Source organism: Tenrec ecaudatus, chromosome 16 (genome assembly GCF_050624435.1).
Source record: "Tenrec ecaudatus isolate mTenEca1 chromosome 16, mTenEca1.hap1, whole genome shotgun sequence".
NCBI lineage: Eukaryota > Metazoa > Chordata > Mammalia > Afrosoricida > Tenrecidae > Tenrec > Tenrec ecaudatus.
Genome location: NC_134545.1, coordinates 64,609,022 through 64,681,110, shown reverse-complemented (window position 1 = coordinate 64,681,110; position 72,089 = coordinate 64,609,022). Strand labels below are relative to the sequence as shown.

Sequence of the window (72,089 nt, the reverse complement as noted above, 5' to 3'; positions counted from 1 at the left end):
TTCTCAAGTCGCTCTTACAAAGCTGCGACTTTAATTTTTGACTTGTGTGATGAATTGCTATTGTGCTTCTGGCATATTGAGCTTTTTCACTTTTTCCCCTTTAGTTTCTTTCAAATTGACAAATTGGTGCTAATAGAAGAGTATTAATATTCAAATCCACACAGCTGAAAACCTCTTGGTCTAATAAAGAAACCAAAGGGAGACAGACCTGTGGGCTTCACCTTTCACAGGTAATCTGGAGCTTGATGGAAAGGCAGACTCTCAGTCTCCACCTACTCTTGACTCAGAATCCACATTTTATAAATGCCCCTTTGACTCAAAAGCTTTCTAAAGCATTCCTCCAAACTACTTAATTGATACATGCTGTGTCTTAAAGCAGGGCGTTCACCTGGCCACCATAATGAATACATACTCTGTGTCACAGTGGATAGTTTTCCGTATTTAAATTTACCAAGTTATTTTATAGTCAGGCTGCTGAGTTATATAAAATCAAAGAGTTTACAGTTGCAAAAAAAGGCAAAATAAATCAAAACTTAATCTAGATCCAGAGTAGGTAAGGATGTGCTGACAACTACACAAAGTTGTGCTGTTAGAGCAAGAACCTGCTGATTCACAATCTGGTACTATTGCTACTGCCACACTGCTTCCATCCAGCTGGCCGCACGGCCTTACCCTGGCCAGACGCGGATATTTATCAAAAGAACAAATATTGAGTCACTCCCATAAAGAGGCTCATGAGCCCGTGGGTTTTCGAAAACAGAGTTCAGCTCCGTTCTATAGCATCACTAGGAGATGGAATCACTCAACAGCAGTGAGTTTTGAGTTCTGAGTATTAACTGCATACCAGACATCTGGTTATTTGTTATATATGCATTTCCCCTTTAATCTTAACAATCAGCAGGAGTATAATGCAGGTAAAATTGTCATTCCAATTATACAGATGAGAATATTGAGCCTGAGAAAATGTAAGTGATATTTCTACTATGACACATCAACGAAGAGAATATTAATTGTGTTCAGAGAGACAGTTTGTGTCTCCCTATGTAATCAATATCACACGTTCTTGATGTTACTATTCATTCCCTACCCATCTTTAATCCACAATACCCAACACACTCACTGTCAAAATTTGTCACTTTCTCTAAAGACGTGTGCTTTTTCACAAATAAGTAACATAGCCTCACTACACTTGATTCTCTTGTGATCATTTCCAAATGTAAACATTCCACATTCACTGCTATTAATTCAACACTAATTCATAGTAACCTATAGGTTGGATGCAGTACCATTGTCCCTGTGGGTTTTCAAGACTATAACTCATTACGGGATTGGAAGTCCCGACCTGCTCCTGCCAGAGCAGCTGTTGGTTTCAAACTGGTGACCTCGGGTTTGGCAGTACAACACATGGCCACTAGGATCCTCATAAACACTCCAGAAAACTAAACTCGTTGTCACTGAGTCTGTACCAACGTATAACAACCCTTTGGGTTTCTGGGACAGGAATAGAAAGCGTCACCATGCTACCACAGCATCTGGTAGTTTTGACCTTGTGATGAGCAGCACAAAGCATAACACCTGTGCCATCAGGGCTCCGAAAGAATTCAGAGTGAAGAATTGACTTGATTGGGTTGGGTTGGGTTGGTATATTTGTGAGCCCATTACTTTACATTCTTCGCCAAAGTAATTCACTGTGGCATCGTGGAAGGTGTTTGTCGTTAGCTGCCGACCACAACCTGTTTCATGAAGCAATGAATCTCATTTTGATTGTTATAGAAATAAAAACAGCTGACATCTAGGAGAGCTAGATTCATTTTCTTGGGAATACCAAGTCACATTCATTTTAGGATTCAAATCAAACAGGTCCCAAGAGACTCGTGCAAGAGAGATGTGATAAGTCCTCTGTGCTGCAAGCGCGGGACCGAGCATTAGGAGCAGGTGCTACTAAATCAGTGATTGTCGCGGAATCACTTCTTCAAATATTCAGGAACATGATCTAGTGGCCTGGACATAAAAAGGTGAAATAGATGGTGTCTCGCCCTTGATTTGGACTGAATTTCTCCTTTTAACAAAGGCTAGTCATTCTTCTCCAGCATTTTCATGAATAATTGAATTATAGCTCAACCTCACATCCACCAAGCATGTTTCTGCCTTTGGAATTTGGACTTTAAAAGAGGAAGGGGGGACATGTGTTACATGTGTTACAAAGTAATGGTGTCCTATAATTTGTTCCAGAATTCCTTATAAACATACGTGGATGCATTAAATGAAAAAATTCTTGAATATCTTTAGCAATGTTAATGTCCACTCATGATTTGCTTATGATAAAAAGTTCCTAAGAAAATTTAAGGGGGTAGGGAAACTAAGGGGAAAATAACTACAGACGAAGCATGTGATTGGAACTTAGACTTACCAAGCACTCAAATCCCTTCTACACAATCCCTGTTTCCCAGGAAACTCCCAGCTCATTTGTGACTAGGCCAAAGAGTTAGGACCGTCTTCGTTACTTCTATGAGAAATCTCTTTGGTGAGCATTGGAGTATCTATAACAAACAATATTTCCTTTTCATGAAATGCAGTGATCATTACTTAGTCTTAAATAAGATATAAAACTCTATAGGTCTCCTTACAGAATACAGACCACATATCTTCAAGCATATTGAAAGTACAAAATGTTTAAGAATCTCTTGTTCAGAGCCCTGTGGCTCCGAAATTATGTGTTATATTTCTATACTCCTGAAAAAGATAAAGAGAAACCTATAATTATTTTTTCCAAATGGGAATTACGTTTGATGTCATGGGCATGCAATTTCTGCCCTGAGTGGAATCCAGCTAATTAGAAACTGGTGAACTCTAGTAATGATCACCTGAAATCCTCCTGCAGCCTTTTTCCCTAATTAATTAAGCACCCCAGTCCTATCACCTGTTTACCATTTGCTATGATTTCCACATCCCTCATCTTTCTGATTACTCTCCTAAGTGACCATCTCTATGCTCCATCTGCATTTGTAAGCCCCCTGACACTATACATGACATTTAACTATCGAATTTATATTCAGTGGGGAAATCATGTAACATTTAACTCATTCCCTAAGGGGTTAACCTAAGAACGTATTTAAGAACACTTTTATAATAATTTGACAATAGTCTTACCACTGGTAAATACCGTACTATTGTGCTAATATATTCTGATATAAATAAGAATACAACCTGGCTAAGAAAACAGCAAATCCATATATAAAATGCCTTCATTATAACAACATTTCCATTTGCCTGAACAAATATATACTACATTTTGACATAATGAAGAACAATACTTGGTAAATAACTATTTTTTTTTAGCAATCCATATTTTATTGGGGACTCTTACAGCTCCTGTAACAATCCATACACACATCCATTGTGTTAAGCACTTTTGTACATATTTTGCCATCATCATTTTCTAAACATTTACTTTTCTTTTTTTTTTTTTTTTAACAAATTATTGGGGCTGATACAATTCTTTTCACAGTTCATACATATACATACATCAATTGTATAAAGCACATCTGTACAGTCTTTGCCCTAATCATTTTTTTCTCCTCTTTTCTTCTTTTACATTTTATTAGGAACTCCAACAACTCTTACCACAATCCATACATATACATACATCAATTGTATAAAGCACACCCATACATTCCCTGTATAACTATTTTTTAATATCATAAAAATAAACTTCACATGTGTCCGATCCAAAATTTAAAATGGCCTAAGATTGCATTGCACCACTTTTTGTCAGACTTTCCTGTCAAATTTCACGGAGTTTGTGAACAACTGAAACTTGCACATATGGACTATTTTCATTGCCGCCAAGCCAAATATCACAAATTCTGAACTTAGGCCACTCTTTTAGGATGATTTGACTTATTTCTTGGGTTTTTCATGTTTACTCATTGTTTTGGGTCCACGGTTCATTTCTCAGTAAATTATTTTAGCTCTATCTCACTTATCATGGAGCATATCTATTCTGCTCACTTAGCTTTGTGTTTTCCAATCACCGTCCATTACATAGATTCATACACATCAACTATGCAAAACATTGCAAAGAACTAAGCCAAACCACCCACGACACGAGAACTTTCCAACCAAAAACCAAACCAAGTGCCATTAAGCAACTCCAACTCAGTAACCCTGTATGGGGCTTTAAGACTGTCCATCTTTACAGGGGTAGACAGTCTCATCTTTCTCCATGGAACAGCAAGTGGATATGAACTGTTAACCTTGGGGGTTAGTAGCCCAATGTCCAGGATAAAGTGTCCTGGGCCGGCTCAGTAGATCCTCTCTCTATCCTGTGTCTATTCCCGTGTGGGCTAATTGGTGTTTGTGAATGTGGTCACCTTCGGCAGTGCAGTGAAATTACTTGCTGTGGTTCTCCCATCCACAGTCTGCTACTACCACCAAATAATCAGCATGCAAGTGAAATGTAGAGGCCTCTAATTTGGGAAGTGTTCGGTTTGCCATCCCACTGGGTCCAAGTGAGTCATTTCAGAAACAGGATCAGAGAATTTCGTGATCACCAAGAATGAAGAAGTAGAGAGTGAAGCACTTGGAGCTCCTTGCTAGGAAGAGTTGAAACTACAGCAGCATGAGGAAGAACCCTGAACTTTGGAACCTACAGAAAGAGTAAAGCTGAGTGAATGCTGTCAGAAGGCTGGCTTGAAGAATGGAATGCCCTTTGGGCATTTATCGGTGCTAAAGGAGCTTTGAAACACTTGCCTGAGCAGGACAGCAGCCACGGGGCTGTGTGGCTCTGAGACCAAGGACCACAGGGAAGGACCCATGCTTGCAGGATGCTTGAGAAGAGTGCTTCTAACAAAGGTACACTACCCTTAATGTTTTCTGACCCTGGATTGCAGTAACCTGTTAACTTCCCTAATAAGCCCCTGTGTTAGGCTGGGTGTTCTAGAAAAACAAACCCACAAGACACACATATATATAAGAAAGAGCTTTATATCAAGAAAGAATCTTATATCAAGAAGGCATCACAAGCCAGTTTAACTTAAGTCCATGGTAATGCTAGGAAGAGCCTCTTGCAACTCACATACCTGCAGGCCAATGACACAGAAAGGGGAAGTGGGAAGCAGGAAGGTGACAGGCTGGTTGGTGCAGAGTCAAGTAGATCCAAGGTCTATGGAAGCAAGGCAGGTGCCAACAGTTCTTGGGATTGAGCGGTCCATATGGGGCCACCCCTGGAGGCAGCACAGAGTGCCAGCAAGCAGGAAGGTGAAGGGGCAGATCGAGAGGAGAGGAAGAGAGAGAGAGAGAAATTCCAAGAATCTTTCTTATAAAAAAGCCACAGCCCCTAATAGGCATCATCAAGCTGTGATGTGACTGACAGGTTAGACCCCACCCCTACACAGGTGCAAGTTGACATAAACTGAACAGCCACAACCCCCATAATCATGAGTAGTGTCTGTGAGTTCTGTGCAGCCATGGAGATGGACTATTGACCCCAGCAGAAAAGCAGAGAGCTGTGGGAGTGATGGTTGGTGTCAGGATAGGGAAAAGAAGGTTGAAGGGTGGAGCCATGTTTGACTCCTGCTCCCTAGAACTCAGCCTTGCATTGGTGGGCTGGCGTAGAGTTGTATACGGCTTCTCCCTTGGGCAGCTAAAGGAAATCAGATATGGCCCTGCTGCCCCACCACCACCCCAAACACCACCACCATTCCCTCACTTTCATAAAATAGTGTCACACCTTTCCCCTCTTCTATGAAAGATCTTTCTACTACCGGAAGCAGGTTTCTGGTTCAGTCTACAAAATCTCAAGTGATACCCTGGAGATCACTAACTTCGGTCTGAATTGTGATCTTAATTTTTTTCTTTTTCTCAAAATTTATTCACCTGGAATATGTTTTAATATTCATAGTTTAATCATCGCTCTGACAGCAAACAAAAGCTTAACAATTTGAGGACTCATATTTTCCACCAAGAAATGAAATAGTTGGACCAGAAATCTTAGAGTCCTTTTCAACTCTAGAAATGTAAGATACTCTGAATTTCACTTGAAACTTTCTTCTGAGGAGTAGAAAACTTCTGAGATAGAATTGTATTGATTTTCAAAAGATGAGGAAACTACAGCATGAACAGATGATAGGCTCTTTCAGATAGCTATATAAAATTCATTGTAAAATCAGAAAGTTCTCTCTCTCTCTCTCTCTCTCTCTCTCTCTCTCTCTCTCTCTCTCTCTCTCTCTCTCTCTCTCTCTCCCTCCCTCCCACCACCAGCCTCTCTGGAAAAACAGCACTTCTCTTTGTGAGACATTAAAATGGGCCATGTACCACCTAAAAGTAATAACTGTTTAACCTTGACTAATCCCTCATATCAATTCATATTATACTGGCCTGTTAGCGTTCCAAAGACCTCACAAGGTTAACTGTGCAATGATCCAATGACATTTTACTCTGAGTATCAAAATATTAAGAGATCACAGCACGTAAACTAATACAGATGCCATATGCTTATTATAGCTATTCAGCAAACATGGGAAATGTACAATTGTATTGTTCTTCAAAAGGACTTAGAATATTTATCCTAGGTAACTGCTGTTCTAGTCTAGATTATGCCATCCATTATGATTTCAAAGGGCTGAGATCCATGTCGCTCCTCCATCACTAAGGTCAAACTTAATCGCCCCAATATGCCAGAAAGGTTTCCCATTTGAAGTCACTGGAAGTCATTTTACAGATCTCACGAAGTTGCCTTCCTTTCAAGATGAGCAAGTTACTATATAACAGCAGCATAGCACATGCAAGCTCTGTAAATCTTTAAATGCAAGCTATAATGTATTCCTTACTAAGACATTATAAGAAAAGCTATAAATAAGACTTGTATCTGAGAGATGTCGTCAGCTACAGGTGCACAAGGGCAAACAAGAGCTGTTTTGGGGAGTAGGTGGGAGGTTACACTGATTATTGTTTTTCTGCCTTTTCGTCTCTTTTTTCACCTCACACAAACATTTCCATATAAAGTAATTTCTCTCTGAGAGTCATCTATGTGCATCCAATAATTGCCATTGTTAAACTACTGTATAATAAACAAGTTTCCTGTTAATAGAGGCTTAAGAGGGCACATCCTCCTCCAAATCCTATGGGAAGGGGCCCACTTTGTCGGGAGTATTTTTTAAGCTTTTTTGGCTTTTCATGGATTAAACCATGAGTTCTCTAGAGCAAGCCAATGATTACAAGGGTTTCTAAAAATTAATCAGCCAGCAAGCAAAGTCTTTCTAAAACAAACTACCCCCTTCTATGGGAATGGACAAACAGTGGCTTGTATATTGCATACCCTTAATAAATATTTGTAGGATGTTGGCTGAGTAGGAGGAATGCTGGTATAGTTGCTAAGTACTCAGCTGGTAACCGTAAGATCAGTGGCTCCAACCTGCCAGGTTCTCTGTGGGAGAAAATGTAGCAGTCAGCGCCCATGAAGACCATTGCTCTGGAAACCTATGAGGCAGTTCTACTCTGTCCTACAGGCTCAGTAGGAGTCAGGATTGACCTGACAGCAAGGAGTTTGGGTTTATAAGCAATTGAAGGGTATTTATTAATTCAGTTCATATCGTTTCTAGAACCGGGGAAATGAATTGCTTAAGGTATGGCATGAGGCTTCGAAGAATTTACACTCTATCCCAAGATTAACAATAGTTATTATATTTATATTTAATATAATTTGAAAATATATACTTCAACAGTCATATATTATATACTTTACATGTTTTACAGATATTGGAAAACAAAAAGACTCCAAAGGTTAAGTAAGACAGGCATCAGAGGCTTTTGGGGAGGGGGAGCAAATATTTTGTATTTGTTTATGTTGAATTACAACACTGAACTTAATAAATGGCAATCAAAAACTCAATGGCTTCCCAAATACTTATTTCTCACTCACATGAGAATTTGCTTCAATTTTCCTCTATATCTTCTGTGTCTTAAAACTCAGACTAAAAGAATAGCCTGTTTTACTCTCCTAGCTGAAAGGAGGAATAAAAATGATGCAACCACATGACAGCATTCAGCCTTCTGCTGGGACCTGGCGCAGATTACTTCTACTCAGATTCCACTGGCCCAGTCTGCTGCCAGGTGGGAGCAGGTGCTCTTGTTGGGAGCAGTACAGCAAGTTACTTAGTAACTAATAAGAGAACATGATACTCTGAGAAGAAAGAACAAAACAATAATACATTTATATACTAATACAATAAACAATGGCTTAGTTATGAAGTGCTGCCTTAAGAAAAAAATATTTCAAGTGGGTCACTTTAAAGTACAGATATTTAATATCCCACAGCTCTGTGGATTAGACATCCAAAATCAGGGTGTCAGCTCTCAGAGAAAGGTTGGTGGGGGGTTGTTTTTCTTTTTTTCCTTTTTCAGCATATAATAAATGCCAGAAATTGTTGGTGTCTCTAAGCTTGTACATCATCTTCCTCCATTGTCAGATAGGATATAATACACACACACATCCCATGTGTACTTTTCTGTTACTGTATTTCCTTTTGTAAAAAAGACATCACTCAGAAGAGATTAGGGTTGGAAACCTGACACCAGTCCCATGGAGTTGACTCCTAGACCCTATATGAAATCTCTAAGACTGTAAATCTTTCCAGGAGCAGATAGCCTCCTCTTTCTCCCACAGAGTGGTTAGTGAGCTTGAACGTCTGACTCTGCAATTAGCAGCCCAATGCCTGACCCATAGCACCACCAGATTAGGTTTACAACCCATCTTATTCCAGTGAGCCTTGTTTGACCCAACTGCTAACAAAAGAAAAACCCTGTTTTTCCAAACAAGATTATGTTCAGAAGATTAAGACTTGAACATACCAGTTTTAGAGACACGATTCCATCCATAACAACAGTCTACCAAAGTCTGCACTGTAAAGACTGTATGAGAGATAGCTTGGCACAAAGAGAAAGGAGGATCACCCTAGGGCTAGAAATATTTTGTCCATTCATTTCCCATTCCATATCAATTTTACTTTATACTTCCAAAGAGTTCTTCAAAAATTATGGGATAACTTGCCCTCCCATCAGTGGTAAATGAAAGGATATTTTCAACTGTATATTTTATCGAACCTCTTTAAGTGCCAACTTGTACGTAGGAAGGATGACAACTCATGTCCTCAGTTTTATTTCCTTAATAATGAGTAAGGATAAGCATACTTTAATATGTTTATGGCTATTTAATTTTCCTATTCACACCCTATAAAAACAATAGCCTTCTAGGGTAAAGAGACTTTCAAAGGTTTGTAGAAAATGAAATTAAAAGATAGTGGAATTTTCCCAAAAGTAATGCAGCCCCTTCAGATACAATCTTCATTACAGTCTGCTCAGGACAATGTTTGAGGCCTGACTAGTTGAGATCAGGCTACAGACTTAAGTGAATTAACAATGGTTCTAAAATTTGGGTTGTGGCTCTCTGGTATGTACCAGAATTAGTTCTGTTTCTTCAAAACTCAATTTTCTTACTAGGCAGGGCAAGAAATCCCCTGGGAGCGAAGATCACAGGCTTTAAAATGCTGTCTCTTAGCTATCAATCTAGTATCTCTGATATCCAAGATGGGGAAGGTATCCTTGGACATTGGGGCTTCTGGAACATCCATCTCCTATAGTGGAAAATGTATAAAACATTCTGCGCTGCTGCTCCACCTCTCCGCCACTCTGTTATCTCTACTCCAAGATTCCAAAAACTGTGTTTCAGGGCCCACTAATTCTATGACATGCTACAGGTCAAAAAGATATGGAGGAATGTTTCATCAGTTGAGTGTGCAATGTACTATACACTGCATTCTGCTCTGAAACGCATCAACTGCGTGACCTGGGACAAATGACTTACCTCTCTGGCTTCAGTTTCTAAATGTGAAAATGATGATGATGGCGATCTTGGTACCTACAGAGCAAGGTTGGAGGAGGGGTTAACCTAATGAATGCATGCCAGGTGCCCAGGCCAATGTCTGATACACAGCAAATTCTCAATATATTTGAATGTTTGTACATGTTACTAACATCTATAAGCTATAAAAAAATCTTGTAACACATAAATCTTTTTAACTCTGCTTTATTCATAACTTACCTTTTTTTTTTCAGCTAACACATCTTGCCTTTGAGAAATTCTCTACTTCTACTTTTACCTAACATCTGAAACAGCAACAAGGAAGAAGTAGTAATGGGACAAAAAGAGACTAGGCTCAAAATCAGTTGGAGAAAAGAGTCTGTAATTTTTTTTATTTAAAGCTTTCCGTGTCAGTCCCAAGAAAACCCTGTCCACATGATACGCATTACAATTATCTCCCTCTGCTACAATGGAATGGGAGGGGGGAAATATACTTGAGTTCCTGTATTCCATGTTCTTGCTGTTATATCAAAAGATAAGGGGTTTTTTTTTGTGCCCGTCGTTGAATAGCAAGTGACTATTGCTAAGAGAATGCAAGAAAAAGAAGGCAATTCTTTGTCCTGCTGTCCACTCGGTGCTAAATAAGGAGGCAGCTGCTAGTCTACTAGGGTAAAGTCCAGCTTTATTTGGAATTCAGAGCAGCATTAAACTCAACATAGATAATAATGTCAACTGGATGAAATTGCTTGTGCAAGATGCATAATTAATTGCCTTCACTTACTGCTTTCATGCAGGTGACAAAAAAGTATGGGCTTCATAAAGAGTAAACAAGCTCTGTCCTTAATAAAAAGGAGTGTGTCTCTGGAGCCCCTTTATATAAGTGAGCCCAGCCTGACACCCACGAGGTCTCCCGCCACTCGGTGGCATGGAGGGAAGGAGATGATTGCACTTTGGGACTACCTTGTTACTCAGAGAAGTCATTAGAAGCATTGAGTTATTTTCCTCTACCGGAAAACACAGAAAAATAAATTTAATAAAGAATTTCAATTTATTCCAACTATAAAAATTGATTTTGACAGCTGAATTTCTTAATCTTGTTATTTTAATAGTAAATGAGCATGCAAGGAATAATAAGAATTACAACTCAGAAACAATAGTTTTAACAACTGTCAATTTTCCTCAAAATCAAATATGGCCTAGACCTAATATCTAGAATAAGGATTGGACTAGCCTATATTTTCAATTGTTTTCACAATAAATGACCTCCAGCCTAATGGCTAAAACATAGCCCATTATAATTTCAGAGTTCTACAGGTTAGGAATTCAACACCTCTCACTAGCTAAATCTCAAGGAGTCTGTAAACTGCATTTTTTTTTACTGGAGGCTCAAGGGAAGCATCCACTTCTAATACATTCAGGTTGTTGACCAAATTGAGTCCTTTCTCACTGAAAGACTACGGTCTGAGTTTCCTTGCTGGCTGTAAAAATTCCTAGAGGTGCTTCTTCGGGCTTGCCCCTGGGCCCCTTGAGATCACATTTTGAAAGAGCATCAAATTCTTCTCTTGCTTGAAACCTCTCTGACTGTCCCTCCTTCACCTCTCTCACTTCACGGGGAGGAATTTTCCTACTGTTAAGGGCTTACAGGATTCGAGTCCTGGTAGTGCTGTCGGGTAAGCATTGGACTGCTGACAGCAAGGTCAGTGGTTCAAACCAACCAGCCACTCCTTGGGAGAAAGATGTGCCTATTTGCTCCCCTAAGTTTTACGGCTTTGGAAACCCTACTGTGGGTTGGAATGAACTTCCTGGCAGGGGGGTTGGTATTTCATTTCGAGGGATAGCTCAGTCAACTCACTGCCTCAAGTCGATGCCAACATGCAGCGGGCTTAGATGGCAAATGTATGTGTAAAATTATTTTGCCATGTGAAGTGATATATTTTCCCATGATAGTCTCGGGCGTTAAAGCATGGACCGCTACCACTACTGGAATCAATTTTAAAGACAGACTGTTTTGCCATGTAAGAGGAAATAACACATACTATATATATCACAGGGAGAGAGAAGATAACGATGCTGAGGTAGAAATCACACAATCTTCATTTATTTGGACTCATTATCAGTGGAAATAATCATGCTACAAGTGTTGAGCTCCTGGGTCACACAATTCGAACCGTGAACAAATAAAGCATTGTTCCCACGGTGGCACCTAGCTAGTAGAGGCAAACTGAGGTGTGCGGAGCTTGCCAGAGGTGACCCTATCATTTCCTAAGTGTGTAGTACCTGAACAGTGGTTCCTGGCCAGGGCCCAGTAAGAGCAGATAAAAATAGAGACAATTTGCCACTTAAAGCATTATGTTGTCAAATCTCACAATAGTGCAAATGGGCTGAGTCCCTGCTAATATCTATAAAAGCACAGTGACCTAAGACACGAGTTTGGGGAGTCGACTTGATTCAAATCCTGAGTCTTTGCCACACAACAAATATGGGATTTTAGACTCGCTAGGAATTGATTCGATGCCAATTAACGAGAGCGTCACTATAGAAATGCACTAACTCAATAATCCTATCTAACTAAGAAGAGGGGCAATGTCTCTCCCTGGGCTGATGTGTGCATCAATCAGATGCTCGCTTTGTTCTCAGCAGAGGCCCTCGTGAAGCTCAGGCAGCATGCCCCAACTGGTGGGGTGGTGTCAGTGCATCGAGTCTGTTCCCACACACCGCAGTCCTCTGTACAGCAGAGCAAACCACTGCCCAGTCGGGCACCGTCCCCATAATCGTTATGCTTCAACCCATTGTTGCAGCCAATTCCTGGAGGGGTTTTGTTTGTTTGTTTTTTTGGTGAAACTTGGACTTTCTCCTTCAGTCCCGTTGGTCCTTGATCATCTGCTACCTCTTGAAATGCTTGTGTTTCCTTTCTAGGTTCCTTTGACGTTTCCTACACCACTCGATAGTTTCCCATAGACTCTTTCAAGAATGCAACGTGAGGCTTGAATGTTTTTCTTCAGTTACTTCAGTTTGTGCTGAGTGTTTTTCTAACTCGAGGTTTTTGCCAATTTCATTAAAATAGTTTGTCTTCTTGAGTTTCCTATTGAAATTTTCTGCTCAACACTTCGACTTCATCATTTCTTCCATTTCCTTTAGCTACTCTAGGATTAAGAGCAATAATTGGTAGCTGTTATTATTGTTAAGTGGTCTCAATTTTCTATGGAAGGAGTTTAAGGTTCTTAGATACAGCCTTTATTTTAAGTTAATATTCACTAATTCCAAGGATTCATATATGGACATGCTTTTGTGTGTGAGTGCGTGTATGTGTGTGTGTGTGTTTGTGTGGTTGGTTGATGGGGAGGGGTCACCATTTAGCCCATTGCCTAGAGGAGTTATCATTTCTGTCCTAATGAATGAATCTAGGAATCTATAACATGCAGAAGTTCATCTCAAAACTTTCTTTTCTACTAGACTGAAAAAGTCTATGAAGGCAGGTTTTATGACTATGAAGTCTATGAAGGCAGGTTCATCATGAATCATCAGTGCCAACCATAGTATCTGGTTAATATATGTGTCCATGAATTTTTGTTAAGGGAATGAATAAATAAACATAATTGGAATATGAACTTGGATAGAATCAATAAAAATAAATGTAAAATAAATATTCATAAGTTGTTGTCATTTAATACACCAAAATAATCAGATTCATAATTTGTTTCAAGATATGATTATAAACTCATTTGAATAAAATTTGCATTGCTGAAACAGAAAACAGTCATTTCTATCAAACCATACATTATGGAGTAACTAAATCAAATCTGAGGTTATTCCTTAATAGCCAAGTGTAATTCAGTCCACCAAATTAAGCCTAAATATTTAGGTTTTAAGTAAAAAATTAAATTAACTCAATAGCAAAAAGCATTTTGTTACATGATAGAGTATATTGAAAAGCTCATTAAATTCCAATAACAATATATTTGTATCAAAATCCTCCAACTAGGCTAGAGGGATAGTTGGAACCCCTCCTACTGGTGGGGTTCGATCAGGTGCAATGTAGCCCAGAAAAAGTACAGAGAGCCGAATGAAGTCAAACATGATAGTGGGACAGGAGGAAAGAACTAGGATGCAAAAGGCATTTACAGAGGTAAAACGTAGGCATGTATATGTATAAATATATTAATATATAACAATAGGGATATAGGTCTATGTAAATATATTTATAGGTTAACTATTAAGGTAGCAGATAGACATTGAGCCTCTACTCAAATACTCCCTGTGATCAGTAGGTTTATTGTGCCAACCAGGCCAATAAACACATGTGGGATTAATGAGGTTGCAGTTTAATTGAAGGACAAAGAGATAAATGGCTCAGTGAGCCTTGCCTTTCCGTCTCTTGCTCTCTGATGATTGGACCAGTGTGAGGCTGCCTTAGCTAGTTCTCTACCTCAACTTGCAAGCTTCACTGCCCATGGGACATCCAACCCATGGACCGTGTCACTATAGTTTGAGGTTCCTTCGAGACACTTTGCCACAATGCTGGTGTATACATCACTTGAGCTGGGGACTGTTGGAACCTGTCATCTGGCTGACTGTCGGTGACCTGCCCTGCTGTTTGCTGCCTGTAGCCGGACTACCTAGATTGCACGACAGAAGACTCAGCTGTCTGCTTCCTTGACTTATACCCGGCAGCCCTTGTGAGTTGAAGGACTGCCAGTATATTAACTGTCTCGCGGAAGTGAGTTGAACTGAGCCCTCTGTACTGCTCTGTAGACTAATTAGCTGTTTATTTCTTCATGTTGTATATACCTATCCATATCATAAATCTGGTTTTGTTTCTCTAGAGAACCCTAACACACTCCCTCAACCCAAGAACTCTTTGCTCTAATAACCTGGAATACTGTAAAATTCACCTTTCTGACACTGAATACTCACTTGCCTTTCCAACACCGATCACTGAAGACAAAATGGGTGCATAAGCTAATGTGGTGAAGAGAGTTGATGGTGCCCAGCTGTTATAGGATACAGCATCTGGGGTCCTAGGGGCTTGGAGTTAAACAAGTGGCCATCTAGCAGGGAAGCAGCAAAGCCCCCCTGAAAGAAGCACACCAGGCCATGTTATCAGGAGGTGTTGATGGGATTAGGTATCAGACAACAGAAGACCCAAAACAAAGAGCCATTTGGATGTCAATGAGGGGGATCAGAATGGAAACCCAAAGCCCATCTGTAGAAAATTGGACATCCCCTCACAGAAGGGAACAAGGAAGGAATGAGTCAGCCAGGATGCAGTTTATCAGTGAGGAAACACACAACATTCCTCTAGTTCTTTATTGCTTCCTCCTCACCCCTCCCCTCCACTATCATGACCCCAGTTCTATCTTAAAAAACTGGCTAGAGCAGAGCATGTACACTGGTACAGATCGGAGCTCTTGACACACAGAATCCAGGACATATAAACCCTTCAGGACCAATAATAAGAGTATCGATACCTTGAGAGGAGGGGGAAGGTGGGGGAGAAGGGGAAGAAAGGGGGAGCCAATCGCAATGATTCATGTACAAACCCTCCAACACTGGAAGGGGATGAACAACAGAAATGTTAGTGAAGGGAGACAGCAGACGATGTAAAAAATAAAAATAATTTATAAATTATCAGAGGTTCACAAGAGTGGGAGGGGAGGTAAGGGAGGGGGAAAAAGAGGAACTGATACCAAGGACTCAAGTAGAAAGAAAATGTTTTGGAAATGATCATGGCAACATATGTACAAATGTGCTTAATACAATTGATATATGGACTGTTATAAGAGCTGTAAGAGCATCCAATATAATGACTTATTAAAAATTAAAAATAAATAAATAAAATGATTTTTAATAAAACGGTCCTCCACCTATAGGCTCAAGGATATTACAGGAGAACCACTTGGGCCGTATTTGAGCTATGTTAAACTGCACATCAGAGTTATTGTTGGTGTATTGCATCTTATTGTTAGTAAACAACTACATACAATGTTACATAATGTCATCATTCTCTGATATTCACTCACAGCTGCTATGACTTACTGATCAAAACATTTCCATATAACAGGCTATTTCAGTGTTGATGTAGGTTGTTATAATGGATAGTAATTTCTGCAATATTCCACTCTAATAGCATGCGTAATTGAACCACACATGCACCTGATAGCTATTATAACTGTTATTATAACTCTGACTTCATTGTTTCAACACTGATGCTGACAAATAAAGATCAATTTATAAAGATACTGAAAATAAAAGGCAACAATAATGAAAAGCAAATAGAGAAAGAGATATATTCAACTTAAATGAAGCCCAAGTTCAACTAATCAAGGAACATAGTCATAAATTAGAGGCTGCCTATAAGGGGTGCTGTAAGCCTAAATTAAGAATTAGTCACATCTAGATGGTGAGCCTGAAAAGAACAGATAAGTAATGACCTAGGTAAAATAGATAACCCATATGGTGGCATGGAAAATGCCAAAAAACATATCAGCAAAATTGGGTACACATGTTCAAAGGGCCATAGTGATCAAACATTTATAAGCAGCAGATCGAGACACAGGATATCACTCCCTCAGCTTGATACTTGCTTCTCCTGTACTTGCTTCTCCTGTGCTCGGGTGCCATGAGTTTCTGGGGCCAAGAGGCACGTGAGTAGCATTCCTTCACTAAAGGCAGTATCGCTGAACACTGCCCCAGAAGCAAGGACCTTCCCTTTCAAGACGATGACACAGCATCTACTCCAGACCAGTAACATTGACTCTTTTGCATGCTATTCACTTTATTACTTATGAGATTTGAAGGTGCGGCTCTTTCCTTTGGAAACTTAGGGGAGCCCCTCATTGAAAAACTAGTAACCGGTGCAAAGACGGAATAAAGTATTTATGTTTTAACCTTCATTCTTTGCTTAATCTTTTTATTAGGGGATCATACAACTCTTATCAAAATCCATACATACATCAATTGTGTAAAGCACATCTGTACATTCATTGCCCTCATCATTCTCAAATTAACCTTCATTCTTATATATATGTATGACTATAGACTTCAGTGGATAAAACCTAAGAGTTACAAAGACAATTCAATGTCTCTGTATGTTTTATAGGAGTTTCCTAAAACAAGAGGACTTACAAAATTTTGTAGAATTTTTCCATTATTATTAATTCTATTTTTCCTGTAACTTTTCAAGCCCTCTAGTATTCACAGCTATGATATATTACAGCAAAAACTTATAAGAAAATTCAGAAAAAGGCACAGGAATAAAGTCCAAATAAAACAGAGGCAAACTGCCAAGGGTCCTCTGCCCACGAAGTCACGCAGGATACACTTAATTTTCCCTGAAATTAGTTAAAACAACACATGTGAAATGTTGTGTATTAGGAAAGCTCACTGAAGTGTCAGTACCCAGTGTTTTTATTAAATATTGGTCCTGTCCTGTAGGGCCGCTGCTATAATTGACTCAATAGCAGTGAGTTTGTTGGTGCTTGGTTTGGTTTGTTTTGGTTTGTTTTGGCTTGGCTTGGCTTGGGTAAGGGTAGTTCTCACATAGGCACCCTCTGCCTATAGCCCATACCAAAATGCCAGATTCCAAGAAGGAAAACAGGTGTTCCGCATAAATCATATTGTTTGCCCAAACAGCACATGTATAAATGAGCTACTCTTATCACAGAATGGTGGGAATACTTCTGAAATCCATGTCCCCAGAAGCAAAGAATGCTATGTCTGCAAGCCTTCAAATACTAGCAATTAAGCCTGTATTGTGTTAAGATTCCCATAATTAGCTACAATCTTTTGCTTTCATATGCTGGATGATATATATTTGATTTGCTGATTGCCCCTAAAATGTTAACTCTTCCACATGCTTTGAGATTGATTGATGATACTGATAAATAAACAGGGAAGCATTGTAATGAAAATCTGTAAGACAAAATTGGTTAGCATTAAAATACTTATAAATTTTACATTGAGCTATGGAAATAAATTTGTACATCAGGAAAGATGAATATTATCATGACAGTAATAGGTTACCCTGAAATATGTAGCAATTTAAATTCAATAATGTGAAAATGTTTTGTTTAAAGTGAAATATGTTTTATGACAGATATTTAGGAAAATAAATATTTATGCTATAAATATAAATGTATAAGCAAGTGAGTTAGTGTAAAAATGGAAAACTCATTTTTACATTATAAAAGCTAAAATGGGGTCTTAAAGGCTTGAAGGCAAATAAGCGGCCATCTAGCTCAGAAGCAACAAAGCCCACAGAGAAGAAGCACACAGCCTAAGCGAATACAAGGTGTTGAATGGACCATGTAGCAGATACAAAGGAACAAAAACAATCATTGTGTGATCACCTTCCTCACATAATGGCTGAAGACGAAAGTGTGCATAAGCAAGTGTGGTGAAGAAGGCGGATGGTGCCCGGCTACTGAGAGATATAGCGTCTGGGGACTTAAAGGCTTGAAAGCAAACAAGCGGCCATCTAGCCCAGAAGCAACCGAGCCCACACGGAAGCAGCACACCAACATAGGTGACCATGAAGGACAGAGGAGACCAGGTCTCCAACATCAAAGGTGAGGTGGTGGTGAGAATCACATCACCGTGAAAGAGGGGGAGTGCATGATGGGGACCCAATGCCCACCTGTAGACAGCTGGACACCCCTTCCAGAGGGGTAGTGAGGAGGAGATGGGCCACTCAGGGTTCAGTGTAACAACAATGAAACTCAAAACCTTCCTCTAGTTCCTGAACGCTTCCTCCCCTCCCAATCATCATGACCCCAATCCTACCTTGCCTTGCAGACCTGGTTGTACCAGAGGATGTACAGCGGTGCAGTGGGGATCTGGAGGCACAGGGAATCTAGGACAGACGAACCCCTCAACATCAGCGGTGGGAGTGGCGACACCAGGAGGGAAGGGCATGTAGAAAGGGAGAACCGATCTCGGAGATCTATGTGTAACCTCCTCTCTGGGAGATTGGCAAGGGGGAGGCGGGTGAGGGGAGACACCGGGGAGTGTAAGATAAGATATAATAATTATTTATAAACTATCAAGGGACCAGGGGTGGGATTGGGGAGGGAGGGGGATGGGGGAAAAAAGGGAAACCGAGCTGATTCCAGGAACCCAAGTGGAAGGTGAATTATGAGAGTGACGAGTGCAACGAATGTATAAGGGTGCTTTGCTCAATTGATGTATGTACAGATTGTGATAAGAGCCTTATGAGCCCCAATAAAAAGATTTTAAAAAATAAATAAATAAAAGCTAAAATGCCTCCTCCACTGCTGGTGGTCGTGCAGATTTGTACAGACACTGTGGAAAGCAATCTGGCGATACCTAAAGAAAATGGAAATTGATCTACCTTACGACCCAGCCATCCCTCTACTGGGCATATACCCGGTTGAAGCAGCAAATAAAACACGACCAGTCATATGCGCTCCAATGTTTATTGCGGCACAATTCACAATAGCAAAGACTTGGAAACAGCCTAAGTTTCCATCGATAGACCAGTGGATTAGCAAACTTTGGCACATACACACAATGGAGTATTATGCAGCACTAAAAAGCACCGATGAGCACATGAAACACGTTATTTCATGGGAAGAGCTGGAAGGAATTATGTTAAGCGAGGTAAGCCAGACCCAAAGGGACAGGTACAACATGAGTCCCCTGAGGTAAGTACAATCAGCATGACAGAAATGGGGCATTAATCCACCCAAGGGGAGGGTATGGTTTATATCTCCACAGGGAAAGTGGGACCAGACTTCAACCCAGTGTCGCAAGGTGTGAATGCAATATCCCGGCGTGGAGGACGGAACCGGTGGAGAGGTCTGGGAGGCTGGCCCCAGCACCATAAATTAAGTGGATTCCTGCCCCTCCCCCGAAAAGAACTTGTTCCAAAGGACAACATTGACCCTGCAGCTATGGGAGATGGACATATTTGATCAGAGCACACGGGAGCAGATGAAGGGGCAGGAGGAGAGAGTGGAGCACAGCCTGGCCCACCAGGCCGTGATGATGATGTTCCTGAGTAGAGCAGCCAGTCCACAGAGAGAACAACATGGCTGGCCCTACTATGAGACATGATGCCCCTCAGTGACTAAGGGCGATACAGGGGACAGCACCGGAGACACAGTGTGGGAATTGCACCTGACCTGATCCCACCACACTGAGGCAAATCACTGGGGGAGTGCAGCGGAACAGCAAGGGAATGGAGTGGCAAGGTCCCCAGGGAATGCTGAAAGTGGACTTTGGGGCCAGGGTGTGGTGCCCCAACAGACTGGACTGGAAAACGCTCCTAAGGGCCAGCAAAGATCCCTGAACTAACTACAAGCTTTTCTCTTGTGAACTGTTTTGTTCTGTTCTTTTTCAGTGGTTTGTTTTGGTTGTTTTGTTGTCTGGTTGTATACTGTTGCTTTGTGTTCCTCTGTCTAGTTTTCGTGCATGTTAGTGACTCCACAGGTCTGTCTGAATAGGACAGGCTGGATGAACTATCTGGATGAAAAACAACGGGACCGACAGTTCCGGGGGGACTTGGGGTGGGGGGTAGGGGGGGTAAGGAAGTGGTGTTAACAAACCCAGGGACAAGGGAAAAACATGGGACCCCAAAGGGTAGAGAAGGGGGAGTGGCAGGCCTGATGGGAAATGATCAAGGGTAAGGTTGCTTAGAGAAGAGGTATACTCTAGCCCAGGTGGCGATGAAGCATGGTAGTAGGGCAGGAGGAAGGTCAAGGGAGATGGAGGAAAGAGCTAGGAGTCAAAGGGCATTCATGGAGGTCTAGACAAAGACATGTACATGCAAATATATATAGGAGGTTGGGGAAATAGATCTTTGTGTCGATATTTATAGGTCAAGTATTAAGGTGGCGGAAGGACCTTGGGCCTCTACTCAAACACTCCCTCTATGCATGAATACCTTCTTATATTAAATTGGAACTCTATGATGCTCACTCTCCCGACACAACGGCTGGAGCCAAAGTGGGTGAACAAGTAAATGTGGTGAAGAAAGCTGATGGTGCCCGGCTATCAAAAGAGATAGTGACTGGGGTCTTAAAGGCTTGAAGATAAACAAGCGGCCATCTAGCTCAGAAGCAACAAAGTCCACATGGAAGAACACACCAGCCTGTGTGATCGAGTGGTCCCAAAGGGATCAGTTACCAGGCATCAAAGAACAAAAAATCATATCATAGACTACACACCTCCATGATAGGATCGCTGAAGACAAATGGGTGCACAAGCAAATGTGGTGAAGAAAGCTGATGGTGCCCGGCTATCAAAAGAGATAGTGTCTGGGGTCTTAAAGGCTTGAAGGTGAACAAGCGGCCATCTCGCTCAGAAACAAATAAGCCCACATGGAAGAAGCACACCGGCCAGTGCGATCACGAGGTGCCCAAGGGACCAGATATAAGGCATCATGCAAAAAAAAAAAAAAGATATAAGTGTGTGTATGTATGTGTATATATGTGTATATGTATATATGTATGTGTATATATATATTATATTAAATGAAGGGGGAAGTGCAGAGTGGAGACCCAAGGCCCAAGTGTCGGCCAATGGAGATCCCCTCATAGAGGGGCTTAGGAGAGGATATGGGTTAACTAGGGTGTGAGGTAGTATCGATGAAGAACACAGCTTTCCCCCAGATCCTGGATGCTTCCTCCCCCCAACTACCATGATCCGAATTCTACCTTGCAGGGCTGGATAGGACAGAGGCTGTACACTGGTACATATGAGGGTTGGAGGTACCAAGGGCGTGAGGGACGATGCTGGGAGAGTGGAGGGTGAGTGGGTTGGAAAGGGGGAACTGATTACAAGGAGCCACATGTGACCTCTTCCCTGGGAGAGGGACAGTAGAGAAGGGGGGAAGGGAGACCCCGAATAGGGCAAGATATGACAAAATAACGAGGTATAAATTACCAAGGGCATATGAGGGAGGGGTGAAAGGGGAGGGAGGGGGGGAAAAAAAGAGGACCTGATGCAAGGGGCTTAAGTGGAGAGCAAATGCCTTGAGAATGATTGGGGCAGGGAATGTATGGATGTGCTTTATACAATTGATGTATGTATATGTATGGATTGTGGTAAGAGTTGTTGGAGTCCCTAATAAAATGTAAAAGAAGAAAAAAAAAGAATTAAAGTAGAAGATGGAAAAAAAATAATCAAAACAAATGAAAATAAAATTATTAAAAATTGAAAAAAATAAAATAAAATAAAAATAAAAGCTAAAATGTTAAGCAGTACATTCAACTTTGCTACATTTATCTATGCCGACATAACATACATGTTTATATATATTTGATGTACACTTTTAGTTTATGTCCTATTTAGAAATAATTAATATTTTATTATTTTGCTTCTTTCTTCACTTTCTTTTAAAATATCTATTTATTTGTATCACGAAATTTGACTTTATTTTATAAAATTCTAGGCAACATTTGCCTTTGTACCAGTTTTTTTTAATAAAATTTAAAATAAATCTGATAATAATGCAAACTGTGTTAGTAACCTAATCCCTTGTTCAGTCTATCTGCTGATTCATGTTCATAATAGATTTTCTCATCAAATGGTTTGTGAAGAGTGTGTGTGGCTGTGTTTGTGTGCACACGTGTGTGTGTATGTGTGTGTACTCATCTCCAGTGAAAACTAATGCATTTTTCAGTTTTATTTTTGTCCTTTTTCCTATGAAACTCCCAAGTATTCTCAATGGAGAAACTATCCAGAGCTAGTTTATATCTTTATCTTCCAGGCACCAAAAGATGTCATGGGTCAGAATCCACTGAAATGGCACTTCTTGGCTTGTGAATTCCAACACCATGTTGGTAATATTATTTCAGACTGACCTTGCCCCTGCCACAAATGGGCCTGTGCTTTTACCCCCTTTCTTGTAGTTCTAGACTGATTCCTGCTCAGAAACCTGCTTTCTCCTCTCATAGTACCTTCTGGGTCAGAGCATGAAATTTTTCTATTATTATTTCACTGAATTCCTATACTGACCATTCATCTCACTAAATACCAAAATAAAAATACTATTAAGTTGGTGCTTTGAAATACCAGTTATTAATTATTATTATTATTATCTATTTTTAGAACAGAAATTCTATTCACATTTGCTACCAAATCCCTAGCTAATGTTAGAACTTAAACATTACAAATCTACACCTCACTTACAATCATTCATAAACCAATCTTTGCTTAGTTCATTTACCACTTTCCCATGAATGAATGGAACCTGCCATGGTGTTTTGCTTTATCTCTCGGGGAGATCTGTTGTGAACAGTGTGTGATCCAGAAGTGAAAATGTGCTCTAGTAATAATTCCAAAAAAAAAAATTCAAGGACAATAAGTTTAATCTCACTCTTAGTGACCCTACAGGACATAGTATAAACTGCCTCTTTTGATTTCTGAAGCTGTAAATCTTTATGGGAGCAGAAAGCTTCCTTTTTCTCCCTCAGAGTTGCTGATGGGTTTGAACTACCAACTTTGCCACTACCACCCCAAGATGTAACCGACTATGCCACCAGAGCGCCTTAATAATAATAATATCTGTCAAGTATGCCAGGCATTGAGCTAAGAATTTTAAATGTATTGTCTTACTCCACCCACAAAACTATTCTCTGTCTTGGCTCTTTTAAATATTCATTTTATAGAAGCTTAAAGTTAATTACTTACCCAAAGTCACACAAGACAAATTTCAGACCTAGGTTTCCAGTGTTGATTTGTTTGACTGACAAACCCAAGAGAAAAACATTAAGCTTTGTGGCCCCCTTGATAAATATACAGTATTATTTTTATAATCCATAAGCAAACATCAGTCCTTCCACATGAAAAGAACATTATCTGTGTTAGCACACCTGGCAAGTAGAGATACCCAGAAATTATGAGATGGATAATTTTTTATTTAAATTGTACTCTCTTATACGTGTATTTACATCATTCATTTATTTGCATTTTATAGTGCATTGTCACAGGGGAGAAAGAAGGGATGGGCATGAAATTCTGATCTGTAGAGTTTGCTTTGTTTTTTATTTCATGGGAGGAAGGAAGGAAGGAAGGAAGGAAGGAAGGAAGGAAGGAAGGAAGGAAGGAAGGAAGGAAGGGAGGGAGGAGGAAGGGGAGTGGGGCATGAAAGCACAGGATAAATGGCGGGGAATTAGTTGCACCAGTTTTGCTGCATCCAGGCCAATCGATCGTTAGCACAACTCCCCAGCAGTAGGATTCATCTGTGTTATTTAAAGAAAGGAGCTAAAATAGGAAATCATGGACAGTAGTATTCACTGTTTGTGTTATTGCCTGGCTCTTTAAACTGAACTGAGGCTCTTTTGCAGAGCCTAGTCCCCTATTTCCTCCTTACACAAAGAAGAATACGTGCCTCCGCTTTACAACGTAGCCTCACGTCTTCTGCTAGGGCAAGAGAGAATTTCCTTGGATATTTTGTTTGGAAACTTCTGATCATTTTAGCCTGAACTGTCTAAACACAAAAAATGCCCAACTACATTATATTTACCACTCTGGGACAAGAATAGAATTGTTGTCTCTAATATAATCAACATCCCTCTCCACCCCTGTTGCTTAATAGCTCAGTCACCAGAAACAGCAAAGAATTAGACAGTTTTTGAAACTCTGTAAGCATCCGTTTCAGAGAAGCATGCTGGGGCATAGCACTAGTCTTTATTCAAGGAGACTGAGTAGCGCAAATGGTTGGGCTCAACTGGTAACCAAAGGGTTGAACATTCAAATCCACCCAGCAGCTGCATGAGAGAAAAATCTGGTGGTCTGCTGCCATACCATTACAGCCAAGGAAGCCCTATGTCACTTGAAGTCACTGTGAATCAGGATCAACTCTATGGCACCAAGCAACAAGCTTGATTCAAAGGGGATCTATAAAATACTCCTATAGGAAGAATCTAAAATCAAGACCGTATTGCCCTCAGTCAACCCTATTCTTACTGAGCAAAGAACAAAAATGGTGCATGGTCTAAGGTTCTAGCAATAAATGATGAGAGTGGAAAGATGAGACCATTCTTCAAACTCAGGACATTCACTCTTAGGTACATCCACTTCCTCCCAGTTAGCTCCTCCCCCAGACCCTTCTCGGCAGCGGTGAACTGCCTCTCCTTAGGTCTCAAAGCTGGTAGTGCAAACCGTTCCCAATTTTCCTGGCACTGAGGAAGCTCCCAAGATATGGGACTTTCCATCCTAAAACCCACAACCTTTCTTGCCTCTCAAATTTATTCAAATTGCCCCAGTCTTCGTTTAATAAAAACACAAGTAGCAGTGATGATGATAATAGACAGTGGTCGCTAATGTGGGCACAGCACAGGCCCAGGCAGTGATTCACGCTGTTGTCCGCAGGGCTTCAATAAATCACAACTGACTCCGCAGCAGCTAACAACGATAGCTACTGCTTGGGGTGAGTCTTACTGCATGCAAGGAAATTATTCTGCATACTTTCTTTATGTCGAGTCTTTTAAGCCAACTCAACACCCTTTCTTGAACAACTGTTTTCATCTTCGTGTGGAAAACAAAAATATATAGTATAGAGAAGTAGAACCCCTGGCCCACATCCACACAGCCAAGAAACAAAAGAGGAGCTAATATTTGTACCCAGAAAATTGGCTGGAAAGCCACCTTTAAATGGCTGTCCTGTCATGCTGGTCCCACCAAACCAGCTTCTCCCGGATCTCCCTTACTTCAGGCCTTTCCTCAATCACCCATCATCCACACTGTCATCAGAAGGATTATTGTGGAAAACATTCCTTTCCTGGTTTCAAAGGCAGAGTAAGCTTGTACTTAAGAAATGGAATTTCGAAAAGCAAATCAATAAAATAGAAAGTAATAAGAGATCTTTACCTCTCCCCTCCATGGTGGATGCGTGTGGGCGGGTAACAGTGTATTTCAAGATGAGAGGTTCTGCAGACAAAAAGAAAAATTGACTGCCGCATCCACCAGCATACAGTGAGCTTCCTTCACCCACACACATGCAAAAACAACTCACAGGCTTCTGTGGTCCGAAAATTAGGCCAGCAGTGAGCCTTGCTCTGAGTGCAGAGCTGTGACCCAAATTCCCAGAATTTGAGGCAGCGAAACTGCCCACCCTAACCAGGGTACTTCTGGAGATAGGTGCTGCAGAAGTCACATATTCACATTAACTGAAACCTAGGGCCGTTGGCCGCTAGAATAAACACAACAGGGAAGGGCTATTCTGTCTGTTCCACTGTAGTTGCCCAGCCTGGCCAGCACTGGTCATGTATAAAGCTTGTTTTATTGAGGCGATGCCTGAATTCCCTCTGGTGGCCAAAGATGAAGTTGGAAGATACAGGAGGGGTTGAGGAGGCAGGGTCTTGGTTATTGACAGATCCAAAGTGCTGTGAAACACGGAACCCAAAGGGGCCAAAGCTGGGCCAGCCCAAGAGGCCCAAGGGGCCAAGTGATCTCGGGGACAAAGGGACAAGAGCCAAAAAGAGGCCAGCATCAGACAGGGCTAAGAAGAGGCTAAATCTGAATTATAAATTACCTGCATGGTAATAAAACAAAAAAAGAAGGAAGACTAAAGAGTATTCCCTCTGAGTCAATAATATTTTTATGTGAAATAAGGGTTTAAACTAAGAAAGGTCTAGGTATTATTTTATTAAGATGATTCATCTTCATCACAGATAGGACAATTAAGGACTTAGATATTCATAGATATTCATTTCTTTATTAACAAAGAACAATTGCATAAATCATTGCCAAACCAAAATAGAGTTAACAATGAAATCCTGGTGGTAAGAATGCAAAAATTAATCCTGAATTCCACACTAAATATTCCTTCCTTCACTGTCTCCTCACATTAGCCCATATTATATGGACACAGGTATCTTCCTACCTCCTCTTCCAAACTAGCCAGTCTTCTAGACAATTGCTTTATGGCTCAGTCATCTACTCAGAATAGCACAGTGATTGCAAAGATAGGTTCAGGAACCAGAGGAGCTTGGCTTTGAGATGTGAGCAAGTTACTTAGACTCTCTGAGGTTCATTTCTTCAAACGTGAAATCCTGTGTTAGGATTGTAGTAACAATGAAGTGGTTGGGTTTTTTTTCAATGTGTGTTATTAATTGTTGCTAGGTGGCATTTAGTTGATTCTGACTCATAGTTACTCTTATGTTTGAGCCCTTGTTTGGGCCACTGTGTTAATCCATCTTTTCAAGAGTCTGCCACCTGTTTTGCTGACCCTCTACTTTAGCAAGCATGATGGCCATTTCCAGGAATGGATCTCTTCTGATAACAGGTGCAGAGTACATCAGACAAAGTCTCGCCATCCTTGCTCCTAAATAGCATGCTGGCCGTGCTTCTTCCAGACCAATTGTTGGTCATTTTGACAGTCCGTGCTACTTTGGAGATTCTTTGCCTGCACCATCATTCAGATGAATAGGTTCTTCTTTGGTCTTCCTTACCCAAAGCACAGCATTCAGATGCATAGGGGGATATTGAAAATACCCACTGAAGCTGATCCCAAGGGCTCAATGGAAAGTAAATGTCTAGAAAAGAATGATGGAATATAAGTACGAATATGTCAGATACAATTGATGTATGGTTTGTAACAGGAGTTGTAAGAGCCCCAAATAAAATGGGAGGGGGAAGGAAATACGCATTGAAAAATGCCATGCCAGGCACACCCTAGTCCTCAAAGTAGGATTATGGCTTTTCAATACTTTAAAGAGGTCATGTGCAGTAGATTTAACTGATGGAATGAGTCCTTTAATCTCTTCCCTATTTGTTTATGAGCACTGATTGTAATCCATTCGGAAGGTGGAAATCCTGGATCTTCAGGAACAAGTGCTTCAAGTCCTTACTTTCAGCAAGTAAGGTGTGTCATCTGTATGTCGTAGACTGTTGATTAGCCTTCTTCTGATCCAGATGTCATATTATTTTTCCATAGAACTCAGCTTCTCTGATTTTTTAAGTACACAGATTGAATAAGTATGATGAGAGATTGAAACCCTAAAGCACATCTTTCCTGATTTTAAACCATGCAGTATGCCTCTGTTCTTTTCCCATTACTGCCTCTTGGTCTATGTCCATGTTCCACATGAGCACACTTAAGTGTCTAGAATTCCCATTCTTCTCCAGGCTTCCCATAATTTGTTATAGTCTACACATTCAAATGCCTTTGCATAATCAACAATACACAAATAAATATCTTTCTAGTCTTCTCTTTCAGCCAAGATCCATTTGATGTCAGCAACAATAGCCCTTGTTCAATGTCCTCTTCTAAATCTGGCCTGACCTTCTGGCAGTTCCCTGATAATGTATTGCTGCAAATCTTATAGGATGATCTTCGGCAAAATTTTGCTTCAATGTGATACTAATGATATTGTTCTTTAACTTTAGCATTCTGTTGGGTCACTTTTCTTTGGAAAAGATACAAATATGAATCTCTTCTAGTCAGTTGTCCAACTAGCTGTCTTCCAAATCTCTTGGTATGCTTCTAATGCTTCATTAGCTTGGTGAAACAGTTCAATTGGTATCCCTTCAGTTCCTGGAGGTTTGCCTAATGACTTTAGTGCAGCTTGGACTTCTTCCTTTAATACTATTGATTCTTGATCATATGCTACCTCTTAAAATGGTTGGGTTTTCACTAGCTCTTTTTGGTACAGAGACTGTGTGCTCTTTCCATCTTCTTTTGATGCTTTCTGCATCATTCAATATTTTTCCCATCAAATCTTTCAATATTGCAACTCAAGGCTTTAAATTTCTTGAGTTCTTTTAGTTTAAGATATGAAACCCAGGATTGATGAGCCTAGAGAGAGACAAGGTCAAAGAGTCCAGGGAGCAAAAGAATGTTTAGAAACAGAGTGGTAGCAATTGTACAATACTGCTTGATGTGATTGATCTATGAAATGACATAAGTATAACACAAATAAAAAGGTATGCCGAGCATCTTCTTACTTTTTGGTTTTCTAACTCTAGATCTTGGCACATTTCATGATAATATTTTACTTTTGTTATGCCCATTTCAGTGTTCTGTTCCACTCTTTGACTTCCTCATTTCTTCCATTTGCCTTAGCTACTCCATGACTAAGAGCAAGTTTTGAAGTTTCTTCTGGCGTCCACTTTGGTATCCTCTTGCTTTCCTGTCTTCTTAATGACCTTTGGCTCTCTTTATGTATGGTGTTCTTTCTTTTGTTAGTTACTTATTAAAAGATCGTTTACTGGGGACTCCTATAGCTCTCATAACAATCCATACATCAATTGTATCAAGAACAGTTGTACATATGTTGCCACGGTTATTTTCCAAACATTTATTATAGAACACTTAGTATCAGCTCCTCTTTTTCCCTCCCTCCCCCTTCCCACCTCATGACCCCTTGATGAATTAAAAATTATTATTATTATTTGCATATCTTTCACTTACCACTGTCTCCCTTCCCCCATGGTTTCTGTTGTTCCTCCCCCTGGTGGTATGTGTGTGGGAGGGGCTATGTGTCCGTCATTGCGAGCTGTTCCCTCTTCCCACCTTCTCCCTACCCTCCTGGTATCCCTACTCCCATTTCTGTTCTTGGATTCCATGTGTCACGAGCACTTCTCTCTTATCTGCATCAGTGTACATACTCTGGTCTAGCCTGAACTTTAAAGCAGGACTGGGGTCATCACAGTGGGGGGTAAGGAAGCCTCGAGGAACCAGAGGAATATTGTGTTTCATTGGTGCTATACTACATCATGGTTGACTCACTCCTTCGTTGTGTCCCTTCTATAAAGGGATGTCCCACTGTCTACAGATGGGTTGGGATGTCTGCTCCAACCGCCCCTTTCCCAACAATATAGTTTTTGTTTGATGTTTGTTTGTTTGATGTTTGTTCACTTGTTTGTTTGTTATGGGTCTTCTGATGCCTGTTACCCGATCCTTTCAACCCTTCATGATCACACAGGCTGGTGTGCGTCTCCCATGTGATCTTGTGGCTTCTCTGCTAGATGGCCGCTGGTTTAATACGTGTGATGGCCTTGGTGCCATCCCACAGTTCTTCCTTGGGGCGCCTTTCATTACTGTTCAATGCATCAAATCGGTTCCCGAGGTGTTCTACAAAGTCGGGTTCTCAAACTATACTTCAGGTCATCTTTTGGCTCATATGGGGTGGTTTTCATTTTCCTCAGCGGCAACCTTAATGTACACCTGAGTGACTGAGAGTTTGCTCTGTAGCCAACTCCTGCATTTGTTTTAGCTGCTGGTAGAGCTTCTTTATTGTTTCTTTGCACAGAGGGAGTCAAATTGATCTCTGTTGATTGTAAAGAAAAATGCCTGACATAGAGCAACAGTTGTTGTTGTCAACATTCTTCAAATCAGAAAAAAAAAGCTTCCAAGCCATGATCTTAAAATTTCTCCCTTTCGATCAGGTATCAGGCATCAAAGACCCAGAACAAAAAATCATATCAATGTGAATGAGGGGGATTGTGTAGTGGGGAACCACAGCCCATCTGTAGACAACTACACATCCCCTCAAAGAAGAGTCACAAGGAAGAGACGAGTCAGTCAGGGTGCAATATAGCACTATTGAAACATACAACTTTTCTCGAGTTCTTTAATGTCACTTCCCCCCACTTACCTGACCCCAATTCTACCTTACAAATCCAGCTAGACCAGACCATGTACACTGGTACATATAAGAGCTCACACAGAGGGAATCCAGAACAGAGAAACCCCTTAGGACCAATAATGAGAGTACCAATACCAGGAGAGTAAGGGGAAAGTGGGGGTGAGGGGGTGAGAACCGATCACAATGATCTACATATAACTACCTCCCAGGGGGATGGACAACAGAAAAGTAGGTGAAGGGAGACAGCAGTCAGTGTAAGATATGAAAAAATAATAATTTATAAATTATCAAGTATTCATGAGGGAGGGGGACAACGAGCTGATACCAAGAGCTCAAGTAGAAAGAAACTGTTTTGAAAATGATTATGGCAACATATGTACAAATGTGCTTGACACAATGGATGGATAGATGGATTGTGATAAACACTGTAAAGGCCCCAATAAAATGATTTTTTAAGTTCTCCCTTTCCTCTCTACTTACCTTAATCACCAAGAGTGCTTCGACCAAGAAAAGTTTTTGTTCAAATTCCAGACTATAAAAGTCAAATTCTCAAGGACTAGAGAGAGATCTCAGAAGGTAGTAACTGGGTTTGTGTAGTCTCAAAAAGCTCCTCCGATCAAGCTCTGGTTAATAATTAATGGCTTGTATTCAACTGGTCCTGTTGGTGGTGTCAGGTAAGCACTGGGCTGCTAACCACAAGTTTGGCAGCTCAAAACCCACCAGTGGATCTTTGGGAGAAAACAGAGGGTGACTGCACCCATAAAATTGACAAAGCCTTGGAAACACAGGGCAGGGTCTCTGGGAGTCAGAATCAACTTGATGACAAGGGATTTGTATTGGGGTTTTATCCAACTGCCAAGAGTGCTGGTGGCATGACGGTTATTCAGCTGGCTGCCATCCAAAAGTCATACAGTTAAAACTTGTGCAAGAAACATGTGTTACAGTGGATGGATGGATGCATTGTGATAAGAATTGTACGGACCCCAAAAACAGATTTTTTAAAAAAGAAAGAAAGATGTGTTAGCCTCCTTCCATAAGATCACAATCTTGGAAACTTTATGGGTCAAGTCTACTCTATTCTATAGGGCCACCATGAATCAGAATCTACTCAGCAGAAAAAAAATGTATTTCTTCAACTGGCAACCATAGGACTTTGAACAAATAATTATTTTCATTAAATACAGCTTATCCTCTGGTCTTAAGAAACCATAGTACAAGTCTCTTTTGAATACTATTATGCATAATTTTATCAATTTATTGAGGGCTGGTATAGCTCTAATCACAATTCATACATACATCCATGTGTAAAGCACATTTGTAAATATGTTGGCATCATCATTTTCAAAACATTTTCTTTCTACATAAGCCTTTGGTATCAGCTCCTCATTTTTTCCTCCCTCCCCCATCCTTCCTTCCTCAAAAGCCCTTGATAATTTATAAATATTATTTTTCATGTCTTACACTAACCAATGTCTCCTTTCACCCACTTTTCTGTTGACTGTCCCCCTGGGAAGGGTTATATGTAGATCACTGTGATAGATTCCCTCTTTCTCCCCTCACCTCCCCCTTCTCCTCCTGGTATTGCTACTCTCATTATTGGTCTTGAGGAGTTTATCTGTCCTGAGTTCCCTGTGTTTCCAGCTCTTATCTGTACCCATGCTCACGCTGGTCTAGCTGGATTTGTAAGGTAGAATTGGGGTCATGATGGAGGTCGGGGAAGCATTTAAAAACTAGAGGAAAGATGTATGTTTCAATGGTGATATATTACATCCTCGCAGGCTCATCACTTCCTTGTGACCCTTCTTTTTAGAAAAAAAAATCATTTTGGGGGGATCCCTGTGGTCCTTCTCTAAGGGGATGTCCAATTGTCTATTAATGGGCTTTAGGTCTCCACTCCGCACTCTTCCCCTCATTCACATTGATATGATTTTGTTTTGGGTCTTAGATGCCTGATACCAGATCCCATCAAAACACCTCATGATCACACAGACTGGTGTACTTCTTCCATGTGAACTTGGTTGCTTCTCAGCTAGATGACTGCTTGTTTATCTTCAAGCTTTGAAGACCCCAGACACTATATCTTTTGATAGCAGGCACCATCAGCTTTCTTCACCACATTTTCTTAAGCATCCATTTTGTCTTCAATGATCGTGTTGGGAAGGTGAGCATCGCAGAATGCCAGGTTATTAGAATAAACTGTTCTTGCATTGAGGGAGTACTTGAGTAGAGTCCCAATGTTCATCTGCTACCTTAATACTTAACATAGATATATTTCCCTATCATTATATATAAATATATTTATATATGTACATGCCTATATTTAAACCTCTATACATGTCGTTTACATCATTTTTATAAAGTATCTTACCAGATATCTCTATTAAACTCCCTACATATAACTACAAACTATATACATTATCAAATGTTCCTGTCCCTTTACATCAGCGTGTAAGTGAGTGAAAGGTGATGTTACATAATCTCCAGTTTTGGCATCAGAGAGACTGAAGAGACTCTTAGAAAGTGGAGAGCATGGGAAGCATGGACTAAGGACTATGCAGCACCAAAAATTTCTGCCTGCCCCAAAGATGATGCTAAGTACTGTTGACTTTCAAATGAAGCCCTAACAACCACTGCCATCCAGGCAGTTCCTATTCACTAGGACCCGCTATAGGATTTTTATTTCTGTAAATCTGCTACAATCAGGAAGCCCCATCTTTCTCTAGTGGAACAGCTAGTGGGTTTGAACTACCAACATTGTAGTTAACAGCCTACCACCTACCCCACACCACCGCCAGTTTCTCCCTTTTCATTTTCCTTTGTTAACTCAAAACTTCCTATGAAGTTATCCAAAGAATAACTCATTTGGTGGGTGAGGTGGGAGGGAGGGATTATCTGGATGTTGATCATTTGTAACTCATTTTTTTTAAATCATTATATTGGTAACTCATATCACAATCGATATGTACAGCCATTGTATCAAGCACATTTGTTGCCATATCATTATTCTCAAAACATTTGCTCTCCACTTAAGCCCTTGGCATCAGCTCCCCATTTTCCCCTCCCACCCTGCCCCCTTCCCTCATGAACTCTTGATAATTTATAAATTATTATTATTGTGTCATGTCTTACACTGTCTGACATCTCCCTTCACCCATTCTGTTGTCTAACACGCAAGGATGGGGTTATATATAGATCTTTGTAATTGGTTCCCCCTTTCTACCCCACCTTCCCTCCACCCTCCTGGTATTGCCACTCCCACCACTGGTCCTGAGGGGCTCATATGTCCTGGATTCCCTGTTTCCAGTTCCTATCTGTACCAGTTTACAGCCTCTGGTCTAGCTAGATTTGTAAGGTAGATTTGGGATCATGATAGTGGGTTACCACATTATTAGAACAAACCATTCTTGTACTGAGGTAGGATTTAAGTAGAGGCCCAAAGCCTACCTGCTTCATTATACTTCCTTATGTATATATACATACCTTGATAAATATACCTATATTTATATCTTTATATTGATAACATCTATATTTATACCTATGGACATATAATTTTTACTTCTTAGTTGCTTCCTCTGTTTCTTTTTGTCTTCCCTGTCCCACTATCATGCGTACACCTAGTTTGCCTCTAAGTTATTCCTCTCGGATTATGATCAAACACCCCCAGAGACAGTACACCCTCCTCACCGACGATTTAAGATCCCTCGAGATTCCCCTGTCCCGGGAATACCATAATTAGCTCAAGCTCCCATCCCCCCATCGCCTCCTCTCCCATGATCTCCCCCTCCCCCCATTGTTAGGCTTGCTTAACCTGTACATCATATGTTGATAGACATCAAAAAATAATAATTTTTGAAGAAGCGAAAAGCAAACATATAAACAATTTGACTGCTGACCTTTGTGAATATCGGCCGACCAGCCCAGTTGAGGTGCCAAGCACTGTCTCCGAGTCAGAATTCTACTTTTGAGGGTTCCTCACGGACTTCGTGGATTTGTTCCCATAGTTCTGTTGCACGCCCCTCTTGGTTGGCGCTCCTGTGGGAAGGTCAGACTATATGTTCAGTGCTGCCCTCTATATGTCTGTGATCTAGGGAGGAGAGATGTCGTGTCCCCAACTAGGGCCAGCGCTGCAGTCCGGCCTTCGAGCAAGCTGCTGCAGGCAAGAACGTGGTCCTCAGGGCTTGCTGCTCTCTCCCTTTCCCTCTTAGTTCGTTCCCATGTGAACGGGACAGACGGGTCTCTCTCCCCAGACTTTATCTGCAGTACTGCTCTCAGTATCGTTGCCATCTGGGGAGGTGAGGTACATCATAACTTGACTCAGCACCATTTGCATGGATCAGTAAGCCTGGCTTCCCCAAGTAAGTGCCCACAGGCACTCCACTACGGAAGCCAGCCTCCTGCACAAAAGCACTCCCCTTTACTTGATCCATGAATTGGGAAGTCCAACACTGCGTTCGATGTTCCGGCTTGTGGTTCTGCTGCTGCTCATCTGATGTTGTATCTGCCTTCTGCAGCCATGAGGTTTATGCACAGAGAGCTCAGGTCCAGAAGCCGAGATCCACTCCGGTTTCTTGTTGCTAGTGAGAACCGTCCTCCTGCTTCGCAGATGGCTTCTTTTATACTCGGCTGGGCGGCCTACCAGGTGAATCCTATCAGTATTATCCCTCACCCTCCCTTAACAAATCCATGCAGGCAAAGGTCATTTGATAGGAGTTAGAGACTTTGGTTAAAAGAGGCACCATAAATAATTCACTGCCCCTGAAAAAAAGTGATTCTACTTTGGGGTGATTTTGCTTGGTATGGTGGGGAGAGCTAGCATAGCCCCATCTTAGTACACTGACACTCATTACTTCCCAAGCAGCAACCCCTTCCTTCATCAGCAAAATCGCTGTGTTTGATAAATTGTCACCATGACGACAGGGTGTCATGGAGCTGATACTGGTCCTTTCCTACAAGCTGAGCTCTATATAACTCAAAAGGAAGGAAATAAATTCATGAGTTTGACCTCTTCAAAATCTTTCCATCTTTCCTTATATCTTGAGTTTGGTTTTGTTTTGTGTTTGTTTGTTTCTATTGAGGCTGTTTGCTTTTGCTTCTTTATCACATTCTATTTGCAAATAGAGAAAGCCTGTCTTTGAGTGCGCTGATGAAGAATAGAGGATTATAATGCAATATCAATCACGTTGGGTATCAAGCATGTAATGAAATCAGCCACCCCCCACCGACAGGAAGCAAGGACTAGACAGCACACAGTTAAACCTGATTGTGGTGAAGACTGAAAACTCTCCTTAAGCTGATTGAGCTATTGAATTGTATGATTTGTGAACTATATGCCAATAAACCTTTTTTTAATTTGTTGTCAAGACCCACACACATTATAATATTAGCAAGAATTAAAACTTCTTTAAAACCCATGGCATCACAAAAAACCTGACACTTTACTAGTTTCCCTGTAAACGTAAAACAGCTGTGTTAAAAATCTGCCCCAGCCTAAATTTAGCAGTGCCTTCATAAAATTCAACCTACTTTATAGAGAAATTGGGCTTTGTGAGTTGTTTTTTAATTACAAAGAATTCCACGTGCTAAATATTACATTGAGACCACTGATAACAAGAACAGAAAGCTCTAAAGAAAAGGGTATTCTCTGAAGTTCCACCTTTTGGCAGTCCCCTTGAGAAATGTAGGAAGCTCACTAAACATTAGAACTTATATCAGTTTTCTCTTGCTGCATAAAAAATTACTACCGATGTGATAGCTTAAAGCAGCACAATTTTATTATATCACAGCTCTGTATGTACGACGAGGGCAGATTCTTGGTCAGAGTCTCACAAGCTGTAATCAGAATGCCAGCAAGACTGTGGTCCTTTCTGAAGACTCTGCAGCACCATCTGCTTCCAAATTCATCCAGGTGGTTAGTGGGAAGGGTCCTTGAGTGGTGGGACTGAGGCCCCATTTCATCACAGGCTGTCACCTGAAAACTGCCTTCACCTGCTAGAGCAGCGGTTCTCAACCTGGGGGTCATGATCTCTTTAGGGGTCAAACAACCCTTTCACAGGGGTCGCCCAATTCATAAAAGTAGCAAAAGGACAGTTATGAAGTAGCAACGACAACAATGTTATGGTTGGGGGGTTCCCACAACATGAGGAACTGTATGAAAGGATCGCGGCAAGAGGAAGGTTGAGAACCATTGTTCTAGAGACTGCCAACCTCTTACTTTTGTGACCACTTCCCATTTCAAAACCAGCAACATGTTGACTCTCTCTAAAGCTTCAAACATCTCTGACGTCTCATCCAGTGTGATTAGTTCTGTGTGATTAGGTCAGGCCTGTCTGAATGGTCTCTGCCTATCTGAATAAGCTTCTCTAAGATCTTCTGATTTGGGACTATACTTATGGCTCTAGAAGCCCTTCAGAATAGCCCTAACGCTCGAATTTGATTGAAGCAACATAGGACAAAATGTGGAGATGCCCTCTCTAGAATATCGCCTACAATAGGTGCTGATTTTCAGAAGCTAAATGTAATGGTGGCAGTAGGCACTCAGGAGGGCAGGGCTAGTGTGGTTTAACAAGGCTTTCGCCATCACAAGCCTTCAGATTCTCTACTGAGCATGTTTGGCTTGGCAAGGTCAGTGATCACCCACGACTACCCTGCTATCTCTTGTCAGGTTTCCATAGATCCAAGGATGGCTTAGAAAAAAGGCTCTAAGAGACTAGTGGACTGGTTGTGCCTGAGAGTTCTTCTTAAGAAAAGTGTACTAGGATATGGATAGCAAGAAGCAGCAGGAGAGGGAGCCTTAGCTCAGCTCCCCATCACTACCTCAATGTTCTTCTGTTTATCTCAGGACCACTGTCTTCTCCTTCATGCCAAGTTCTTGCTTCCAACCAGGGTTTCTGCCTCACCTTGCCTTCTGTTCTCAGTTCTCCCCAAATATTTGTTGCCCCTGAAATAAGCAGCCTGTCTCTGGAACTAGTATGCAAAAAGAAAAGGAGACAGTTTTCTTCCCACAGACCCTCCTGCCCCATTCTTTCCTTTTAGATTTCTTGCCCACTGCTCATGGTAATGGATCAACAGGCGATTTTGAAACAAAGACTAATTTGCACATCAAAGGGAAATCTCGCTCCAAGTATCTTCGATCATTGTAGAAACAACAAGTACACGTAAAATAAGAAGTGGGCCTCGGGAAAAAAATTAAATAGGAACTGAGAGAACTTCTACTAAAAATAGGTAATTTGAAGGTAATGATGGAAAGTGAGCAGGAGCAATTTCCTGTCTTCTCCATCATTATATTTTTCCGGGCATATCAGACCAGCCATGCACTGAGAAATGGAAACTAGGAAAGCAAACAGGAGCTTTGTTTTCAGGATAAACTCCTACAATGGCTAGCCCCATCCCATATATGTAGGTACTTAGAAACTTATTCATATGAAATTAGTTCGAATTTTAAGGCCGCACCAAGACAAGGGAGTGCTGTATCAGTCTGGCCTCATTTAATCTGAAGTTACTCCAAGATCCTAACCAAGGTCCAGGAACTACCAATTCCACAGCACTGGGGGTGAGTCATCTGTTTCTTCTCACAGGCAGACATCCAAGAGCTACAAATAGGTAAAGTCCAGTTCATTTCATAAGATTTCCACCTCAAATCCCTCTGGTGTGGCCTATGAAGGATGCTGTTCCCAGAAAGGACAGTCTAAGGTCATCATAGTTCATAGTCTATGGTCACCATAGGCAGGCTAGAAAGTAGGTTAAAAAATATATCTAACAAGGAACATAGTACCAGGCTTATTCTCCCCCTTGGGTTCTATATAAGTATTGTTAAGCATCCCTTCCCTGTGGGAAGTTGCTCCTCCCTATTTTCCCCACCAACAGAAGTATAAATGTCTCCTCCAAAATATAGATATGTCCTCTTTTTACCACCCCCTCCCAACATCCTACCCCTGCCATTTATTTATCCATTCTTATACTGGGTATGGTAGTTACATAATCTGTTGTCAATTTGGGTATTAAGAGTGAAGGGGTGGAGTTTAGCCTGCCAATCAGGAACCAGCTTGATGGCCTCATTTGTAAATGCTAAGGACATAAAGAGCTCATAGGAGGTGGGACACACGCTCGTTCCAGGAGACATTGCAGCTGACAAGACACATGGAACTACACTAGTGCTCTGAGCTGAGATGCTTAAATGCCACTGGGTCCACAAGACTTCCCACCCACTGGCCTGTGATCTTCCTGCATTTAGCGTCATTGCATGTGTTTCCTGAGTATAAAGAAGGCTTTATAGATTGGTACCTATAGATTGGTATCGGACATATAGGCTAATATCGAGCTATGGACTTGATCTGGACTGGGCTGGGATGATTCCTCAATATTCCATTTTTCTTGTATATAAAGCTCTTTCATACTCTTATTCATATGAGTATCTATGAATTTGTTTCTCTAGGCTACGCAGACTGACACACTGGGCCATAGGCTATTGGGCTTTTTCCAGGTTCTTGCTATTGTGAACTGTGCTGCAAAAATCATAGGAGATCGTACATCCTGTCTCTTATTTCCTTAGCATATTTCTAGATCATATGGGGCATAGTGGTGTTGTGTGTTTACATGTCTGCCGACAGTGAATATGACTTCCAGTTTCTCCATGTCCTCTCTAGCATTTGTTATTTTCTATTTTGGGGCGTTTTTTATCATTCTGGGTATGAGGTGTTATCTCATTGTCATTTTAATTTACATCTCACAGATTTTCCTGTCTTTTTCATGAACGTGCTTTCTTCCTGCGTGATGGCCTTGATGTCATTACGTAACTCTTTGCTCATTAGTGTTCCATGTGTCATTCTAATCTTCAAACAGTCCCTCAATCCACATGGGATGTGTTTCCAATTTTCCCAGGTTTATACTTTGTACAGTCAATGTTCTTGTTGTTAATGAATGTTTGCAGTTGCTCTTGTCCATTTTAATTGTGTTTTATAAGCAAAGATTCTGAAAGCGTCACTCCATTGACATCGTTAAGGTGGACTCTACTTTGAGGAGGCAGCTTTCCCCCCATTGTACGCTGAAGGCCTTCCAACCTGAAGAGCCCAGCTTAGGGCACCGTATCAGACAATCTCCTGCCGCTACTCATAAGGTTTGCACTGGCCAATATTTTGAAAACAGATAGCTAGGGAACTTCTTCCTGGTTTATCTTAGTCTGAATACACCTGCCAGTGACCCTGATAGTATTTTAAATACCAGTGGCAAAGCCTCCTGCATCACAGCAACATGCAAGCCACCACAGCATGACAAACATGACTGGTGGAAGCCTGAGTAGTAGCTTAAATGTTCTAACCACACAGAGGATAGGAGAAAAAACAGTGAACGTCTGCACTGCACAGACCACATCCTGAGAAGGCAAACAAGCTCAGCAGACACCCTGCGGGATTTTCAATAGGTCATACTTCCTAAGATGTAGTCCGTGCCCAACAAGAGTGATGCAGCAAAATAATGGCGCTCCAAAGTTCTACCATCCCTCCCTTTCTGAGAAACCAGCAAGATGGTGGAAACCTTGGATTTTTAAGCATGTTACCACACCCCTAAGTCCTCACCAAAGTATAGCTTCCTTTCAGTGGTAGAAGTACTCATTCTGTCAGTCTAACACACAAGGACTCATAATGAAAAATAAGCTCTCAAGACCTCGAGTGGAAAGTAAAAGACAAGTTGATTTATTAGGTATACAATTGATAATGACAGGAGGTGAGCCCGCTGCTTCTTGGCTCATCTTCACTGGAGACTAATCTCTAATTGGTTTGTTTATACCTAAGCCTTTCATGAGAACGGAAGGCTAACTTTCATTTGTGAACATTAGCCCCAGCACCTGAAAGCTAAGCTTTCATATTCCCAAGTGAACATAAACAACTTTACAAGATAGATATAATAATCAAAGAAGTCTGCTGAGCCTGTGAAATTATGCAAAAGGTTACAGATAAAATCTCTCTGTGATATTGTCTAAAACAAGAGATGAGGACCATCTGCAAGCATAATCATAAAATTGGTAAGCATCCCTTTCTTCTTGTTTACTTATCTGACCATTGTTTGTTTTTTCTTTTTTCCTTTTTTTAGTACTCTTCCTTTTTTTAGTCATTTTATTAGGGGCTCAAACAACTCTTATCACAATCCATACATACATCAATTGTGTAAAGCACATTGTATGAACCTCACTTTAATCCTTCCACCTCCTGATTTTTTTTAATGTTTACTATTTTATTGTGTTTTAGGTGGAAGTTTACACCAAAAAAAATCGGATTACATTTTGATAGTTTCTGCAAAACCTGTTCAGTGACATTAAACAAAGACCAAATTCAGTGCCACTGAGTCGATGCCAGCTCATAGTGACCCGGTAGGGCAAGGTAGACTTCGGCTGAGTTTGAGACTGTAACTCTTTACAGGAATACATGGTGGTTTCGAACTGCTGATCTTGCAATTAGCAGCCCAACTAGTTACCACTATCCCCCCATGGGTCCCTTAAGATGTCACCATTCTCTTTCGGTGCTTTCCTCTTATGTTTCCACTACACAGGTTTGCCTGCCCCCTTATTTTCTCTTCTTTACTTTTTGGTAATTGTTGACCTGTTGGTCTCATATAGTTTGTTTGTTTGCTTGTTTCAATGAAGCACCATAATCACAGGTAATATACTTTATTTTGCAGGCTAATCTATTATGCAGTTATACCACAGGTGATATGAGGTAGTTAGTTTATTGTGCCAACCTGGCTGATAAACACATGTGGGGTTAGTTGAAGGGCAGAGGGATAAAAGGCTCCATGAGCCTCGCCTTTCTCGTTCTCAGGTCTCTTGCTTTGTGATGGTTGCACTAGGGTGCAGCTGCCTTAGCCAGTTCCCTGCTTCAGCTGGCAAGGCTCACTTCCTGCAAGACATCTCCATGGAAAAACCGCATGGACCTACCCCATGCAGCCCTCGGTTCTGGAGTAGCCGTGTGGAGACCCTGCCAGCGCTGAGATGCTTACATGCTCACTGATTCGGCTTTCCTCCTGCAGTCGGCATCATAGTATGTGTTTTGTGAGATAGAGGAGAACTTTGTGGATTGGTGTCAGACATATGGATTAATGGTGGACTTGTGGGTTTGGGCAGCACTAAGTTGGGATGTTTTCTTGATGTGCACTTAACCTTTATATAAAAGTCTCTCTTATACATGAGTTTCTGTGGATTTGTTTCTCTAATGTATCCAGACTAATGCAGGATAATACTAGATGAAGGTTTAAAAAGTAATTCAAGGCAATAGTCTCAGGGAGTCCTTTAGCCTCCGGGAGTCGAATAAGCTTGTGTTTTTAAGAATTTTACTTTTCTGCCTTTTCTCTCCCATTCTAACAGGGTTCATCAACTGTGACCCTGTTGGAAACAATCTGCACTGTCCAATCCTTCAGGCCTCTGGGTAGATGAGGCCATAATACACGGAAACTATTAGTCTCTGTTCTGAAATTTTGGTTTCCTTCTTTGCCTGCTACTCCTGATGAGGAGGGACCAAATGTTGTAGCTTAAATTCCTTTTCACAAATGTTTAAGACTCCAGAGACTACTGAGCTCAGCAGGATGCAGAACAGGAACTTTGTGAATTTAAGTATGCCATTTCAATGAGTTGCCCCCAAGAAACTAACATCCTACCTAAGCTGTCAAACCTAGAAAAACAGTCTCATCACAGATGTTTGGTTATGTCTAAGTAGCTATAAGTCCTCCACAAATACATATCTGGAGTTCCATCTCGAGACGTTATCTGCATGCACATGCTTCAGCACAAACAGTTTGTTCTCTGCAGTGCTTTTTGAAGGGATCGTTTGCTTCGGTCAAGTTGCTCTCATTACTTCACATGGGTGTGACTATGTCTCTCACCAAAAAGACACGGATCTACAATCTAGAGAGTGCTTTTTGGGGGGAAAGTTACAAAACAGTTTCTTATTTCATGAAGACAGCAATCCAAACGACACCCTATTCTTTAAACTCCTCCCTGAAATTACCCAGCCCAAGTTCAAAGTCTTGAATCTCTCGATTCCTTAGCAAAATGCTCAACCGTTCCTCTCCTATGCCCCTCCCTTGCTGCAGTAAGTAAAATAAACCAGTTTAAATAAACACAGCTATCCGGTCTGCAGTCACTTGGAGCTCTGCATGCATTTACAGTAGTCCCCTACCAGGACTCTTTTGCAAATACCGACTTTAGAAAATGTCCCAGGTGTAGACAATTGAGAGAGCCAGGACTGAATCCAGCAGAGCATATGTTCATGTCCTGAGGGATTTTGGAAGTACCCTCTGAGCCCAATAAAACCCACACACTACCTGGGCAAGATCAGCATGCCATTCGTCTGTGACACTTAGTTTCAAAGAACAATGAACCAATGCATGAAAAACCAGGACACGTCCCACAAATATTGGGGAAATTATTATAGTTGATATAAAAACCTTTTAGAAAGTTGACCAGGTTTGGTAGGAATATGTCTTTAAAACACGATAGTCACCCAGACTGCGTCCTCTCCCTCTTCTCTGCAAAGAGAAAGGAGAATGGGCACCAAAGGCAAAGGGCAGACGCAGGGAGGCTAGACCAAGAGCAGGCTGCGTGCTCAGGCGAGAATGCCTCACCTTCTCGCGGTTTTCGTTACTCTGTTTCTCTAAACGAACTGAAGAAATTCTCCCTGAAAGTATAGTCTTAGGACTGGTTCTTTATTGTTCCTCATATACTGTAGAGCTACTTGAATTTCAAAACATCCATCCTACTCTCATACTGCAACTATCAAAAATGCATCAAGAATCAAAGTTAAAAAACAACTCAATAGGACACATAAAAATGTTTAAACAATCGGTGTATTGAGTTGAAAGGAGTCTAGGAAATTTTAATACGATCTGTTTACTTCCATCATGAAAGGGAAAAAGAAAGCTAGAGAGGTTCACTTGCAGGTGATTCTTAGCAGAACTCTTAAGGAGCCTCCTCTCTGCCAGGATCTTGGAAACTGTTAACAGGGCAGTCATCCGATGGATTGAGATGGAGGATCAGGTCAACTCCCCACCTCTATCAGGACCCTGATTTTAACCTGAGTTCTCAGGGAAAAAAAACTGTTAGGGAAAAAAAACTGGTTTCAGAGCCAGTGGATTTGACAGGCTGCTTGTGACGTGCCATGGGTCAGAGATTCCAATACCCCTCAAATAACACTCAAAGCCAACCTTGAACAGCCAGAAGGACCCTGGGAAAAATATATCAAACAGAGCTCTGGCAGATGATTACAAGCTTTCAGGAATAAAAGACAATCAAAGTAGCCCTGACGTCTGAAATCAGTCCATATAATTCCCATGATGGGTTACTGTCTTTTGTGACCCCAAACCTGTATGTACCTAAAACTCAGACATGCTTGCTAAATTCAGGTGCTGCATCTCCCTGCTGCAAGGAGTTCGGTATGTACTTCATCTTCCTGGACAGGTTTGCTTTTCTTGTCACCCTTCCCACTATGACACAATTGTGACAGCAGAGATACAGTGAGCACAGAAAATGTCTCAAATTATGGGAAGCAGAGGTGTGTGAAGTTTCAGTTGCAAGTTGTTTATTGTTCTTTTTGGCCCACATCAGTAAGCTGGCACCAAGACCACAACTGCAACAACAAAGCACAGGGCTGTTTTGGCATTGCTTTTTCAAACTGTTAGGAGGTTTCAAATGCTAATTAAAGCTCTGTGGGGGGGGGCTAACCTTCAGTGAGGGAGTGCTTATTCAACTTTTTGGCTTCAGCCTCTGACTGTGTTAGGACTAGATAAAAATCATGCTTAACTGCTAATCAAAAGCCAGTTACTTGAGAACTTTGATGTTACAAAGGCAGTGTAGACTGGAGAGTCTTACCTAATATATAATTAACAGCTGGGTTTATTTTTTCATGTTTCTTCTCTCGTTAAAAACTAGTTAGAAACTTCTGTTTTCTTTTCAATAATTTCCTATCTCTGTTTTAAGCAGACGTGACTCATGTTATGATTAGGGTTTGTACAGAGCATGCAAACTTACAATATGGACTCAGTGTTGCTCAGCATTTAAGACATCACTCTGAATCGCCTCACAAGAAGTGAAACTAAGGTAGCACACTGTCACCATGGGCACTGACTTATCTGGGAAACATTTGGATGAAAATCGTCACCACCATGGACCCAACTCAGAGACATGAACTTATCTAAGAAAAGTAGAGACTAAACATGTCACCACCACAGCCCCGACTCAGAGGCATGGGCTTATCTAAAGAAATATATTAACTAAACACCTCCCTCATTCGCTTATGCTCGAAGCTCCATACTGTTGATCTGGGTAAATGTGGTAGTTACGTAATCTAGTGTCAATTTGAGAGGATTGTGAGTGAAGGAGTGGAGTCTGACCTGTCAATCAAGATATAACCAATGAGGCCTCTGTGTGGGCATGGCCTTCTGAGAATTCTGGGAACTCCTATATTTTCTTCCTTGGAGATGGGAGACATTTTCTCCCTCTCTGCTCACTCCCTTGGAGATGCTCCACTGAGAAGACACATGGTGCTGCGCCCTGGGAGCTGGAGAAGCCACGTGGATCTACCCTGATGCAATCAGACCTCTGGAGCTGGAGAAGCCACACAGAGACCCCTGACAGCTCTGAGATGCTTACAACACCACTGGATCCAGAAGACTTCCAACCCACTGGCCTGTGAGCTCTCTGCATTCCACATCATTGCATATGTTTCATGAGTCTGAAGAGGACTTTATAGATTGGTGTTGGACATATGGGCTAATATTAGACTTATGGATTTGATCTGGACTGGGCTGGGATGTTTTGTCAATATTCAACTGCTCTTGTATATAAAGATCTTTCTTATACACATATGTGTGTCTACGAATTTGTTTCTTTAGTCTACCTATACTAACACAGTGTATCCCCTTTTTGCTTATTAAATTGCTGTCTGCTGTGATAACTAACAGTTGTGTGAAAGAATAAAGATCATCAGCAATTTGTCCGTGTCTCATGTGTGTCCTTATTTGCCTCGAACTCTGACCCTGAGTAGGGTTCAAACTCCAAACTCGCTGCAATCAGTCCATTCTGACTCATAGTTTCCCCCTGTGGGAATCCAACACAGTAACTCTTTACTGCAGTAAAAAGCCCGTCTTTCTCCTGAGAAGTTGCTGGTGATTTCAAACTGCAGGTCTTGAGGATTGTAGCCCAATTCTGTAACCACTAGGCCAGGAGCATCACCACCGATTAAGGTTACTGCTTTATTTTTTATTTTAGTTAACGTTGTTCTTATTTTTGTTTTGTTGCTGTTGTTGCTTTTAATTAAGAAAACAACCAGCAAGGTGCCGTGAAGTCAGTTCCAACTGATGGAGACCCTGGATTCCGGAGGGGGCGGGGGTAGTGGGTACAGGGAAACATGTACATTATTTGTCCTGAATGGTTATGAGAGTACAGGCTCAAGAGCAGAGGAAGTCAGTGTTGGAATAGAGGAGAGAGGAGAAACAGTTTGGCAAAGCATCTCCCTTCTGGAGTCCTGAAGAACTCAATTAAAATTCAACTGCAGTTGTCAGTGGCATGCTTTATTAATGTGCTTGCAGTAAATGTTTGCTCCTGACCATCCTAATACAATTTACTGCAAGGGAAGCCCTTACAGGGAAAAATCGCATGCTCACAAAAGGCCCATTTTGATGCTCAGTGAATCATTACGCCTACCTTCCTTGGCCTGGAGAACACGTCTTCTATTCCTTCTAGAAAGGGAAGTCTTTCCAAATAAGGATCTATAAAACAATTAGAGTAAATGATTCACTCAGAACTCATACATGTATCAGCATCGTTTGTTTTTTAAAAGATAGTTAACAAAATTATCTCTACATTTATGCCAAGAAGTAATGAAATAAACAAGTTACATTAATGTTATAATGTGATTTTAATAGTAAGAACATATTAGAAAATGTCTGCCTCATCAACTTCAACTCCCAAATAACAAGTCATTGCTTATTGTCATAAGAAGCAAATAAGTACATCAGGGAAAATTAGATTAATTTATTAACTTAAAGAATAGTCATTCATTTTATGGATTTTTATCAATAAATTAAATATTGGAGGTTGCATTCCTAATCAGTCTGGTATAATTTTAAATTGGGAATGTATATATGGCTGAAAAGTATTGATCTAAATTGGTAAGTTTTGGGTTCACAGCCTGTAAATTATTATTTTGATTTATTATGTTTAGACTTTTTATTAGGAAAGTCCTCTGTGGGGAAAAAATGGTTTTTCACTTTGACTCTTTTTTCTCTCCCTGTAGTGAACTAAGAGTGGAGAGAGAAAAGTAGAAATTCTATTGGTATATCATTGCCAACCCGGTTTCTCAGTACTGAGAAAATTAGTCTTGTGAGGGTTTTGTCAGTCAAATCTAATAGCTCGAAGTCTGGCCTCAAAATCAGCAAGTCGGAGCTCCTGCCAGGTAGATTGCATTTTCAGTGTGATAGGAACACATTCAGAATCCAGAGAGCTTTCCACTGTTAACAACAGGGCCTCATGTCCTACTTTAATATTTCACACATTGCATGGTTCACCCAACTCTAGTTTTCATCTTAATTGTTCTTAAAAATCCCAGAATCAATTTCCCAGTTGTGGAATCAAACTTATGTAACAAGGGAAATGAGCATACTATGTAAATGATAGTCAGGTGGTACTGAAAGAACAAAGAACGCAAGTGCTTCATGGAACTTGATGTCCTCATACCAACACATAAGCTTATCATGAGGATAAGGGAACTTGGAGATGGGAAAGATGGGAAGGAACCTCATCCATATAAAGAAATGTAAAGATGTTCAGCGCTCAGAACCGCCATTCTAATCATTTTGAGATATACACAGTCACATAGAAAATACGAAATGCGGAGGACGATGATCCTGCTTGAAGCAGACAATGCATGGGGAGGACCGTAGGGCCAGCCCTACCATGGGACACGGCGTCCCTCACTGAACCATGACGCCGCGGGGTACAGCACTGGAGGCACAGTGTGGAATAGTGCACGGTCTGACCCCATCGTGCTGGGGCAAGGCACTGAGAGCAAGCAGCAGAGCAACAGGGGGGTCAGAGTGATGAAATCCCCAGGGAATATCAAAAATAGGCTGCAGACAGAGTGTAGTCCCCCGCCCCCAGCCCCATCAGACTTGACTGGAAAACATACACAAAAACCAACAAACAGACCTTGAACTATTTATAGGCTCTTCCATTTTTGTCAGTGACTTTCTTTGTGTTATTGTTATTTTGTTCTTGCTTTCTGCTGCTGTTGTTATTGTTTTGTTGGTTTTGACTTCCTTTGTTGTTTTACTTGACTTTGCCTAGTTTTTGCACTTATTAATGTATCTACATGTCTATCTAGATAAGATAGGCAGGATAAATAATTCAGAGATGAAAAGAATGGGACCAATAGTTACAGGAAGGATACGGGAGAAAGGGAGCTGAGAGAAAGGAAGGGGGTGGGGTGGTAACCAACCCAAGGACAAGGGAACAATAAGTGAACTATAATCAATGGAAGGAAGGTCATAGGATGCCTAGTGAGGCTCAAGCAAGGGCAATGTAGCAGCGAGGAATTACTAAACCCACACGAAGGTCGAACATGATGGTAGTACAAGAGGAAAGTAAGAGGAAATAGAGGAAAGAACCAGGAGGCTAAGGACATTTATAGAGGCCTAAATACAGTCATGTACATATGTAAGTACACATATAATGAAAGTGGTATATATCTATATGTTAATAACATATCTATATGTTAAAAATTAAGGTTGCAGATGGACATTGGGCCTTGATTCAAGTACTCCCTTAACACAAAAACACTTTGTTCTAACAATCTGGAATTCTGTGATGCTCACCTTACTGACATGGTTCCTGAAGACAAAAATGGGTGCATAAGCAAATATAGTAAAGAAAGTTGATGGTGTCCAGCTATCAAAAGATATAGCATTTGAGGTCTTAAAGACTTAAACAAGTGGCCATGTAGGATGGAAGCAACAAAGCCCACATGGAAGAAGCACAAACACCTGTGTGATCATGAGGTGTCGATCGGATCAGGTATCAGGCATATAAGACCCAGAACAAAACCATACCCAAGCTTAATGGGGGGTTGGGGTGGACATGGAGTGGAGACCCAATGCGCTGTAGACAATTGGGCATTCCCTCACAGAGGGATCACATGGAAGAGATGAGCCATTCAGTGTGCAGTATAGCACAGATGAAACACATAATGTCCCTCTAGTTCTTTGGTGCTTCCTTCACCCCACTATCATGACCAGAACATGCACACTGCTACAGATAAGAGCCCGCAACATGGAATCCAAGATAGATAAACCCCTCAGGGCCAATAAGGAGAGTAAAGATACCAGGAGGATTACGAGATGGTGGGGGGAGAAGGGAAGGATCAACCTAAAACCCCCTCCCAGGGGGATGAATAATGGAAAAGTGGGTGAGGGGCAATGGAGGACATTGTAAGATATGGAAATAATAATCTATAACTTATCAAGAGTTCATGAGGGAAGGTGGACGGGGAAGGTAGGGGGAAGAAATGGGTAGCAAATATCAGGGGCTCAAGTGGGAAGAGAATGCTTTGAAAATTGTGATATTGGTGTATGTTCAAATGTTCTTGACATGCTGGATGAATGTATGGATTGTGATGAGAGATGTAAGAGTCCCCAATAAAAGTATTTTTAAAAAGAAAGAAACAAAACACAAAAGGACTTTACCATGACAAATTGCTATTCTATTAAATATCTCTACATTAGATGATGAAAGAGAATTACATTACCACTTGAAACTGCAATCACTCTACAAATTTTTTTTTGGCTTTACAAAGAGAACTTTATTCTGTCTTCCTTGAGGTACAGGACAAAGAAATGTAGACGTGGCTGTTTAAAAAAATAAGGTTCTCAACAGGTTGGCTGTAGAAAGTACTGGTCTCTTTTCAACATCTGAGGTGCCTGCATTCCTCGGAGATCTCCGTGTCTGGGCATTCATGTTTTACTGAGTCAAGAATGTTTCCAGGGCAGGAATCTTGGCTTCAAAGGAAATGATTGTCTCCTAGGAGCCTGGTGGCGTAGTGATTATGCATTGGGTGAAATCTGCATGGCGGGCAGTTTGAAACCAGCAGCAGCTCCACACAAGAAAGACTGGGCTTTCTACTCCCTTAAACAGTCTCAGAAACCCACCGGGGGGCGGGGGGGGGCAGGGGGTTGCTAAGAGCAATGGCAGTGAATTTGGGTTCCTTGTTTGCTGATGGAAGTCAGCATCCTCTCTGCCTGCTGGCTTTGCTCTCCTTTGATGTCTTATAGAGGAGAGATGGGAAGCAAGCAGGAGTCACTCTACAAAATTTAGCATAAAGTAAAAGTAATTCCACCAAACTATTATTAAACTTCAAATAAGATTTGAAAACTAGAGCAAACAATGCCATATCAGATTGGTTATGGATTCTAAATTGTCCAATATTAAATAAAATTGAATTATGAACCTTCAACCTCACTGCCATCATTTAATTTCTCTCTACAATGTTGTTTTTGTTGTTAGGTACCATCAAGTCAGGTCTGAATCACAGAGATCCTGTGTACAACAGAAAGAAACACTGCCTGGTCCTGTGCCATCCTCAATCAGTGCCAATTCTGAACCCAGTTCTATAGCCACATGAGTATGTCCATTCATCTTGTTAGGGTTTTCCTCTTTTTCACTGATCCTGTACCAAGGATGATGTCCTTTCCAGGGCCTAGTCCCTTCTGATAACCTACCCAAAGTACGTAAGATTAAATCTCACCATCCAAGCTACTAAGGAGCATTACGGCTGTACGTCCAAGACACGCTGCTTATTGTAGTCAGTCCATGACATATTCTTCACCAACACCAGACTTCAAAGACATCGATTCTTCTTTGATTTTCTTTATCCACTACCAAGCTTTGGTGTGCCTATGAGGTAACTGATAATGCCATCATGTGGATCAGGTGCTCTTTGGCTCTCAATGTGACATCTTTGCTTTTTAAAACTAAAAAAAAAAAATCTTTTGTGGAAATTTTACCCAATGAAAAACATCCTTTGAAGTGGTGTTAAAAAGCTCAAGGACAAAAGAACAACAAATGGTCCAAAATCAGTGGCAAGGAGAGTGTAAGAAACCTGGTAGAGCTTGATCAAGGGCAAAGTAACCTAGAGGAATTACTGAAACCCAAATGAAGGCTGAGCATGACAGTGGGACAAGAGGGAAGTAAAAGGAAATGGAGGAAAGAATTAGGAGGCAAAGGGCATTTAAAGAGGTCTAAACACAGGCATGTATATATGTAAATATATTTTTATATGATGATGGGGAAATAGATCTATGTGCATATATTTATAGGTTAGTATTAAGGTAGCAGATGGACATTGGGCCTCCACTCAAGTGCTCCCTCAATGCAAGAACACTTTATTCTATTAATCTGGCTTTCCATGATGATCACCTTCCTAGCATGATCACTAAAGACAAAGCAGGTGCATAAGCAAATGTGGTGAAGAAAGCTGATGGTGCCCAGCTATCAAAAGATATAGCATCTGAGGTCTCAAAGGCTTGAAGGTAAACAAACAGCCATCTAGCTCAGAAGCAACAAAGCCCACATGGAAGAGGCAGACAAGCCTGTGTGATCACGAGGTGTTGATGGCATTAGGTACCATGCATCAAAAAAAAAATCATATCATTGTGAATGAGGGGGAGTACTGAGTGGGGAAACAAAGCCCATCTGTAAGCAACAGGAAGAGACAAGCCAGTCAGGATGCAGTGTAGCAATGATGAAACACACAACTTTCCTCTAGTTCTTAAATGCTTCCTCCCGCCCACCATCATGATCCCAATTCTACCTTACAAATCCGGCTAGATCAGAGGATGTACACTGGTACAGATACAAACTGAAAACACAGGGAATCCAGGACAAATGATCCCTTCAGAACCAGTGGTCAGAGTGGCAATACTGGAAGGGTGGAGGGAAGGGAAGGTAGAAAAGGGGAACCCATTGCAAGGATCTACATAAAACCCCCTCCCTGGGGGATGGACAACAGAAAAGTGGATGAAGGGAGATGTCGGACAGTGTAAGATATGACAAAATAATAAAAATTTATAAGTTATCAAGGATTCATGAGGGAGGGGGCAGAGAGGAAGGGGGGAAATGAGGAGCTGATACCAGGGCTCAAGTAGAAAGCAAATGTTTTGAGAATGATGAAGGCAATAAATGTACAAATGTGCTTGAAAAAAAATTTTTAAAACATCCTTTATCTCCTTGACTCCTGCTTCCATAGGCATTGATTAAAAATCTAAGTAAAAAAATTCCTGATAACGTCAATCTCCTCTCCACAAATGATATTGTTTACTGATCCAACTGTGAGGATGCTTAGCTTCCTTAATGCTGACGTATAAACCAGGCTGGTGCCATCCTCTTTGCTCTTCCTCAGAAAGTGCTCCAAGTCCTCTGCCTTGTCCACGAGCAAGTGGGGTCCCCTACGTATCTCAGGTTGTTGAGATTCTGACACGGCATTCTTCTTCATATGGGCCACCTTGTCAGATGATTTACAGCATGCAGACTGAGTACATCCCCAGACGATCACCCTGAAAAGCATGTAAACCTTGAACGAAAATCATTCTGCGACTGCCTTGTAGCGCCATAATGGAAGGGCACATAAAATAAAGAACATGACCATGAGTAGCGACTGCAGAGCAGTCAGTTCGGTGTGCTCACTCTTTCTCCACATCCCCTTCAGGCGCTCACTGCAGCGCAGGAGTCAGAGCATCCCTGGGGCCAACCCATTCACTTGTCCCACTGTGACTATGGTCACTCCAGGGGGGTCCTTGGGAATTGGGTGGCAGTGGTGGGATGATGGAGGCAAAGGGAAGGTGGACAATCTTCAGTCACAAGACACTGACATCATTTGTCAGTGGCAGAGAGGAAATGAGGGAATGATACTTGCCTGCAGGTGTATATAACAATTGTAGTTTCCGTGGAATGTGATTTTCATCTTTTCCCAGTGAAATAATTAATTCCAGCATGGCTGCATTAATTGCAGAAATGATGTGCTAATTCATCTCCCAGGATTGTGTGACAGAGTAGAGAGAATGCTCAAAAAGTCTAAAAGCCTGATTTGGAAAGCCTGACAAAATTTATATCGTCTTTGAAGTTCATCGAGCCATTGACGGTATCCAGAAACAACAAAGACAAGAACAGAAGGGGGTGAAAACTGGGTGCCACGTAAAAAACGCCCCTCTTGTGTATGATCTTGTCTCTGACTGCGATGGTTTCTCTGTGAGGCTCAAGGTCATGACTAATCAGTACAAACTTCTCACCAAACTAACCCTGCTGTCCTCCAGTCTACTCCCACACTATCCAAGATTTCCAGGACTGGACATCATAAGGGAGGAGATAGAGGCCCTTGCTCCCACGGAGCAGCTGGTGGCTTTGCAGCACCACATGTGTGATCAGTGAGCTAAAGCTCAGCCAACAGCACCACCAAAGGTCACAAGAAGGAATTAAACCACAGATAGAGACAGCATTGATTTTCTAAATGAGACATACATGGACCACCACCAAAAAATGTGGCAGAAGGTACAGTGTTGGAAGTTCTCCTATGGTAGCATGGTCACGCTGTGCTTTTGCAGCTGTTTGTATTGGTTTGGGAGTGCCCTCTTAAAATGTGAGACAGGTGTATGGAGTCCTGAAAGCTGATACAATTCGCTTGTATTGGTGCCTTTCCTACAGGACCATGAATGTGGAGAATGACTGCAAACAAGAGGAGAGCTCAGTGGAGGGAAATACGCGGTGATGGACCTTGTTTGGGTTAAATGCAGTCACGTGGTGAATGGATTCACTGCATTAGCATTGGCCAAATCAGACTGTGGAGCACACTTGTAGAGATCAAAGTTGGAGTTGCTGACACATTAAATTCAACCTCGCTACCACGCAGTCGATTCCAAAAAGAGGCTTGCAAGTGAAAGGGTGCCGTGGCCCCTAGTTTTCCAACAAAATGCAAAGTCTTAGGTTGGAGTTAATGGTAACACTCTCCCTGGATGGTATGTTTAAAGAACACTTTTAAATGCAGAAAATTGTGTGTAATTGATTTATTGAGAATGAGCATCGAATTCCAGGTAAATGGATTGAGGGAGATAAATCCTGAGAGATTTTGATTCAACTCTTGTAAGGATTTTCAGTGACACAAGAATGCTCCCTGAGTGTGGGGGGGGAAAACTTTCATACACATTCCATTTATAATCTAAAAATTCAAGCATAAGGATGCTGAAGTGACACGTGAGCCCTGTGGCTGTTTTTAGTCTTTTAAGGTGAATCACTGGTACAGAAACAACGCTGGTACAGAAACAAACTATTGACACGTCCCATTGTCAATGTCCCTTAGCTGGCATAACTGCCTCATCATTTGTTGCTTCTGCTATTTGTGGTACCACTCTTTCATTTAATGTTTACTAATAATGTAATTAGAATTATTTTATGTAGTTCTTGTGTATTCTGAGGTTTGACTGCTACTAGGTAGCAAAAACAATGAATGTAGTTTTGCACAAATATTCTTACATTCTGATCATATAATCTTTACTATTAGAAAAATGATTATAAACAGAGGTGCTGTTAACTTTTGCCATGTCATAAGTTCTGTTCAAATTGGAACCTTATTTTCTAAAGCCATTGCAAAATCAGGCATTACAAGGATGAAGGAATAATTACAAGTCCTTAAGCTTATCAAAATACAGAATTTATTTATCTTTGTAAATTTGTTAATACATCAAACATTTAATAATTGTTTGGAGAAAAATGTTCCTCAGAACCATAATCATAATGTTATAAATAGAAGTCATTAAAAGTTCAATTGTGACATTTGTTAGATATTTTTCTTTATTTTCAGATATTAACTCTGAAGTCTATCTCTTCTTCCCTACTTACCTTACCACCATTCCTAACCTAAGTACTGCATTTTCAACCTTGTGCTTGCTAATATGCCCAGAAAATTATGTGTAAGGGTCCAAATGAAACCAAACTTTCGTTGATATTTTTATCATGCCTTTATTAGTCCTTTATTGGGGTTGGGGATGGGTAAAAGCCTTCTTTTGACAGTTAGGATTAATATACTGCATTATGAAGTGTCCTTCAATGAACTATTTTAAATGTTTAAATAGGCTCCACTTAAGCTTATTTTATTATACCCTTCATTGAATAAAAGATACAAATATTTCTAATAAACTAACAAAAAAGAATGTGAATTCTAACTCCTTTTTTAAAATAATCTATATGAGACTAAATGGGTAAGAGTTACTCTGAATGGGAAGATGAAAGTGTAAGGGGCCAGGTGGGCAGGGGTGGGGAAAGTTTGGTGAGGGGAGAATAAATAACTACAAATGGAACCACATGGAATTCTTGAAAATATTAACGCCTTATGGAAACTGTAACCAGTGTAACTGAATACTGTGTGTTGTTACTAGGTACCATTGGGTAGGCCAGTCCGTTCCAACCCATAGCAACCCTGTGCACAACAGAAAGAAACAACGCACGACCCTGCACCGCCTCACAATTGTTCCTGTGCTTGAACCATTGTGTCGATCCATCTCATTAAGGGCCTTCCTCTGCTTTGCTGCCCCTCTGCTTTACCAAGCGTTACGTCCCCCTCCAGTAACTAGCTTCTCCGGACAACATGCCCAAAGTAAGCAATACGAAGTCCTCTCCTCCTTGCTTCTAAGGAGCACTCGGGCTGTACTCCTGACAAGACAGGTGGGTTGGTCTTTTGAGCAGTTTATGGGACTTTCTATATTCTTCTCCAGGACGGCAGTTCCAATGCATTGATTCTTGTCCTGCCTTCCGTGTTCAATGACCAACTTTCACATGCACATGAGGCCATTGAAAATATCATGGGTTGAACCAAGTACACCTAAGTCTTCAAAGTAACATCTTTGTTTTTCAGCACTTTAGCGAGGTCTTGTGCAGCAGATTCACCTAAGGCAACTCATCCTTTGATCTCTTAAATGCTGCTCCCATGGATGTAAATGGTGGCTACAATAAAATAAAATCCTTGCCAACTTCGATCTTTTCTGCATTTACCAAGATGATGTTGCTTATTGTGCAGTAGTGAGGTGTTGTTTTCTTCTTTACATAGAGTTGTACTTCACATGAAGGCCATTGTTTTAATCCCCATCAGTAAGTGCTTCAAGTCCTCTTTGCTTTCAATAAGCAAGAATATGTCATTTGCATATTGCAGGTTGATTAATGAGCCTTCCTTCCTTCCACCTCACTCTTCTTCACCTGGTCCCCTTCTCAGATCATTTACGAAGCAAAAAGATTGAATAAATATGGTGAAAGAATAAGATCCTGACCCACACCTTTCATGATTTCAAGCCACTCAGACTTCCCCGTTCGGTTCAACTGACTGCCTCTTGGTTTGTGTACAGGTTCCACAGGAGCACAATTAAGTCTTCTGGAAATCTCACAGACATGCATAGTTTGTTATGAATCACTCATTCGGATGCCTTTACATAGTCAATTACATTCAACTGAATATCTTCCAAGTATTTTCTGCCTTCAGCCAAGATTCATCTGACATCAGCAATAATATATTTCATACAACTATTATTCCAATTTATACACCAACCACAAAATGCAGTGATGAAGAAATTGAAGATGTCTACCAACATCTTTAGCCTGCAATTTGATACATCAAAATGTATCAAGATACACTGGTAATTGTTACTGGATTGAAATGAAATAGTTGGGAATAAAGAGGAAGGATCTGTACTGGAAAGTGATAACCCGGATGATAGATATGAAGCTGGAGAGCACATGGAAGAATTTCTCATGAGCAATGACTTCATTGTAAATACCTTTTTCAACACCATAAATGGTCACAGCACACATGGGACTCAACCAGATAGAATACACAGGAATCAAATGGATCATATCTGTGGAAAGTGACATAGAGAACCTCAGTATCACCAGCCAAAGCAACAATCGGGGCCAAGTGCTGGACAGGCTACCAATTGTTCATATACAAGTTCAGGTTGAAGTAGAAGAAAGTTAAAAAACAATCAGCAAAATATGACCTTGCGTGTATACCACTTGATACATTAATTATGTCTGACATCACCATGCTATATGAAGCATTCATCCTGGATGTTTGTGTGTGGTCTCTTGCATTGAGATTTGACACATAGAACATTAATTGCAGGAGACCAGGCAAATTTGAGATGACATCAAGAACATCATACATGTAGAAAGCCAAGGCCATTAAAGGTTTAAAAAAAAAAGCCAAAGTAGATGTCAGAAAAGAGTTTGAAACTCACTTGTGAACATAGAGTAACTAAAATAAATGGAAGAAATTATGGAAAGAACAGAAACTTTGAAAAGGCGATTCAATAAGACAAATTAAAGCACTGTGATGAAATATGAAAAATCTGAATTTATAGAACTAAAAAGGGAAGAATATTCTCAGCCCTTCTCAACCTGAAAGAACTGAAACAAATTTTAAGCCTCAGGTTGCAATATGGAAGGATTTTGAGGCTACGGTATTGACTGATGCACTCAGTCACTCACACACAGCCATCAAAGCAACAAGTATCAAAAGAAGATGGAGGAGACACACAGTCACTAGATATTAGTGCATCTAACACAAAATATAAGTTGAACTAAAGCATTTGGGGAGGTATCATATGATCAAGCACCAATGGTACAGAAGACATCGGGACAAAATACGACTCCAGGAATTGAGGAAATCATTTGTTTAGAAATTGTTTAAAAGGAACTTAATTTAAACTCATCAAAAACACAGGCACAGAATAAAGACTTGAAATTAGATGGTTACAAGAACAACAGCAGGGAGTATGCCAAACAACGGAAGAAGGGCAAAAGGTGTCATCAGCATCTGTTGGTCAATTGGCCAGGAAAAGGCAGAACACCTATGGAATTGCCAAGATTCCAGGATGACATGCATCAGGGCCAAGAGGAATGGGTCTGACTGTTTGGGTACAGCTCAGTAGATGTTAGATTGGCAGCTGGGGAACAAAGACAACACCTTCCATCTCAAAATAGATACCTCAGGTCTAAACAAGGGTCAACAATCACAACAATTTCCCCATGCTCTATATGCATCTACCTGTGGGGCTTTGAGGAAAGACGTGGAGTGGTACAGAGGTTAGATGCATCCAGGTGTTGTACATTTTGGGTTGTACATTCAGATCTCTGAAAAAAAACACCAAGTTCACAACCCAGTGCTTCAGCTACACAAAAAGCCTAATCCACTATGGTCAAGTTGTTCTGACTCGCAGCGGCCTATAGGACAGAGTAGAGCTGCTTCATAGGGCTCCCCAGGCTTTACTCTCTATGGAAGCAGACTGCCACAGCTTTCTCCAGAGAAGCTGCTGGTGGGCTTGAACAGACGGCCTTTCCTTCAGCAGGTGAGCACTTAATCACCACACTTAACACATCAATTGTCCATCAAGCAAAGTACCTGTGCAAAACGGCACTGATGTGCCAATAGGGCTCTAGATTTCAATCTGATAACAGTAGATATGGAACGTAAATATAGTAAATATTGATACATATGTATGTACACATATCTATAGCCCACACACATAAAGATCCATTGACTTTGACTTTAGAGAGGACACAACTGCAAAAACTCAAGAGAAGAAAAATAACTAAGGTCACTAAAAAGGGGGATTATAAAAATATAAAAACCTCCTATATAATTTTATTTTCTTTTTGAATTTTCAAAATCATCACCCACATATTTTTCTCACTTGACTGTCCCATACTGTCCTATTTCACAGATTACTTAACCAAGAATCAAAAAGTTTCTATGACAGGGTAAAATTTGACGGATTTGACAATTGACTAGCCGGAAAAATAAAATCAGCTATAAAAAGCAGCAGGGTTTTAGCTACATCAGATGCTTCTACCCAGATCATCAGAATAAGAGTGGAGAGAAAACAACTGAACTGTGTTGTTCCCTGTTTCGATCAGTTCTCTGCAAATATGTCACCACGCAAGACACAATATGGCTCAACCAGCAGATCGTCTTTGCTTCCAGTGTCTATTGTCTTCTGACATCCATAGTCCTTAACTCCTCTTCTGCCGTCCGCTGTGCATTATAAGGTCCCTGAGAGTCAGGGAATGTTCTGCTCTATTTGCTGATGTATCTGTCGATACAGTCAATGTATCACTTGAAACAATGCTTTACAAGATGGATATAGATGCTAAATGCATGGACAAGTGACCTTGGGAAGTTATCCCACATCAGCTCTTGCACATCCCATGTCAAGAAACGCGACCTCAGAACTGCACAGATCAATGAGCCGAGTTGTAGGAGAGCAGTCCCAACGGGATCGGTCCCAGGGCAATGCTATGAATGTTCAGTCAGAAAAAAGTGTGTGAGTATATTTCATGGGTATTGTGTCCTAGGGGGACGAACTAGGGGGAGCTGCATTTGTCATCACTTATATTTGGTGGGAGCTCATTATGCAAATAAGATGAAAACTAGCATCTCAGCACTTCTCAAGTAATGCTGGGGGGTGGGGGGGCACGTCTTTTGTTAGTAGGAGATTCTCTCTGGCTATTGGAAGTAGGGACCTTAACTATTGAAAGTCAACAGTGAAAGTTTTCTTTTGTGGAGTCTTGAATAAAAAGGCACTTGTTAGAGCAGAACAAGCAGGGATTGGGGCTCAGAGAACTGTGGGTCCTTGAGATGCTCTTCCTACGAATGGGTGGATGCAATCAAGCACAGAGAGACGGTTCTCCATCTCCCAAATGGCAATAGGAAAGAGGCTGCAGGTCTGAAGTATTAGAAACTAAAATAACTACCCCAATAAAGTGTTTATTTGTTCATTTGGAAGCAATTGTTATCAACATATTTAAAGGTAGCAAATGGTATCGACATATTTTTTATTATATAAAGTGGGGTGAATTTAATTGAAGGTAGGGCAACAATAAATCAAAAGAATTTAGACATTTTAAACCATGGTCTCTTTTTTTTCTTACACTGAAAAGAGTCATATACCCACATGACGGTATCAAAGCAAGATCACTTTCATAAAAACTTCAGAGTCAAGAAGAAAGGACCAATATCAACACATTAACCCAACATCTAACACAACTAGAAAAAAAGCAACGAAATAAACCTTCAGCTACCAGGAGAAAAGAAATTATCAAGATTAGAACAGAAACAAATGATTCTGAAACCAGAGTAACACAGTAGAATCAACAAGACAAAAAGCTGACTCTTTGAAAGAATTAGCAAAATTGACAAACCACTAGCAAACTGAAAAAGGAAAAGAAGAAGATGCAAATATCACGAATAAAAGATGAAACGAACTTTAAAAACAAACAAAAATGAAACTAGTAACCTCACAACAGAACCAAGGGAAATGATAAAATGATAATGAACGACACAGTACTATGAATGACTGCAACAAATGTGGAAACCTAGAAGAAATGGATAGATTTCCAGAAATACACTACCTACCTAAGCTAACACAGACTTATGTAAAAGAAAGGAAAAAAACGAAACAGACCCACAACACAAGAAAAAATTGATCTGGTCATTGAAAGACTCCTGACAAAGAAAAGTCCTAGACCAGGCAGTTTCACGCGGGTACGCTACCAAACATTGTACACACAGAGAAAAGCCAACACCATTCCTACTCAAACTATTTCAACGTGCAGAAAAGAAAGGCACACCCGTGGGTCATTTGATGAAGCAGGATGGCCCCGACAACAAATCCAGCCAAGGCCATCAACAGTCTACAGACCATTCACCTTTTGAACATAGATAGAAACATTCTCAGTAAATCACTAGTCAATAGAATCTAACAAACTAAAGGACGCATGCGCAACAACAGCAACAGCAAAGGGCCAACATCTTGTTCAAAGAGGAGAAACTCAAACATTCTCCTTACAAATGAGAACCGAGCAAGAACGACCACTTCACCACAATTGTTCAGTCGGACACTGGAACTTTTAACTAGATCTATTAGACAGCCAACAGAAATCAAAGGCATCCAACCTGGCAAAGAAGTAAAACCCTATTTGCAAATGATATGTTTCTATGCATGTCATTGATGTTGTTGTTGTCAAGTGCTGTGTGTAAAAACTGAAGCAATGCCCTGTCGTGCACTATCTTCACAATTGAGCTCATGCTTGCGCCCACTGTTGGAGCCACAGCATGATCTATTCCTCCGCGTTCCCAAGCTTGATGTCCTTTACCAGGGACTGCCATTTCTCCTGATAACGTGTCCAAAGTATGCGACAGGAGGTCCTGCCCCCTCCCCTCGCCCCTCAGGAACATTCTGGTGCACTTCTTCTGAGACAGGTGTGTTTGTTCTTTTGGCAGTCCATGACACTTTCAATAGCTTCACCATCACGATCTCTGCTTATGTTTCGAAGCAAGGTTCCTACAACGTAAATAACTATTTTCAAATAGTTTAAAAATAATCCCTCTTCCGTAAGGACAGTGCAAAACAAGATATGTCCCCTACTTTGTAAAAAGTTAAATATATATTCACTCTCAAAGGCTGCAGCTTCAGAATTAACAGCAAGTCATCTAAGTGATGAGTCAAGATTCTGACTTCATTTATTTTACATGCCTTGACCTTCTGGACTGAGGCCAAGCTGGAAAATAAATAAAATAAAAGGTCATCGGTTGTTATTCTTTTATTTAACAAATTGCCTACATAAATCTTCATGTTAATGTTATAGACTTTAAGCTCTAATGAGATCCATGGGTGGTATGTGGGTGGGTGAGGAGTTGGGTTTGTTCCACAATATAATTTCTAACTCAGTGTTTACATAAGTCTGACTAATTCCAAACAGCGCACTGAGTAACAAAGGGTTGAATCTGGCTTTGCCATGTTCCCAGAGGGAACACTGGTGTGAGGTGAATCAGCGTCTTTTATTGATGTTAGAGAAATCAGTGACTTTCTTTGTTTGAAGCCCGATTCAAAATGAGTGCTGAAAGCACAGGGAAGCAGTAGCTAACTCTCTTGCAGATCACATCTCCCTCCCCTTTTGTTAGATGAAAAGGGGTGGGAAGGACTGTGGGCTGACCCCATGCCCTGTCTTCCCAATGCCATAGATGGGCACAAACTCGAAGCTGGAACCCACTCCCCCTGAATGTGGAGTCCTGATCATAAAAGCGACACAAACCCTTGGAGCCGAGTCCTCTCCTCACTTCCTGGGAAGGGCCTGCTCCCTGCCCCTCCTTGCTCTGAGCTTTGTGACTTGGTTGTCCCCTTGATTACACAAACTGTCCATGTACATTCAGTACATTTCCTTCATTAAAAAAAAACATTGAACTTAACATTGTCATTTCCTGTTACTTACCGTCAAGAAACCTTAATGCCCCCTCGAGTTGGACACAAGCAGAGCTGGCCAAGGGCTTTGTTCAGTGCCATCCTCCCTCCCTTTGCCCAGGCTCCTCCCCACCTCTACCCAGCCTGTCAGCCACTGCCTCCATGCGGTGCAGAAAGACCCCCAGGACCAAGGAGCAGAAGGGCTCCCTATGCTTTCCAAAGGCTGGCGTCCTTCCTGGAGGTGGCAGCCTCGCGTTCTCCCACAGAGGCTGGTTGAACTGCTGGCTCCACAGCAGCCTAAGGCTTACCGCCTGTCACCAGGCCTCCTTCACAAGCTGCAGTAACACACTCACACATGCCTGTGCCACCTTCCGTAAGAGTGAAGTCTCTCCAACAGCAAAGGGGGTGAAGGGAGACGCCGGACAGGGCAAGATATGACAAAATAATAATTTATAAATTATCCAGGGCGCATGAGGGAGGGGGGAGCGGCGAGGGAGGGGGGAAAAGAGGACTTGACGCAAAGGGCTTAAGTGGAGAGCAAATGCTTTGAAAATGATGAGGGCAAAGAATGTACAGATGTGCTTTATACAATTGATGTATGTATGGATTGTGTTAAGAGTTGTATGAGTCCCTAATAAAATGTTTTTTTTAATGTGAACATAAAAAAAAGAATGAGGTCTAGCAAATAAATAAATAACCTGATAAACTTTTGCACACAACACTGCAAAGGAGCCATGTACCTAATCTCTGTGCACAAAACAACACCTAAAAGACGGTGCCCAGGAATGAGCTATCCCTCATCTTAAGCACCCGTTTGAACTAGTAAAGCGAGGAAGAGGGGATCCAAGAATCACCAGAGGAAGCTACGTGAGAAGGCAAAGGATATCTTTGTACCATAAGGTCAGATGTAATTATTGATAACGTCTCTTCAACATCAAACGGTCCATACCATCCCAGGGAAGTGGACTGAATTGTTTACGGTTCCTCTGGCCAGAGTTAGGTTTTGTTATTCCACCAAATGACGTTTCCCTGATGGGTCTGGGAAAGAAAATAGAGGAAGAGACTGATTGCATTCTAAGGTTCAGTGGGGTTTTCTCAACGGTAATCTTTACGAGAATAGATCGCCAGACCTACCTTCCCAGGTTCTCCCAGGTGGGTGAAACCATCAGCCTTTCAGTCAGAGGAGAATAATCGTTTGCACCGCACAAGTATCTTTAACCTATTTGCAATAAGGCATTTTCATCAGCAATCCGGCCTCCACAAAAGACTTTCATGAACACTGAAGAAATCAATTCCCCTGGGGACAGAACCACCTCAAGCTCTGGTGACTCTACTTACAAACGTGCTCTCTGCTGCATGGTGACCGAATATGATCCTATCAGCCCCCCCCCTGGACCTCAGAGAGCTCCAGCTGAGCCTCCAACAGACCAGCTGTGTGTCATGTATGAACCCAGAGAGGCCACGCTGGTTCTTCTGGTGTCAAAAATCCAACAAGCAAGACAGCTCTCCTGGTGGGGAAACTATCCTAGAAGGATGGTGTCCCCACCCCAGTCCCTCAAGGCTGGCCCCTTACTCTCACTTCCCCTGGGGAGGACAGATGACTCCTACCACCCCGACCACCACCCCGACCTGCCCCCCCACTCCTACACACACACCTGTAACCCTTCACTCCTACTTCTAGCTCTGCAAGTAGTTAATGAAGTCCACACCCTGAAGAGCCCTGGAGGCATAGCAGGTGACTTGTTGGCCTACTGGCTGCAAGGTCAGTGGTTCGAAATCACCAGGTGCTCATTGGGAGATAAATGAGGCTTTTCACTCTCCTAAAGACTTAGAAACCCACAGGGGGTGGTTCATTCTTCCCTCTAGGCAGGGTCACTGTGAGTCAGATCAACTCGATGGCAGTGAGTTTGTTTGGGTTTTGCCCATGGCCTCAGAAAATAGAATATGCATTTTGTAAATATGAATTTGGATAATGCTTTTGAACTTTGGACTCCTTGCACAAACGCCAAAGCCTCCAGCCACACACTCAGCTGTGTCCCTCATTCCTGGGAGCCCGGGTGCTTCTCCCCCCAGCCCTGCCTGACCCAAAAGTTGTTCTAAATCTCAAATAGCAAAAAGGTCTCACCGTTTCCTCTTTAAGGACCCAGATTATTTCCAGGTGTTCCCCTGCACCCCTGAAAATTTTATGAAAACTTTTGTGATGTATATGCATATATATGTGTATATATAATGTTTAAGAGAAATGTGGCTCCCTCCATTTTATTTTTTATTAGTTGGGATTAATACATATATCAGATATAGTTCATAGTTTAATCATGTCCAGCAGATTTGTACATTTGCTACGAATTTCCAAGTATTATTTTTCTATATGGATCCCTTGACGTCATCACCCCTGCACCCCGTCACCCCCTCTGTGTACTCCTCCCCAAGACCCTTATTCCACTTGCTGACTCCATAGGTGCTGGATCTGACCTGGTTTCCAAAATCGTACGTATTTGGGGTAGTATAGCTCTGTTTGGCTTTTGATTGTACGTATTAGAGGGTCTCTCGGGAGTGTCATATCATTGGGGTCACCCTCTTGATGTTGCAGTACCTGTTTCTTCGTTTGGGGCGGGGGGGTGCATGGAAACCAGAACGAACCTTTTGAGTTACCCCAGGTTCCAGACTGAAAGCCAGCCAACCCCTGGCGCGGAAGCCCAACCCTTGCGCGGTCTCACAGTGCCCCCTGGCGCCTCCGAGGCGAAATGATTCCCTCCCGATGCAACCGCGGCTTGGCTTTTGCCTTTGCTTTGTTGTTGTTGTCGTCGTTGTTGTTGTGCAGGAAAGTTGTACAGGACACACCTGTCCGGTCACGTCCGCTAGTCACCGCGTCCACCTGCGAGAGGGGTCCCAACGTCGTGAGAAACAGCCATTCCACGAGCTCTCTGAAGCCCCCCTGCCCATATAGTTAGGATAGAAAAATGAAATTATTTAATTGGATACTTAAGGGATGCCACTGTGTGTACAACAGACGAGGCTGTAACGGTTGGATTCAGGGAGAGATTTTGATACCATCAAATATGAAAATGATTTTAGAAGAGTATCTGCAGCCACAGTAGCTCGGCGCCCAGTAAAAGGGGGAGGGGGGCACCCTGCTGGAGTGCCTGCTATAAGAGAGGGGAACCCATTATAAGGATCTACGTATAACCTCCTCCCTGGGGGAAGGACAACCGAGGAGTGGATGAGGGGAGACGTCGGACAGTGTAAGATATGACAAAATAATAATTTGTAATTATCAAGGGTTCGTGAGGGATTGGCGCAGCAGGGAGGGAGTGGGGGGAAATGAGGAGCTGATGCCAGGGGTTTACGTGGAGAGCAAATGTTTTGAGAATGATGAGGGTAACGAATGTACAAATGTGCTTTACACAATTGATGTATGTATGGATTGTGATGAGTTGTATGGGCCCCTAATAAAATGATATTTTTTAAATAGCAGAGAAAACCATGACCAACAACATCAGCCTTGATCACAGCCCAGGAAATTTAAAAGGGAAAAAAATAAAATGGCCATGTGTGCTCCCTACCCAGTAATCGGAACTTCCACAGCCTGTGGAAGGACTACAGCCAGAACCCATGTGGCTGCTTGGTAGCTTCGAGCATATTTTGTGCAGGACACTGGGTAATTTCTGGTTATTCCAGGCTACCTCAGGAAAATTAGGTGTTCTCACTTCTGTATCTGACCTGGCTTTTTGTTAAAAGAAACATTTTATTGAGAGCTAATGCAGATCATCGTGTCACATAGTTCAATCACATCAAGCAGTGTTGCACAATTGACATCAGCTCCCTTTTTTAGCCCCCCTGCTCCACCATCCACCCAAGAAACCCTTATTTTATTTGCTGCTCTTATAGATTCCTCAAGCCTGGGTTTCATAAACTGAAAAACAGAAAACATTATAACAAAAAGTCAAGAGGGGTCACCCCCAATGACCAAATGCATCTGAGATAAACCTGAACATCCACAAACAAAATACAGAAGATGTTGGAAACCAGATCAGGCCTAACATGCATCAGCAAGGGAATCAGCTGACAAGACTTTAACTGTTCAAGTCCGTTTTTTCGTTTTGATCGTCTACCGGCATCTCTCCAATGCACTCTGTTGGTAGCGTTTTCCCCACCCCGCTATTAAGGATCAAGGGAAGTCACTGCAGGCTTATTTCCTAAGTATATCCCACAAATGTATCTCAGGCTCCCACTGTCATTGACCTGGGATGATGATCATCAGACCGCAAAGAGCCTCTGGCAATAACAAGCCTGATGAAAAGATGCCTCCTTTCCGAGGTTTGTCATTCTACTTCAAGTTCAGTGGTCATTTAAATACCCCACTCAGAGGTGACCTGCTGTCTTTCTTTCAGAAGGGACTGCGGCTTGACTAGCTCATTCATTCCTTGGTGCCCAGGGTCCCAAAGCCTTTCCTCTGTTTGCGGGAGGAATACATTGATAGATTCATTGTAATATTTATTAAGGAGGTATTAGGTGCCTGGCACTGCAGTAGCTTCTTGCCTTAAATGGTGAAAAATGCAGTCCCTTGCCAAGTAATCAGAACTCAACATGAGGGGGGCAAAAAGGGGGGTCTTTAAAACTATGAGGGGTCTTCCAAATGGTTAAGAAAAAAACTGCATCCTCTTTTCTTTCCATTTATCCATGAACTTTTTGGTGCCCTTTCATATGTGATAAGATTTTCTTTGTGAGAGTAAATGAAATAATATGTGCTTCGCACTCTGGCACACAAGTAGTCTTTAAACATTGTCATCCCATATGGGAGTACACCCAGGAATGTCTATATGTTTGGTATAGGGTATTATATATGTATTGTTGTACATCTGAAAAATATCCATCTGTATAAAAGAACACAGAGAGAAATGATGTAAAAACTCCTCAGTCATGTCCTCATACCATGAGGACTGAGTCATTGGGCCTGATGACTCCAGACCACAGACGAAGCAAATACCGAGGTTAATTGGCATCCTGTGGTCCACAGGACCATGGTCGACCTCTAATTTGTTGCGGTAGCCACTGGATCTTAAACTTGGAGCAGAGCCATGTAATCCGCAGCTATTGGCCTCTCCCTAACTAAACACAGTGAAGAAATGAGAAGACTCACGGAAACAATTCATCCAAAGGATTCATGGACCACAGGAACGACAGCTTCTGCTACTTTGAGGTCCCAAGAACCAAGCACTCTGAGTGGATCCCACGAAGATATCCTCATCCGAGTGGAAGCAACATCTAGACAAACTTCAAAACCATAGAAAAGATCAGACTCATGGGTCTGATAAAGACTGGTGGAACCCGCTCGCCTCTGGCTCCTGTGTACCTTGCAAACCTGGGACTGAACTCACCCCCAGGGATCCCATCTCCGCTCACCCGCAGACAGGCGTCTAATGTGAGCAACAGAACCCTTGACGAAGGGACTTCTGGGGATAGTCAGCCATTCAAGACCAACAGGGCCGCAGGGGTCCACAAACAGATCTCAGAAGGCAAGAGGGGGCGGGAAAGAAGGCTCCGCAGAAATGGAGACCCCAGGGGAGCCACGGGAAGGGTGATGCGAGTTGGAGGGGACGGCAACCGTGGGACGATACAAGACATGTGTCACACATCAAGTGGGAAGCAGAATAGGCCCTTTGTGCCTTTGCCCATCCCAACATGTTCAAAATAAGGGTGTCATCAGGAGCTCACATTTTCACCCAAACCCAGGAGAAAAAGAAAGGACTTGTCCTCTTCCCATCATTTTTCCCTCAGTGGTCACCCTGGGCTTTGTATCCCCAGCCCTTGAACCCTCTAGCTCTCCCACTGCCTGCTTCCTTCATTCCATCTCTATAATGCCTCTTGTATTTCTTCCTAGCAGTCTATGCACACACTCCTGTCAGTCAGCGGCTCCACATCACACTGGAAATCAGAAACCACCCTCGCCCTGACACTCAAATCCATGGGAAAGGTACTTTCGGACTCACTGCCCATAACCCCCTGTGCCTCTCAGCGCCACCAATCAAACTGGATTCTCATGGGTCTCATAGCAACCTTCTGCTTTATTTCCACTATTGCCATCAACTGGACTCCTTTTCCGCCAGCTGACCCACGAGAGGGGCTATTCATTTCTCATCCTAGTTCCAAATTCAGATGTGCTCTTTGTTGCCTTTGAACCAGCTCAGAAATTTCTGGAAATGCCTCTTTTGTTGCTTCCTATCATGTTCGACAATGATTTACACGCCATGTCTCCACACACTAACCATGTTTGTGAGAGAGGAGCTTGCACTGAATGCTGCAGCACTAAACAGTCTGGAGTTTCACTTGGACTCTGCCATTGCCAGCTGAGGGAAGTTTGCCAAGTCATTTAACCTCCTTCACCCTCGGCTCCTTCGGCTATCCTATAGGATGAATTCAGTCTGAAAGGGACTCAGGCTTAGAAATCGGAGACCAGTGCGTGGCTCATCAAATAAGATGAAATGAAGGAGATTTCCTCTCCATTTTGCTTGATAAACAAAGGTAGAAGCTGCCGGATTCCACGTGACCCCACCATGAAGGGCTTACAAAAAGGAAATGTCAGAAGCCAGTTTGGCAAGCCTTAACTGACCACCCACCCCTAGTTCATCGAAAGGTTTGAAGAACCTGAAAAGGAAGACCAAACGTATGAAGCTCGGGAAAGGAAGGTTCGGAAGTGGAGAGGAAAAAGCAAGAGCGCCTCCCGTTTACTTCAAGGGTACTGTGGAGAGCCAGACGAGGCCACCAAAGAGCGTGTGGGTCTCTAACAAGTGAGGAATCTGTGAACTGGTGCCAACTGCCCACCTGAGAAACCCGAAGCCCAGAGTCCGGGTTTGCCCAGTCAGTTAGATGTCTCAGAGTTCTTGAGGACGTGGAAGGGTGTTTCCTGTGGTGAGAAGTAGGTCAGTGGGGAAAGAGAGCACCAGAGGCCATGCTGGTTCACTTGTCTTAGCTCCTGCCTAGGAGGGCCATTTAGAGAGACGGAGAGACCTCAGCGGAGAGGGACTGAATGTGCCATTGGGTGACAACAAACGAAAAGGGAACTTCAACCCCAAGGGAACTTCAGGTCCCAGCTATTTTAGAAGGTGGTCTGCAAAAGTAAGAGTCGATTCAAACACCTGCCTTTCCCAGAGACCCTGGCTCCCGTGCAGGACCATCTGGTCAGGTAGGAATGTTTTTGAACCCTTTTCTTTTCTGGCACCAGCCTGGGGGTGCAGAAACCATGGTGAACTAAAAGCTAGGGGACAAAGAGAAGCATTCAGTGAGGGATGGGAGAGAAGGCGCCAACCACATTCCCTTCTCTAACTGAATTTTTCTCCCTACGTGTCAAGCCTAAGCTAGCTGGCAATGGAGGGGGAGAGCCTCAATGTTAAACCAAGTTCAATGTTTTTATATAACATAGAAAGGGCCATTTTAATTACTTGTCTTCCCTAAACATAGCCAATGACTTAGAGGAATAGAGAAAACCAAAAGTCAAGGTGTTTTATAATTGCATCTCATGAGTCATGCTTGCTCAAGGTTGCAGTTAAATAAACATTCCAAGAGTGTTAACTATTTTTATCACCTTGGTTCCCTCTTATGTTTTATAGTGTCTGAATGTGGGAGGTCAATTTATTTATTTAACCATCAAAATCATTATTGAGCAACTGCTTTGTGCCAGCCTGTTTACCAAGAACCAGGGAGTGCCACGGGAATTGAAAAAGGAGTGACTAATGCCTAGAGAGGGAGGGAGGACATTTAGTTACTTAGTGCTGCTGGGACACAAATACCACAAGTTTTGTTGTTGTTGTTGTTGTTGTTGTTGTTAAATGCCATCAAGTCTGTTCCCACCCATGAGGACCCTATGCACAATGGAACGAAACACTGCCGAGCCCTGCACGATCCTCACAATGGTTCCCATGCTTCAGCCCACTGTGGCAGCCGAGGGCCTTCCTCTCTTTGCTGCCCCACAACTTGACCAAGCAGATGTCCTTCTCCAGGGACTGGTCCCTCCTGACCTTATGTCCAAAGTATATGAGACGAAGTCTCCCCATCCTTGCCTCTAAGGAGCACTCTGGCTAAATTTTTTCCAAGACAGATTTGTTTGTCCTGTTGGTGATCCATGATATTTTCAATATCCTTCACCAGCACCACATTTCAAATGCATTGATTCTCTTTCTGCTTTCCATAAGGAGGAACAGCATGAAATAATGTCAAACTTTCACATGCATAGGAGGCCACTGAAAAGGCCATGTCTTAAGTCAGGCGCACCTTAGTCCTCAAATTAACATCCTTGCTTTGCAATACTCTAAAGAGGCCCTTATGCAGCAGATTTGCAATGCAACACCTCCTTTGATCTCTTGTCTGCTATTTCCATAATTATTGACTATGATTTCAAGGGAGACAAAATCCTTGAAAACTTCAATCTTGTTTCCATTTATCATGATTGTGGTCTTCTTTCCATTGAGGTGTGAGTCATACTGAAGGTAAGAATCCTTGAACTTGGTTAGCAAGTGCTTCAAGTCCTCCCCACTTTCAATAAGCAGAGTTGTATCTTCTGCGAAGGTTGTTAATAAGACTTCCCTCAGTCCTAATGCTGTTTTCTTCTTCATATAACATAGTGTCTCTGATGATCTGCTCAGCGTACAGATTTAATGTGCATGATGCAAGGATACAACTCTGGCACATTTTTCCTGATAGAAAACCATCCAACATTCCCGTTCTCTGTTTGCACAACTGCTTCCTGACCCGTGTACAAGTTCTGAATGAGCACAACAAAGTGTTCTGGAATTCTTATTCCTCTCAATACTATCCATAGTTTGTTATGACCCGCACAGTCAAATGCCTTGGCAGAGTCAGGAAAACACAAGCGCACATCTTCCTGGTACTCTCTACTTTCAGCCAAGATCCATCAAACATTAGCAATGATATCACTTGTCCCATGTCTTCTTCTGAATCTGACCTGAACCTCTGGCAGCTCCCGTCAACATACAACTGCAAACTTATTGGATGATATTCAGCAAAATTTTAATTGCATACAATATTAATGATATTGTTCTATAATTCAAGCATTCTGTTGGGTCACCTTTCTTTGGAACGAGTACACACAGACTTTTCCAGCCAGTTGGCTGAGTACCTGTCTTCAGAGTTTCCTGACAGGTAAATGGCTTGTGGTCTTTCATCAGCTTGTTGAAACATCTCCATTGGTGTTCCATCAATTCCTGGAGCCTTGTTTTAGGCTAATGCTTTAATGCAGCTTGATCTTCTTCCTTCCGTCCCATTGACTCTTATTTATATGCTACCTGCTGAAAGGGTGCAATGTGGACTGGCTCTTTTTGGCACAGTGACTGCACTCTTTACCTCTTCTTTGGATGATTCCTGCATCGTTCATTATTTTGTCCATAGAATCTTTCAATCTTGAAACTTGGGGTTGGAACTTTTTCTTGAGTTTTTTCAATTTAAGTATGTTGAGTGTGTTCTTCCTTTTGGGCTTTCTAACTCTAGGTCTTTGCACATTTTGTTATAATATTTTACATTGTCTTCTTGAGCTGATCTTTGAAACTTTCTGTCCAGGTCTTTCACCTCGACATTTTTTTCCATTTGCCTTAGTTGCTCTACATTGAAGAACAAGTTTCAGAGTTTCTTCTGACATTCACATTGATCTTTCTTTGTTTCTTGCCTTTTCCACGACCTTTTGCTTTCTTCGGGAATGATGTTCTTGGTGTCTTCCCACAGCTCACCAGGTCTTCTGGCAATGTATCAAATCTGTTCTTGAGATGGTCTCAAACTTCAGGTTGAATCTATTCAAGGTCTCCTGGAGTGGTTGGCTCTCCTGGAGTTGTTTTGGTTTTCTTCAGCTTCAACAGTCCCACAGTCAGCCTGGCCTGGTATTAGCTCCTGATATTGAACTTCCCCAGCATCTCATCCCACAGGTGTAGTCAGTTTGGTTTCTGTGTATTCCATTTGAAGAAGTCAGTTTGTATGCATACTCGCTGTTTATGTTGTTGAAAAAGGGATTCACTGTGAATAAGTCATTGCTCTTGCAAAAAAGGGATTAACTGTGAATAAGTCATTGCTCTTGCAAAATTCTTTGCTTTGCTTCTATCATCAATACCATATTTTCCAACTACTCTTCCTTCTTTTGTTTCCAACTTCCACAGTTCAATCACCAATAATGATCAGTGCACCTTGATGATGTATCTGATCAATTTCAGACTACAGACATTGGGAGAATTTTTCAATTTTTCCATCACTAGCTTTCGTCATTGGTGCATAAAGTTGAGTCATATTTGTATTGATGGGATAGCTTTATATTTGGACAGGTGTAATCCTATCACAGACAGCATTGTACTTCGAGACAGACCTTGAACTGGCCT

General features: G+C 41.6%; 1 pseudogene; it reads right to left on the bottom strand.

The window, feature by feature from the left end:
- Positions 1-42,896: 42,896 nt before the first annotated feature.
- Positions 42,897-43,089, bottom strand: LOC142429957 (small nucleolar RNA U3; annotated as a pseudogene).
- Positions 43,090-72,089: the final 29,000 nt, after the last annotated feature.